Raw genomic sequence first — 72,089 nt, 5'->3', positions numbered from 1 at the left:
AATGCCAAATTAAAGTGTTTCTTAATCCAATTTTCCGTTCTACTCACGGGTACTTGTTTAGAGTCCAATTGTCCACAGGAAAAAGTCAGCGCTCTCCAGCAACGGCTGTGCGGCTTCACTCCATAAGAATAGCGGTCGATTCAAGACACCGCGCTGCTCACCCCACGTTGCTTCAGATCCCCCAAAAAGGGGTTTCCCTGCGAGTAGGGGAGGCGCTCCTGGTGTCAGCCGAATCCCACGTTCCCAGGCTTCCTCCGCCTGGGATTTTTAAAGGGTCTCCGCCTTCGCCGCGGCGGCAAGACCCGATTTTCACGGAGCGGGTTCCTCTGAGTCAGAGGAATTCCGCCATTGCCGATGGCGCTGACCCGGAAGTCTCCGGCAACTGGTATTCTGAAGCATTACAGTGGTACCTCAGGATAAGAACTTAATTCGTTCCAGAGGTCCGTTCATAACCTGAAACTGTTCTTAACCTGAAGCACCACTTTAGCTAATGGGGCCTCCTGCTGCCGCCGCTCCACCGCTGCTCGATTTCTGTTCTCATCCTGAAGCAAAGTTCTTAACCTGAGGTACTATTTCTGGGTTAGCGGAGTCTGTAACCTGAAGTGTATGTAACCCGAGGTACCACTGTACTGTAACCTCTGACCATAGAAGCAGAGCACAGGCCTCATAGCTAGTAGCTATCATTTATAAAGGATATAAATAAAAGAGTTATTGCCATTTATAAACCCATATGGTGTCTATTCTTCTTATTATTACTGGAGTGTGGTGCAAATGTATGATCAAGTATGAACATTTTCACACTCTTAATTATACCACCCACTTCATTTTCTAGTGCAGGGAATACAGGGGTGTCTTACCCATAGTGGTGTGGGGCGCCAGGGCACCAGGTTCTGGAGGGCGCCATGGAAGAGGCGGAGGTTGGACTTGGCGCCTCCCAGCATTACCTCACTGCCCTCGCCCGCCTCCGCCATGCAGAGCAGTGCTGGTCCCGGAGCCTCCGGGCAGCCAGCTGAGCCGGGAGGTGCCGCGTCCAGCCTCCGCCTCTTCCCCGCCGGAGGAGCTGCCCTCCAGCCGGAGGAGCTGCCCTCCAGCCACTGCCGGCTGGAGCACTGTCCTCCCTAAAAAACTCTGGGAAACGGGGGGGGGGCGCCAGAGGGAGCTTTGCACCATGGCGCTGGATATGCTTAAGACGTCCCTGTTTACCTTCATGAGAACAGCTCGAATTATGTGCAAAATAATAATAATAATAATAATAATCAGGAATTGATCATAATCTATGTGCTAGAGACCACATCTGGTCACTGGAAGAGGAAAGTTTACATTCATCAGCACTGAATACCAAGCTCGCTAAGGATTATCATTTAAATTTAACACAACCCTCACTGCTTTATACAGTCCAAAACCATATGCACAAATTTTCAAAATGTATTTTTCAGCCTTTGATGAAAAGACACTTCAGGTTTGCGGAGGAGAGTCTCCTTGTGCGTAATCCAGAAAAAAAAATTGGCAAGCCTTTCTGTAAACACCCAAGGTTTGGAGAAGCTGATGAAAGAGTACTACATATTCAAATCAACACTTATTTAAATCATACTCTCTTCCTGGCTTTCTCTGCATTGCACTCTCTCTCTGCCTCCTCCCCCCCCCCCCAATTTTCCACCCCTTTCAGTGAGGTCACCTTGATTGAATGAAGGACGCGTGGAGTGAGAGAGGTCAGGCATTAGCACAACTATAACTGCACTGCTACTGAGTGTAGGAGGGCAATCCATCACTAGCTACACTACTCCATTAGGCCGCACATGAAATATTCCCTGCTCTGAATTGCAGGGTCATACATTTCCCAGTCTAGACACCTTCCTGTTGTGTGGAGATCAATGCCGCACGGTCATGCATCATGTGTCATCCCATAGCCCTCGCTCTAATAATCGTGTCTATTCTCTAGTCTGCTGTATAAATTATGGCACTGGCAAAAGAGCTATATTATCCAGCAACCTTGGTCACTAATGGATTATTGGTTTATTGGCTGATAATGTGAGCTCCCCCTTTTTTTTTGGCTGAAACTCACATTTATTTATTTATCTTTTCTCATTATTGCTCAGTATGAGTGATGGCTGCTGGGTATTCCTCCCTTCCTTCCCTGTCTCTGCTGATGCAAGACAAATAAACAGCAATAATAAATACTGGAATGCAATAGTGGCAATGCACAGGTTTTTCCAAGGAAATATGTCCTGGAAACCTCCCCCAGTAGAGCTGGAGAGTAGCTTCAGGTCTTTTGCATTCAAAGGCACATAGCAGAAGTGAGCTTTGCAATGCAATGCCCAGTAAACCAGAGTTTACCAGACTGAGCATTTGAGCATCACCAGTTTCCCTTTTGTGAAATGGGTATTTTGCCATGTATTGGGAAAACATGTGGCTTGCATTTGGGGTCGTTCCCCCGCCCCAACTTGGAAAAGTAATTACGATAAATTTTGACTGAGTGCTGAATGGAACTATTGATGGACAAAGGAAGCAACTGGCTAAGAGAGGAGGACTGGAAGTAGCAGGGGCCAAGCCCACGGCTTAAATCTTAAAACAATATTGTTCAACTGGATCCTTAGTTGCACATGAAATTCATAGATGACAAAGTGGAGAGGTTATTTCACAAAATACTCTCCAGGTATTCTCAGCCACTTTAGGAGGAACCTGAAAAAGAAAAGTTTCCCCCAAAAAAGTCATTAAAAATATTCTATGGGAAATTTTGGCTCAGCCTTTGGATATTTGCTATTGCACTGGGGTCCTGCATGAGATTCCAGCGCTATGAAATGAATGCAGCAGGGATAGAGAACCTGTAGCTTCCCAGAGGTTTTGTTTTGATTTACCCTTACCATTAGCTATGCTGGCCGCGGCTGATGGGATATGTTGTCCAGCTTCTGGAGAGCCACAGGGTCCCCACCTTGGCATATAGAATGACAAATAATGACACTACACTACCCAGGAATAAAGCCAATTAATTCAAGGGGACTTACTTCTGAGTAGCCCTCTATAGGATCGCACAGTTAACTCAGAAAATTTCCAGCATAAGAGGTGTACATTTTGGAAACATTCTCCATGTAACAGTTATAGCACTGAATAGAAAATGGCTACATAAAGTACATATAGTACTTGTTTCATAATGTGTGTGAGTGCAGCGCTGTCCCACCCACAAACCAGACTCAGGTAGCTGCCTTGGGCAGTGGAATCCTAAGGTCTGGAGCCCCCGTGGGCATTCCACCCATGCCTGCTGCCACCAGAGGAGTGAAGAGAGGTGGAGGCAGTGGCTTCTAGTGAGATCTTGTGAGATTCACAAAGACTGATTTATCTACTAGCTAAAATGGCTGCATGGAACAAACCCTTGTTATATAGAGTTCGTATAGCCTCAACTACACAGCTGCTGGCGAAGAACAGCTGCTCACATGCCCAGCTGGTGGGTTTCCCAAAAACATCTGATTGGTTACTGTAGGAAACAGGAAGCTGAATTAGATAAACTTTGACTCCCATCGTCCTTGACCATTGCCCATGTTGGCTGGGGGGTGATGGTGGTTGTAGTCTTATCAACATATGGGGATCCAAAGCTGGGGAATGCTGAATTATTATCTAAATTTATTATGATTTACTGTAAGGTTACCAGACGTCCTCGTTTCCCGGGGACAGTCCCCAGATTTACACATCAGTCCCCATACAAAATCCATTGAAGTTGAAAAGTGTCGCCGGATTCATTGAAAAAAATCTGGTAACCTTATTGTAAAGCAGGGGTTGGCAACCTAAGGCCCATGGGCCACAAGCGGCCCATGGGGGTCATTTAACCAGCCCATGGACCCCGGCCGGCCACTTAGGGACCCCCACCGCCTGCTTAGTCGGCTCCCATGAGCCACGCTAAACCAACGCAGAGCAGAGCAGGGACCGCCTTCTGCGATGCTGACCAGCCTCCCATTGGCTGCAGGAAGCTCCTGCAGCCAATGGGAAGCTGTGCAAGCCTCCTCCGCGCCAGAAGGAGCACCGGAAATAGCATTTGCGCATGTGTGCATGTGTGTGCATGCACACACTCTGGCCCACCATGGTGTCTGTGGGACCAGCCACAAAAACTTTGCTGACCCCTGCTGTAAAGCATCTCAAACCAACTACTGGAAAGGAGGGGTAAACATACATTTTAAGAAAAAACACAACTTTTAAATAATACAATTTTATTGAGCTGCAATTAAGACTTTCAAACATTCCATACATTGCTTCATGTCTTTCCAGTTCAACATTCTTCTCGGTGTGTTCATAAGAAGTGCATGTAGCATTACCATATGTATGATAGCACTGCATGTGCAATGCTAATGCCTGCTTAAGAAGAGGGAACTGGCAGGAAATGAAAAATCCCCAGCTTCCTTCTTGCAACAGGACCAGAAATTGCTTTCTTCTGAAATTACTTCTTGCTACAGTGATATAGTGTTTGCAGTGCATGTTGGGATATGCAATCCATCTTCCGACATACAAAGTCAGCGAGGGCGGGGTGCTGAATCTGGGGAATGAGGGAGAAAGAGAGAGAGGGAGAATGAAAACCACAATTCCTACACACGTTTCAGCATTGGTTTTGATCCATGGCCAAGGTCCTCCACCTGCAGAAATCTTCAACTATCACATTTCCACTGCTGTGGCCGATAACGAAGATAATTGTTTCATCCACTTTGTCAAGCTGAAATGAAAAGAGGGCAAAAGCAAAATGATGCCGCCATAAATCACAGCCCTGAGACAGCACAAAGGGGGGGAAAGGACAAGATAGTGACTTCATTAAGGGTTATGTATTGTGTCATTAAGTTGGCAGGGGTCACCTTTCATGTCACGCTGGCATCCCATGATGCATTGCCAGCTCCTCTTTCCAATAAAATTAAACGTAGATGTAAAACTGATTAGGCCGTGTTTGCTTCAGCCCAAGGCAAGGAAACGGCTCGGGGAATAATTGATACAAGATCACGACTGATTCGTAATGGCAGCCATTTCTCATCCTGGTCATTTCATTGCTGACCTTGCCCATTAAAATAAGCCCAGCTGCCTTGAAAAGAGGCACTTTATTTGCGCCCCCTTCCCCCTCGACCTTCCTTGCCAGGAATTCATTTTCACATACTCCTCTCCTTGGAATTTTTCATTCAAAATTATTGCCAGTGAAATATGAATGCTAGCAGCTGAGTGGCTACCCTGGCGTTGGTTATGACAAAGTGCCCAAGAGCTACCCTTCCTGCATCTCCTTGATGTCACAGCTGACACCAGCCTCATGTTTCAACGAGATTGCTGCTGGTGTCCAACCTTACTGCTGGCGTACTTGCATCCACTCACCACTCACTTGCCAGCAGAATAGAAATCTAGTTCCACCATTGTGCAGGCTGGCTCAATAAAATATGGGAGTGTTGGAGGCCAAATCATGGTTTGGAAGCCACACGTGGTTCTTAGGGTGGCCTTTTAAGCATCAACCAGAGAGAAAGAGAGAGAGAATGCAACACCAAAAATGAAGGCATGTATTTGCATATGCTAATTTCTGTTCATAGATGAAAATGGATACTCTAACTTGCATAGAAATACATTACTCCACCAGCTTCTCATGGGACACTGTGGAATGATACTTAAAAAAAGCCAACAACAACACCTATTCTCATTGTACGGCACCACTTTAAGTCTTGGATTTTAGTGGGCAACTTCAAAGCCTCTTCTGCTCTCCTCCCTTCTTATGGTTTTATATCTTTAAACTGAACTGGGTCAGTCAGCCTTTTATTTAGAGGACAGTTCTCCATGAAGTAAAACACATGACTTCCCTAGTGGTTCTTGAGTTCTTTGAGTGGCTGCTGAGAAGTTTAAGACACAGGAACCCCTCCAGCCACTTATTTTCTCTCATCTCTCTGCTTCCTGCTGGATCCATTTCCTGCCCTATGAGCCAGAGAGAAACTTCTCACCCTCTGCTGATGGACAAATGGCACTCAGAGTTATCAGCATTGGCTAGAGAAAGATAGAAAGGACTATCATTCTCTACACTCCCTCCTTCAATATGCTACTGTATTCTTTGAATGTGTCAGGGATGCACTGTAAGCAATTCAATGAGGGAGCCAGGAACTAAGAATTATGCCAGGGTGTTGGAGCCAAAGAACACACAGAATTTTTTTTATTGAATTTGTTAGTCACTTTATACTGTATTGCCCAGGAAAACCCAAAGTGACCTGCAACCAAACAGAGAAAAGCCAGACAAAAAAACCCCCAAATGTAGTATGGGGGTTCTTCTGGAGCCAACTCTGCCACTGGTAGTCCAAATGGAGTCTGTGGCAATGATTGCCCACTATCTGCTATGGCTGATTCAACAGCTACAGTCATTGTTGGACAGAGATAGCCCTGACACAGGCATCCATGTTCTGATAACCTCCCAACTGGATGTGAAGTTCTGAAGCTGCAGCTATTGGGGTGTTCAAATGAATATACACAGGCTATTGGACTACTTGAGACCCAGAGGACGTAGCTAAACCCTGAAGAGTTCTGACTCTGGTAACTCACGGGGGGGGGGGGGGGTTGTGTGCATTTGTTTGTTTTTAAAAATGCAAGTTATTATCCAAAGACCTAAATGGAAAAAGTGACTTAACATGGATAAATATCAGAAAATAGGGTTCATCCCTGGTAAATAGGAATAGCTGCAGCATAAAAAATGCTAGTCATTCCAATACAAATACTAAATACACCAAATCCAGTGCTATCACAAAATGAAACTTGCTATGTAGCGGTGTAGGCCGGAATGGAATGGAATATAATGGAATTGTAGGTGGGAATGGAAACAATTATATTGCAATAGCTTAGTTGATTTTTAATAACTTTTAATACAACTACTTCTATTTTTATTACGATACAGCTTCCTTTATATTGGAATGGAGGGCAATAATGAAATCAAGAGCTATACAAAGTGCTGGCATTTGGACCAGAAGAATAGGGTTAATGTTTAGTCCCGTTTTGCATTATGTTAAGCCTCTTGGACCAGTGCCCCTCTGAGAACCTGGGAGATTTAGACATGCAGCTCCTCTGTGCTTAGATAACAAGGTGGCCATAAATGTGTCCTCTCAGAAACTTATCTATAGCCCCTCAAATGAGATTTCGTTCTCATACAAAGAGCGAGCTTGGCCTCATAACTCAATTTATTTAGTTCCTGACTGCCCTTTCTTCCTTACTGCAGTGTCCATCCCATAATAGAGAGCACACGATGGCATGCCACATATCAAAGTAGGCCTCCCCGGTGCTTTATATATCATTGTGCCAGAATAACCTCTTCAGATTTATGCTCCTTATGTTTACCGTACTTTTTCCCCCTCTCAAGGAAGGTTAGAGAATGTGAGTTGAAGGCAGGTAGAAAGAAAGTGGAAGGAAAGTCATCAGAATTTTTAAAGTTCTTTCTCTACTTTTCCTGAGGCTGTGATCTTCCTGTAACAGCATTTTGTGGAAGCATAACTCCATCCCGACCTAGAAGTCCTTATAGTAGGTACTGTATGTGCACTGGCTCTGGCTGAATCCCAGATCCCAAACCAAGTTGGGGTGATCCAGCTGGAGTGTTGAAGTAACCCAGATTATTTCAGGTCAGAATAGGTCCTCCTGGAGTGATCTGGGGCTGTCAAAAGGAAGATGGTCAGGTGGCAAGGAGAGAGGGGAAAAGGACATGCAGGCAGGCAGACTTCATTCATCTCCCCCCCCTTCCTGACCGCATGTTTCAACCCCAATTGAGGGCTGTGCAAGGCCCTTGACCCTGTCAGCACCTGGATCTGGGTCTCGTCAGCCCCAGAACATCCCAGATCAGATCATAGCTGTCCAAAGTGCTGAATCAGATTGGGTGTGTGTGTATTTTAAAGTCCTTCCAGATCAGGAGCAGTCCATGGCTGACCTGGTTGGGGGAGTCATGAAGAGCCTAGGAACATTTACAGATCAGGAGGAGTCAATGGCTGCCCTGGATCATCATTGAATCATCAATAGCAGTCAGTAGTAGTCAATGGCTACCATAGATGTGGAAGCCATCAAGATCTTAGCAACACTCCCTTGCCATTCAAGCAGCAGCATAGTCATCCATGCATTCCCATTTCTAGAAATAAAAACAGTGTTGTGGGAACCATATGTTTCACTAGGTTTCCTCTTTACTCTGAAGCCTGACTCTCCACACTCAGATCACACATTGGGTGGTCTTTATAACTAGCCCATAATTAGAATGACTGAAGCAACAATGTATCTTTTTGTATAGCTCTGAAAGGCAAAGTCACTAATTAGGATCCCTATCCAGTGAGCAACCATGAAAGAGATGGGATGTCAGGAACTGCTGAGCACTGTTCCTTGTGGTAAGCTAAGTCAGTGCAGCTTCTCAGTGAAGAACCTTCCACTGTGACTCCACTCAGGACCAATTGGCTATGACAAAAGGAGTGTAAGGGGACTTCCTGTCTAACTAGAACCTTGCTTGAGCTTCAGTATGTCTTGCATTTCTATTCTTACTATTCAGTTCTGCCTTCTGATGCTGATGGCTTTGACTCCTGACTTGCTTTTTAGTCTTGACTTCTCCCCCCTTCCCTAATTGCTCTTCAGCCCCGCCTCCAAGTTCTAGGTTCTTGATTTGTTTCAGGCTGCTGTCCATAACCCATGCCTGGTATGTAACCAGTAATTTAAACCCATTTCTGTATCTCAGCTGGAATAGAAATAGCTCACCAGGTGGGGTGGAGTTGTTGTGATAGCTTCCAAGCATATGGGTCACTTTGGCTTACTGGAAAGGAGAGGGAGAGGGTTGAAGTGGTGTGGAGGTCAGCATAGTGCAAACACATTGGTCGGATTACTGGATTGGCTCCATCAGTGTGTTTCCACTGCACTGGCCTCCGTTTCATCTTGCCCTACTAAGAAACAGCAACCAACATGAAGGAAGAGCTAGCATAGCAGCTCTACCTCACCTGGTCAGCCACTTCAGAGTTTGAGAGGTATCAATTTTTAATGTAGATGGTGGGAGAAAGCTGGAACCCTATATGGAGAATGGGAAAAAAAAGATACCCTCTTCTTTTCACACAGTAGCACATGTGATGGCAAATAGAAGTCTGGGGCTTTCCTGCCATAAACAATAAATAGAAATATCAACCTTTTCCCCCCATCTGGCACAGATGGCCACAACGTTTATTTGACATTTTTCTCCCATGTATATATTTCATAACCGAATTCAGTCATTTGTGAACAATGTGGTAATAAAAGTGAATAATAATGACTGGAAGCATCTTAGTGTTATTTTAATGGGTCCCAGTGATTCTCATGGACCAACCTATTTCACTTCAAATACCCCAAGCCAGCTGCTCTAAAGGTGTAAATGTTGTTGACGTTGATGGGCAATTGAGGCCATTATTCTGTGGTAATGATTGCAAATGGTAAATGAACAATGCTGAAACCTGAAAGTGTTTCAGTAAGGGAGGTTTAAAAATGCTATATCATATTTAACACCAAGAAATATAATGGGATACAACAAACAATACAGATGTTAATCAATTTCCGTCAAACTTTTACATTTGAACAGCTGTGTGCATGTATATTGAACGCCATTGTCAACCACCAGTAGTAAAGCTTAAGAAATCAGATTTGTGCAAATCTCAGTATAAAATGACTTTATTCTCTCCTTATTCTCATATACACATTTTCTCATGCATTTCCCCATGAAATAGTTATTGAATCACATTTATTGCATTTATGTACAAACCCCCCCCACATTTTGTACACAATATGCTTCTTTTTATGTGCCTTTTCGTACACAGAAAATGCATTGCAAAATCTGAATAAATGTGTAACTGGAAGTTGCATTCCAATCTGCAAGCAAATTTGGGAGCGCAAATAGCCAAAAACAAAATAAACAAGTTCCTCACCCATCCCTACTCCAGAGGCCCAGGGTCATGGAGGCTGTTTGTATAACCTCTTGCTTGCAAAACTTGATGGTAGCTTGGAGACATTTTTAACTGTCTGGACCTGTTTTGTTTTTAAAATTCTGGGCTGAAATTTCACCAGAGCAGAAGTCTTCCCTCTTTCATATTTTCTCAGTGAGCACAGAGAACTTAGGCAGTGGTTGTAGTGGAAGGTAGTCACTGGGGCTCCCTCAGTTCTAGAGTGCTACTTCTGCTGTTTTTACTGCCCCACAATGATGCCACATCATGATGTAACATCCTTCTGGGTGGCATTTTCAAAATCTTTGCCAGATATCTCTAAAATTAAAATGGTAGCCAGCGGGGGCTGCCATTTCTCTCACAGAATGCTCCTCAAAATGATGCTATGGTGTAGCATTGTTCAAGGGCATTGTGAGTTTCTAAACACACACACACACACACACACACACACACACACACACACACACACAGAGTAATTGGCAGGGGTTGTCAATGAAATGTCCCTGTCTTCAAATACCTCAGCCCCTAAAAAACAGTTCCGCAACCTGTGAATGGGACCATAAAGAGAGCAGAATTCACTCGGAAAAAGCAATTCTCTAGTTTATGGCATCATGGGAAATTTTGACGGCAGTTCATCACCTGACATGGACCTGAGTATGGCTGTTGTTCACCACCAAGTCAGCCCACCAGGGACCAACTGCTGTCGGGAGCATCCCACAAGAGGGCATTCTTCTGAAGTCTTCCCAAAACTTGGGGCTGGCCCTGTTTCTATGTATACATGCTTGTAGTCCACCCTAACTCCAAGAAGCTACCCATCCAGCTTAGTGTTGTCACCACTGACTGCCAGTAGCTCTCTGGCATTTCAGGCAGGAGTCCTTCCCAGCCCCACCTGATGATGCCAGAGAGTGAACCTGGGACCTGTTGCACCCAAATCACGAGTTCTACCACTGCGCTGTGGCCCTTCGCAAAGCAACATGTGGCTATCCCATTTCATCCTCCTGTGAGATAAGGGACAATCCAAATAGAATCCAATGAATCAGAGATTTGAATCCTCTTGAAGCTTTAGCTGCATCACCACTTTCTTTTAGACATTAACTTTTGGCAATACATGACCATAGATAAGCATGTGATGTTAAAATATGATCCAAGGGCCACCCTTGTGAATGTCTTTAAAGAGAGGAGTTTCACCCCCATAGAACCATGCTTCTTCCCCCCATTCCTTCATTCTGACCTTGGCACTTTCTTTCTCCACTCCCAAGTTCCTTTGCCATCCTCTGTCCAGCTTTGCCTCCCATTTGTCAATGTTGTTATTGAATTTTCAAATGCCAGGAGTGCACATAAATCAATGGCCCGCTTCTCCCCAGTGGCATATCCCTGCCACATGTGGTCATTCATTTTTTTTAATAAGTCTGCCTCTCCTTTCTCCCATTTATAAAAATGCATCTTGGTCAGCCATTGCCGTCCATCATTCGGGGAGTCCAGCTATTTGTTGTCCTCGAGTGCTTATTCATCAACGTTTTCAAAAGCAAAATCACTCTTTGCCTCTTGCTCTTATTGTGCCATCAATCTTGACTGGAGATCAATAAACTGCACTGTTGCAATTTCCCTCCTCCGCCCCACTGACAACGCACCCAGGCTAGCTTTCCCGGAGTAAGTGTTTTTATTTACATTTTTAACTGATCGTTTGGTGCCAGGCAATGGCAGTGTCATCGCAAAGAATGCTTTCATAGGCTCCCAGAGTAACAATAACTATCCGAGCATCGGTCATTTCATGCAGTAACCCCAAAGAAATGGATACTCAGCACATCCATTTGCTTTGCTCTCATAGCATCAATCATAGCAGGAGCAAGAGAAGGAGGAAGGTATGCAGGGATGTGGAAGGAATTCAGCATGGTTCACTTTTTAATGTGGGCATACCGAATACATGCTTAGCTTTTATGCTTTCCAGTTGCTGGAAGCCACAGGAGAGAAGAGTGCTTTGGGGCTCAGATCTTTTCCCACTGATATCTAGTTGGCCACTGTGATAGCAAGATGCTGGAATAGGTGGGTCATTGGTCTGATCCAGCAGGCTCTGCTTATGCTCTTAGGTACACACATCTATGCCTCTAGTATGCTCCCACTGCTTTCTGTGAAGCCATACATTTGACGCTAGCCACAGTCTACATCTCTCCTGAAGTTTCTTTAGAAATGGTGTAGTTTAATGAGCACTCACACTTTGCAGGATCGTTTGCAGGATAGCGTGTGGTGCTACAGTTCCCAGGGAGCTTACTGGCAAACAGGGGCTGGCTTGCCTCTCAGTGTTAATTTTTGGAGGTTCACGCCCAGCCTCAGTAATCAAGTTTCTTGCTGGGAGGTGGGGCCAGCCCCATTTATAAATAAGGGGTGGAGCCGACAATAGCCAGGCAGTCGACTCTGGAGATTCACCCTCCCTACCCTCCCTTTGTTTAATGTTTCTTGTTTGCAGGTTAACTTTTTCTTCCTGTTTAGCGGGCTCTGCTACGGTCTTTGACTGGTTGCTGTTGAAGGACCAGGAAGAAATTTTCCTGCATTGGCAGGTTTTGTCTTCCCCATAGCAATTCGTCACAACTTTGGCGGTTATGGTCTTGGGTGGAATCCTTTAGTCTCTTCTTCCCTATATGGTGGGGGGGCATGAAGTGGTGACTCACCCCCCTGTGGCGCGATTCCAGGGTCCCCCTCTTAAAGGGGTTTTATATATATGGGTGTCACTGGCCATACACTGAAAGGTCATCAGTGAACTACCCTGCGTGCAGGGATATGGGCTGGGCTACCTGCTACACTTATGTCTCGCAGAGCACCCCCATATCCCATTAACCCTGATGAGCCCCAGTTCCCCCCGGATGGGGGGCTGAGAGGGATACACACCCAAGGCCTAAGCCAAGGTCTTCCCACATTCAGAAGTTTAATAAAGTTGTGGCCTAATTTTAATTCCATATAACGTTGTCAGTCTTTATTCCTTCCTCGTGATCCCTGGGGGTTGGGGCTGTCGCTGCCTGGTCACACAGTGCATTACCTCTCAATCTTCAGTCTGATCTGGAAATGTAAGCTATATGAAGCCATATACACACACCCTCCAAACGTTGGTGTGGACTGCCCTGATATGTGCAATAACATGCAAGTGTGAACTGGAATGCAGTGTGGGCAAATGGCCTTGCTGTGTTTTAAGCTGGTAATGTGTAAACAGTCAGTGAAAAATATGAGAACCAAAACACAGATATCTTTCAAAACTCACACTTCTACAAATTTTGCAATGCAGCTCCCAAACCCAAAAAAATATGTGTACTAAAAATATGCATTAAAATGCATATATCAGTGAAAATAATAACAATAATATAAATGTACTGCATTAGGCAAAATTGCTTGCAAAATGTGTATACTATGCAAAAATGCGCAAAAGTGGGTGCATTAGAAGAAACAGCTGACACATAATAAAGTGTGACACATAATAAAAGGCTGACACATTTTCGTGAGGACTGATGTGGAAATATGGCAAACGGAACTTAAAATGATACATTGGGAAAGGGTGGGAAATGGAAAAATGATAAACAAAAATGGATAGAGTGAGCCATCTCTAAACGTATGCTAGTTTGAAAAATAACAGAACAGCCTGGTGACGCACCCTGGGGAGCCTCCATTCACATAGTTGTGAACATGTGAGACGGGCTAAAGGAGTCACTCTAAGAGGCTTGCAAACAGAAATGCAAACAAAAACATCAAGAACGCAGGAGGACGGAATCAGCAGAAACTAGAAACCCTCTTTTGCACAGTCGTGGGGGTTTCCTTTTGTATAAAGGGCTCTCTGGACCTTTCCCTTTCATTCCCCAACCCCACCCCAATTTAAGAAAGCTCACTAAAACAAAGGTTAGGAATAAATGATGCATTCTGATCCTGTGTACAAATTAATCTCCAAGCATATTAATTGCTGATTCATGGCTTGAGCTGCCGTCCTGCTCTATCTCAAAGGCTCAGGGTGGGTAATTCTGTCACCTCTAAAATTCTGTGCCTCGTCTTCTCAATCCCACATGCCAACTGCTTTATTTTGCAACAGAAATTGTGAAGAACCTATCTACTTATCCGGTATTTTCCCATTCACCTGTGCATGAAAAATAGCCACCACCTGGTGCCTTACTCTCATGACGGCTGCAGCTTGTGGAGTTGGCCACCATGTTGTATTTCAGCACAATGCAAAACTTTCTAGCAGCATGGAGTTTGTTTACGTCATGAGTGAGGAACCTGTGGCCCTTCAATTATGTTGCTGAGCTCCAATACCCATCAACACTAGCCAGCATGGATAGCGGTCAAAGACTATGGTAAGTGCAGTCTGCAGGGCCACAGGTTCCCCATCCCTGGTCTACATGACCTGGAAATACAACATGGTATACCTACCTCCACGGCAGGAGTGAGGATAGATCATATTGATGGTGCTGTTTCAAATAGCATGCATATAGTAGGCAGTCATACACTTCATTCTGCACGTTTCTCCTAATATGTGCATTTTTGCATGCAACTTCCCAGCGCAATATTCCCCAATAGAGGCATTTCTGTACAGTCTTTTAGCTAATATATGCATTGTGTGATGGGATGCGGGTGGCGCTGTGGTCTAAACTACTGAGCCTAGGGCTTGCCGATTGGAAGGTTGGCGGTTCGAATCCCTGAGACGGGGTGAGCTCCCGTTGCTCAGTCCCTGCTCCTGCCAACTTAGAAATTCGAAAGCACGTCAAAGTGCAAGTAGATAAATAGGTACCACTCTGGCAGGAAGGTAAACGATGTTTCAGTGTGCTGCTCTGGTTTCACCAGAAGTGGCTTAGTCATGCTGGCCACATGACCCAGAAAAACTGTCTGCAGACAAACGTCAGCTCCCTTGGCCAGTAAAGCAAGTTGAGCGCCGCAACCCCAGAGTCGTTCGCAACTGGACTTAACTGTCAGGGGTCCTTTACCTTTTTTATGCATTGTGTGCACACATTCCCATAATATATGGGAATACTGTACATTCATTTTGTTGCTGTTGAAGAGGGCCAAGATGGTAGGGATGCTGCTGTGGTGCAAACAAACCATTAGGAGCACCAGACTGGCTCTGCTGGTGTGTTTGCACCATACTTACCTCTCCACCACCTTATCCCCTCTCCCTTCCAATAAGCAACATTGAGCTACCTGCTGGGAAGCCAAAATAGCAACCCATTTCTGCTATGGTGCCTAGTTTTTTTTTATAAGCTTGCTTCACTTTTGAAGTGTCTATGGGGAGTTTTCTACGTGCCCTTTCTTTCATTCTTTGAATCAGCTTACTAATGCTTACATTCTGCAGCCTTCCTTTGTCCCTGTACTTCAGTTAATGCCTGGGAAGAACATCATGAGATAGCTCTTTGCACTGAGACTTTTTTCCACATCAGAAATTGTGGGCAGCCAGGCAGGCTGAAAAATTCTGGGGAAAGGAATACAGGAAAAAACAGAAAACACACGTAGAGCCCCTCTGCTGCCTCACAATGATAAGGTAAGCTCAGAATCCCAAGCAAGTGGAATTCTAAAGAAATTCTCAATTGCACATGCACAAAGTAAGCCTTTTCCTCAGAGAAAGAAAACTTTCAAGAAACACAGGGACAGTTTTTTGCAGAGCATTAGTCACCCATGGCCATACCATAGTTAGCCTCATGTACAATAGTTTGCAAAACCACTTCAAACCAGGGCTTCTGATTCTGGCCGATTGGCCCATTGCAAAGCACTATCTTTCAGGAGTGTATCAAAGCTGGGGAGGAAATGGCCTTTTGAAGATGTTGTTAACAATGCAAGGAAATATTGCATGTAAAAGTATTGAAGAGGAAGAGGAAATTAGAGGCAGCTTGAAGGAAACAGTAGAGTGAAGGAAGCACCTGCCATGATAATACATGCAGGCCTCGATTGGTCCTATTCTGTGGTTTGATGCTTAATTGATTAATTTGAGGCAACAAGATTTAGTGTAGCTGTAGATTAGTGTCAGAGGGATAATCATTGCTAAGCTCTTATTTCCAAGCAGGGTTTCAGCTGCAGTTTGAGCAGACTAAAGCCACCTCTCTGTAGCCAATTTGAAAGGTTCTTGGAAGAAGTTCCTTTCCATCCCTGTGCAGTGGGAATACAATGGAAAGGTCAGGCGTAGACAAAATCCCTTCCTATAATGTATGTGTTTATTCTCAAATTTAATATATGAATGTATTATTTGTTCTTAAAATGTCATTCAATAGATTGTAAGCTTGGGTTTCCTGGCAGACCTTTGAAGCTTAAAGAGTAATGTAATAAGAGTATGTTAATCCATAGGCTATACAGCCATCTCTCTGCAGACACCATCCCCCGCCATCTCCTGCCAAGAACTGGCTCTGAAACATAGCGTCGTCCCTGCCAGCAATCGTTCAGAGGAATTTCCCTCTAACAATAACAGGCTTGTTAGATAATTACAAGCCTGAAAAGCTGCTTTGGTTCTGTCCACCTTTATATTCAGCCTAGTTCTCCCTGAGGTGGTGAACCTGGGTCTGGGCTCTACAGTTTCGAGATGGCAGGGGGTGAACTGACAGGGTGGACAGGGCTCCCTGTGGAACAAAATTTCACACATGGAGGTGCCAGGTAGAGAAAGGTTGTAGACAGCAGCAGCAGCAGGGAGATTGGCCCAGTTGAAATGGAGGAGAGGGCTCTCCATGGCTGCTTGCTGGAGGCAGTAATGCTTCTGAATGCCAGTCATTGTAAACCGCAGGTAGAGAAAGTGTCCTTATGCTCGAATCCTGCTTGTGGATTTCCCACAATCATCTGGTTGACCATTGTAAGAAAGGACACTGGGCTAGATGGGTCAGTGCCCTGATTGAACAGGCTCTTCTTATGTTCTTATGTAAAATGCTCTGGCTGGCCTGGCTTAAACCAGACATAAGACACAGTACAGTGGTACCTCGTGTTAAGAACTTAATTCGTTCTGGAGGTCCGTTCTTAACCTGAAACTGTTCTTAACCTGAGGTACCACTTTAGCTAATGGGGCCTCCTGCTGCCACCGCATGATTTCTGTTCTCATCCTGAAGCAAAGTTCTTAACCCGAGGTACTATTTCTGGGTTTTTAACCTGAAGCGTCTCTAACCTGAAGCGTATGTAACCTGAGGTACCACTGTACAGATTGGCCAATTCGCTGTTCAACTCAGGCTCATACAACTCCTTGGTTGCAATAGTAAGATCACTTGACTCTTTCTCCTTCAGTGTGATGTTCAGTGGAAGCTGGGCAGGGATGTCTTCCAACAAACTACTCAGACCCTCCTTGCCACCAGTCTTAGTAATAACCTCCCAATCTTCTTTGCCTTTGACAAATCTTGTTAAGACCAGCGTAAATTAATAAAACAGAGTCTTCTTCAGTAAAAGAATAAAAGCTTTACTGAGTTAAAATAAACTTGTTTGCAAATGACAGCATAGTGGACAAAAGATTAAACTAGCTTCAGAGCATACACAGAGTTACTGAGTCACACAGAAGCACCACACACCGAACAGTCTCCATTGAGCACAGGCTCCACCACACTGACACACGGATACTGATACACACTGAGTCTGCCTGCAAGCAGATACAATGCTTATATAAATAAGGAGTCATCCTCAAGATGAGTCACAGTGATTCAGCATTTCACAACATTTCTAGACTCCTTTACTGCTTCTGCTCTGTTATGTACTGAGTTGAATAGGATCCAAACTGCAGCAGTCTGATTGGTCCTAGAACAATAGGATCCAAAAGGCAGCAGTCTGATTGGTCCTAGAACAATAGGATTCAGAATGCAGCAGTCTGATTGGTCCTAGAACAATGCAGCAGTATGATTGGTTGGCAGGAACCACCCAATCATGCTCCAGATAGAAGTGAATCCACAACCTGATTGGCTTACAGTAGAATTCCGGAATTAGCCAATCATGTGCAGCCCATTGTGTAAATAATGTATATAAAGCAGATACTTTGAGGGGACTTTCATTCATTCCTCCTCACCACTATGAGCTGAATAAAGAGCATGAAATCACTTTGCGACTCTATATATTTCATGCTCTCAAATACCTTTGTCACATAACACACCACTCCTTGTTTGATGCCATGGGGCTTATGACACCATCAGGAGCACCAGACTGCCCTTATCACTCTCACTCCACCTGCCAGAAAGCTAGCATGGTAGCTCCTCACCACTGCTTCTGGTTCTAGCTTAATCTTCTGCCTAATAGTTCTAGTTTTCCATATGCTGGACAAAGTTTTTTTGTATGGGAAAGCATAAAGTTATGATTCCCCTGTTTGCCATATGAAGTGGTGAAGTCCAGAAACAGATTTAGCTCAATATTGACACAACTAAACGACTAAACGACAACAACTCTGACTGGTAGTGGCTCTCAAGGGTTTCAAAGCGGGGGCATTTCCAACCTGGAGAAGCCAGGGATTGAACCCGGAGTCTTGGGCATGTAAAGCAGATGCTCTACCACCAAGCCACAGTCCTTTTCCTCTCCTTTGTCATCTCAGTGACCCTTTATGTCAGTGCTGACATAAAGGATCTGTGACCCTCCTGGTGTTGCTGGACTCCCAAGTCCCACCACCAGCAGCCAGCAGGCCCAATGTATCAATTCATACCATTACACATGATTTATTATGCTCTTGTGGTTCTTCTGTTGCTAGCCGCCTTGAGACCCCACATAGGGGAATGAAGGGATGCAAACTGGTTTAATCAATCCATCAATGCTTCTGTCTTTTTTTTTTTAATTGTTTCAATGGCTTAGTTATTGATTATCATTTTATTGTCCTTTGAATATTGTTAGCCACCTTGACTGCTCCTCTGGTTGGTGGAGGATAAATTATTCTGATTACAATACAGTAAATACAACTCCACAGAGGAATAATCTTTGGAATCATCAATATGATCACATCAAGAATGTGTGGGTTGTTTTTTTAAAATGAATCTTCTATTATGACCTCACATCCTCCCTCCAATGGCATTTCCTGGGTGTACATCAGTCAGGGTAGAGGGAGCAGCATGAAAATTGGTAAACGAAGAGCTCCCATGCTCTTCAGTCACTTTACAGCAGGCATGGCCAAACTTGACCCTCCAGCTGTTTTGGAACTACAATTCCCATCATCTCTGACCTCTGGTCCTGTTAGCTAGGGGTGATGGGAGTTGTAGTCCCAAAACAGCTGGAGGGCCAGGTTTGGCCATGCCTGCTTTACAGCATTAAGATAAGCACCCAGTTACCAAAATAACCCCCAAGTTACTTTTAAAATTATCTAATCCTCCTCACTTTTTGTGCGGCTTTGCTTCATTTACTCCTTCTCACCAAATCACCCCCCCCCCAAAAAAAAGAACCCTGGCTAAAACGATTGTTTAAGCTCAGGGTTGGATAGACTTTTGAGCTGGCTGCCAGGCACTTGGGAACCACAGCACAAGGGATGTTGTGAGTGCCAAGTGCAAGGCTGTCAAAGAAGTGTGCCTTCTGGAAACTTGAGCAGGGTTGAAAATACACCCAGCCACACACTACTCATCAGCTGATGAGCGGGGAGTTAAATCCTGCTGTGTTGGAGGTGCATGCCTGTTCCCAGGCAGGAACAGGTGCACACAGCCAACATAGAATTAAGTGGCATCAGCTGATTGGCAGGTGCAAATGGTTTGGGGGAAATGGCTTTGCAGGCCAAATTGGGCCTCCTGGTGGGCCAAGAATGGCCTGCAGGCTGGACACTCCCCCCCCCCACGCGCGCTTTAGCTAATAGTCTGTACTGCTTGGCCTTTTACATAATCTCCACCTGAACCAGCAACTTCAATAGTGTACTGATAATATTATAACGGAGGTAAAATGTGGTTGTTTGTGGACTTCCAAGAGGATGAGGAAAAGCATGACCTGGAAGCTGTATGCCGGCTTCCTTGGCCAGTAAAGCGAGATGAGCACCGCAACCCCAGAGTCGTCCACGACTGGACCTAACGATCAGGAGTCCTTTTACCTTTGCATTTTATTGTGAACTGATCTAATTCACCCTTGTTGAACCATGGGAACTTTTGAAAAATTGAATTTCCTATGAAATTTGCAGTTCTCCAAATGTTGTAAAGCAGTTCTCCCGCCAAATAATGGGTATACAAAATGCATATTAAGGAGAAATGTGCAAAAAAATAAAAATGCATATATTGGCAAACATAGTATACAAATAATTATGATATTACATGTAGTTCAGTGGGAAAATGTGTATACCAGCTGGTGAATTTTTGTAAGGACTTCCTTTTTAAAAAAAGGAAACTAAAGCAGAAATGTGGAGAACTGAATTTAAGAAGAGGGAAATGAGAAACTAATAGGAGCTTTAATTGACGGGTTTGTCCCTCTCTGCACTAAGAGAAATGTTCATCAGAAATGCAGAGGCAAAGCAGGAAATATATCCGACCGTGACCCCTTGGATCAGACAGCCATAAAGGTCACTGTGGGAACATGCCAAGACCCTTCTCCTCTGCTTTTGTAATGGTATTAGCAATGACTGTTTCTTACTCAATCACACTCCCAAAGGATTTTCAATAAACTTTTTATGTGCCATAACTGTTACATTAAATAAAGCTGAAAGTATTGAGTAAACTGACGGTAAATCACTCTGGATGCCTTGGAATTACATTAAGTGTGAGAATTATAGATCTTTCACTGTGCGCAGAAACACAGAGATGACAGAGCCAAACATTTTTATGCTGACAGTCTGGCTGGATATTTTTTATTTAAAAAAAAAAGTGGTGCGACAGGCTTCCCCTCCAATAAATGGCTTGTTCAGGGTCACAGGGGAGGAGAGAAGTTGAGTAGCCAATTGCGCAGCCTGGGTTCTAATGTATCCTTTCCTTCAGATATTAACGGTTTTTGTGGTTTCAAGAGATCTTCCAGCTGCCTCTCCCAAATTACAGGGAACCCCAATATGCAGCTGGTTGGGCAGGGGTGGGGCCGCAGCTTGCTCCCCTCCCACCCAATTGAAACCAAATACAGTGGTACCTCGGTTTACATACGCTTCAGGTTACAGACTCCGCTAACCCAGAAATAGTGCTTCAGGTTAAGAACTTTGCTTCAGGGTGAGAAGAGAAATTGTGTTCTGGCGTCGCGGCAGCAGCAGGAGGCCCCATTAGCTAAAGTGGTGCTTCAGGTTAAGAACAGTTTCAGGTTAAGTATGGACCTCCGGAACGAATTCAATACTTAACCCGAGGTACCACTGTAGTGGTTTTCCATGGAATGCTACATGGTCAACCTAAATAAAGTTCACATCTTGTTTAGGAAGCTGCAAATTATGTAAGTTCACCTTTAAATGCGAATTGAATTTTCATCCCGATGCCCAGAGCAGATCTGGGAAGGCATGAGAGGGGCTCCTTGGCACCAATGAGGCTTGCTTATTGGGGGTGGAAGCTGGCAAGATTTTCCATGGGGCTAGAGACAACAGCTTGCGAAGGCAATGGGTGGGGGGCAATGCTGCGCGTGTGCTATCAGGACATCATGAGGAACCGGGATGGCGCCAAACATGGCGGCCATGTAGCTTCAATGGCTGGTGGCTCCTCCACCTCCACTTCCTGCTGCCACCCTCTCTGCGGCAGGAGAAGGAGGAGAAGGAGGCAGCCACTGGAGTGATGCCACAGTCGGGGGGCAAAAGGGCTCAGTCCCTAGAACTTGCACCCCTTCAAGGGGTTATATTAGTGGTTACTTATAAACAGCTCCCACAGTTTTCATTTTGGCTGCCACGAATCATGCTGTACATTTTCAAGCCCAAATTGTCAATCCGCTATTTTTAATGCCCCAAACAAACGGCTCTATCTTGGGGGAAAATAGAAATACAATGCAGAAGCCAATTCCCCCCCCCCCAAAAAATACACATCTCTATATTATTTGATTTGTTCCTTATTCTGAGGGCAAGAGGAATAATAGGGAGAGGAGGGGAGTAATATCCTCTTAGTAATCCCCCCCTCCTCTTCATCTTTCCCCTTGCTGGGATTGTTTCTGTGTTCAGAAAATAATTGCACACTGAGCCCTGTAGTTCTGACAAGACATCTTCTTGTTGAAACTTAGGCAAAGGTTGCTGTACCTTTATCATACAGAAACTTGGGCATATTGGAAGATGCGTCAGGGACCCTGTGAATCTTATCTACTAATAGTGAACTCATTCTCAGATTGTGAAGCAGGCTTGGTGGAACTAACTCTGAGATCTGCAGTGTGTGTGTGTGTGTGTGTGCACGCGCGCGCATGTACACATCCCCCAAAAAGAAAAAGAAAAAAGTTAATTGGGTGAAAATCAATTCAGGATTTCTTGCCACACACCTGTTTTTCTTTCTCCCTTTTCTCCCCCACTTCTCACACATCCAATACAACAGGTAGCAAAGCTAGGCATTTTCCAGGGCCCTGAGACCAGCAAGCATTCCACTGCCTTAAAATGCTACCATTTCTCCTTTGGATCAGATATCTAACAAGATCAGATGCAGCTAATGTGAATTCTCAGTCAGTAATGTGCTTCTTCCAGGTTAGAGGGACTCATTGTGGGTACAGTGCCATTTGCACAGAGGGAGACTAATCATTGAAATGATCTGTGTGATCTAGAGTAGGCCTGTGATTAAGGGCTAGTATATGTGATTAGGGATTGGAAACCTTCCCCAAATCACATAATGATCAGGTAAGGAAACATTGAGGAAATGGAATAAAGTGCTATCTGACTGCAGCCTAGGTAGCCCAAGACTGAGCCTGTGGGGTCAGCTGAAAATTGCTGCAGCCCAGATGGTATCCTCACACAGCAGAACTGTCAGCCAGGTTTGCAGAACGGATCTAAGGGGCAGGAGCAACTTTCCTGCTGGGTGGTCCATTTTTTAGTCTCCTCCTAACTCTGTGCCTTGCAGAGTCCTTGATGCTCCACCTTCAATATATTCTGGAGAGTGGGCTCAAGCTGTTTCAGAAACCATTTATTTTCTCAAAGATCCTCATTTATCTCCCCCACCCTACTCGCTGGCAGCACCATGTTTTCTTAGCCTCCACTTAAAAGTCAGAAAGGCCCAAACAAATTACCCTCTCTAGTCTGATGAATGTTGAAAAGAACCAATTCCTCCGGTTCTGAGTGGTAAGGGGCAAGGAGGAATCATTTCCTTTCCAAAATTGGGGGTGGGTTTGGAAGAGAGAACTTGGCAGTAAATTACACCAGTTGGCAAATTCCTATGGCAATTAGTAAATCTTATGGTCTTTGCTATAATAACAGAAATACGTGTTCCCGTATTTTTCAATTTAAATGAAAATGGAACCCTACTATAAATACCAAAGAAATCAATCACCAGCCTACAAAAGCAAGCTTGTTCTGAGGCAGTGGCCTTACTGAACTCCACAGAGGAGCATTACAAAGGCCACAGCAGAGTCATAAGACTGTTTACCATACCCTGAAACACCTACCATCTGCTCAGGCACTACGGTAGGGGTAGCCAACATTATGCCCTCCAGATGTTGTTGGATGCCAACTTCCATCAGCTCCAGCCAGCATAATTAATAGTCAGGAATGACAGAAGTTGACATGCAGCAACATCTGGACAGCCCTATGTTGAATATCTGTACACTACAGTCTCTGCCATTCAATAGGTTGGGTGTTTTTTCATATCCTCCAACAGGGGGCATATTGCTTGTCTATTAATACCATGGGGTGACCACTTAGACATAATTTAAAGAAGACAAGAGATAACACGGATTTGCATGAAGTTTGCACATGGCAAGTTATATGTACAGAGTCAGCCTTAGAAATAACTTAGACTGATTACTCTAATTTAAACAGAAAGTGCATCCTTTGTGCCAGCTAGCCAGTTCAGGTGCTAACGATGCATGGGCAGTGCCCCCAATAGTTATTTATCTTTAAGAGAAAGCTGGACTTGGATTAAATATCCCTTCAAATAGAGGACTGTCCTCTGTAAAATAGAGCACATGGCCACTTGAGTGTAGCACCTCTATCTCCATGCAAAACTCACCCCCCCAACTTCCTGCCTGCCTATCTATCATCGATCTAGTGTCTAAAAGGGCTAAACAATGAACTACTGCTAAATTTTCCTACTGGTTATGCCACCTACTATGTACACACAGAAGCACACATTGTAAATGAGGGTGGTGGTGGTGGGCTAGATCCTTATCTCCCCATCCCTGGAGGGCCAAACGTGAAAAGTGAGCACAGCCATTGCAGAGTCAAAACCCACCAATTGCTCCTCAGCTGGCATTACCCCACCCCCTCTCAACTGGGGCAACATCTGATGATTGGTAGGTGATTGTGGTTTTTCTAACATGCCCTTGCAGGCCAAATTTGATCCCTTGGCTAGTCAAAATTGACCTATGGAATAGATGCCGTATTGTAAATGACATTCTCTCCCCTTCACCAAATATTGATAATAGACTGCTTAATTGCACAATGGATCTGATGGCACTTGTAGAACAGCCAATAATAATGGAAAATAGTTTACTTCTGGCTTTTCATCCTTTGCTTGTATTCCTTCTCCTGAAGTCCCTGAGAATGGAGCAAATACTATTCTACTACACCTGCGCGGGTGGCGCTGTGGGTAAAACCTCAGTGCCTAGGGCTTGCCGATCGCATGGTCGGCGGTTCGAATCCCCGGGGCGGGGTGAGCTCCCGTCTTTCGGTCCCAGCTCCTGCCCACCTAGCAGTTCGAAAGTACCCTTAAGTGCAAGTAGATAAATAGGTACCGCTTTATGGCGGGAAGGTAAACGGCGTTTCCGTGTGCTGCGCTGGTGCTGGCTCGCCAGAGCAGCTTCGTCACGCTGGCCACGTGACCCGGAAGTGTCTCTGGACAGCGCTGGCCCCCGGCCTCTTAAGTGAGATGGGCGCACAACCCTAGAGTCGGACACGACTGGCCCGTACGGGCAGGGGTACCTTTACCTTTACACCTTGAACTGACCAAGCTGTGGGCTGCACTGCAGCAGTAACCCACATACTATCCAAAGGAGAGGGGGTGCAATCCGTCCTATTCAGGCTGCAGCATGCTTAGGTTGTGCTTTGCAGAAGTTAGTCCTCTGTTTGAACGGCTCTCCAGTTTGAAAATAAGGAACAAAAAGAAGAGAGAGCCCATCAACATATAGCACCCGAGCAGAAGACTGAGAAGGCACACAGATCATTTGGTCAAACCCTTGTTGCCCACTTTTTTGAGATGTTTTCTATTTATATTATAGTAACTGAGCTGTAGCCAATATTTTTTGTCCACTAGCTCAATATTTCTTCGTCCTCTAGCAGGCAGATGACATTTAATGTTGCTCAATGGAGGAACCCAATACAGCAGTGCTCTAATGGAAATTTGTTGTGGAACAGCAGCCTGCCAACATTACAAAGCCAGAAGAGTCATCCACTATACTGCTCTGGGTTCCATGGGTCAATTATGTGGTCTTGGAAGACATGACCTCGAGTTTTAGACTTTGTTCATGGTCAGGTTCTACATCGCTGTGGAATTAGCCAATTAACAGATTTAGACATGGACCTTGAGCCACAAACATAGTGGGTGATGTTTGGACGGGCTCCACTTCATTTTTTTTGTTGGTACCCTAGCAAGAGAAACATGAGGTTAAATGAATTCATGACCACAGTGTACTCTGCATGCTAAAGAAGTAGTGCTCTAGAAGTGAACCAATACATGCATATTATTTCCTATGTACAGGGAATGTTCCACAGAGCTGGGATGATTGCAAGGTTGAAAGATCACTTGCCAGGCCTTTGTTTGATCTTGGTTGCTCAGCGCATAGCTTTCAAAACTACAACTTGATGTTCTGATTGGCTAGTCTTCATTTCCTTTCTTTTCTTTTTGCCTTCAACTACAAGGACAATTTTCTGATCAGCTCCTAATCTGAGGCAATCTAGGGCAAGGGATATATATATATATATATATATATATATATATATATATATATATATGAAACACTTAGATTTTAATGGCATCTCATTTTCGTAAAGTACCCCCGTGGCCCCAGAGAATTAAAGGCTGTCCTTCAGAGCAGGAACGGAGAGCCATCTAGTTTGCAGACACCTGTCATAATTAAACTAATAGCTCTGAAAATGGGCCTTGATATTAAATCTATCTTGCACAGAGGAGCAGGGCTGATTAAAACCACTGTTTGACAGTTAATGATGAACCTCTTGCTCGCTGAGCTCCATAACTGGAACAGACCAGTTCATCCTTCTTCCTTTCAGCATCTCTTCCTGGCTCCCTCCTCCCTGTCTACCCTATTGACCAAGGAAGAGAGGTTTTTTTACTTGCTCCTGTCCTGCAAAGGAAAAGTGAATGCTCTGTAGCTTATGAAGCAAGTATGTTGAAGTAATTCAACCACTGAGAATTTCAATGTGAACTGCCCTGGTCTGCACACCCACCCACCCACCCACCCGACTAATGTGCAAATTGGAATGTAGCTACCCACCCACTAACAGGGATTTGGCACTCCCCAAATTCTGTGAGGCAGTTCTTAGGTCAAAAGAATGTATAGAAATATGTTTTAAAGTGTATATTTCTGAGGGGGGGAAATGAAGTTTTTAAAATGTGCAATTTTTGAGAAAATGAATTTAAAAATATGTACGGCAATGCATTTTTTTATTCATCTGATCTTATTTGAAATCATAGATTAATGTGGAAATGGGGCAGGAGAGTCATATAATTTAACACATGCAAAAGTGAAATTGACCAGAAATTGATTCATTCATTCCTAGTTAGAAGTGGTGCAGAACTAGAGAATATGTGATACTTTTTTGTTTTTATTAGACAGGAAAGGGTCCCATCCCACCATTCCAATCCTTCTTTGTTCCATGGATTAGCTTTGTGACGCTCCCTATTAATCCTGAATTCTGATTTAACAGGTAAATTTCTGGCACTGTGGGGTGGGGGGGACACCTTCAAAGGCTTCACGGATTGCATCAAGCTGTGTGTGTTTGGTTGTGGTATTCTGCCAATGTACACATGCACCCTGCAAAGTAATTTTGATCTTGCTTTTTTGTGGTGCTTCATCAGTGCATCAGAATACATGTGGATAGTTAAAAACTATTTTTTCTGGGGGGGACGCAAGGGTACCATACCCCTAAACATTTTGTGAATCTAACAGAGGAAGAAATTTATTTATTTTTAAAAAATTAGCTTCTTCTCTAGCACGGTGAATTGTCCGTTCTGTTGAATAGCATGGTGAATTGTCAGTTCCGTTGCTACCCCCGACGGCAGCCTCATTTCTTGTCACGCTGTTTCCCGAGTCTCAGATGGAATGAGAGCATCCCTAAACATTTTTTTAGAAAACACTACACAAAAAGGGGTCCTGTGGCATCACTAACACATTGGTTCCACTGCAGAGCAAAACTAGACTCCTGCTCAGGTGCCTGGTGTCCCTGAGAATCAAATGCATGACGGTGCCTAGTTGAACAAAAGGGCTAGTTCTAGTGCCTCAGTGATGATGTGCAACCCTGACCCTATGCATACCTGACAATACAACAGTTTGGAGATGTTAGGAAATGCCCTGGGGTGCCCCTGCAACCCTGGAACGGCAAGCATTCTCCGGTATGCACAGCTCTGGGAAAGGCATTTTCCTTCACCAGTGCGCTTCAGTGACATATATCAAATGATATATGCACACTAATCTTCTAGCATAACGCAGCAAGAAGCTGAGATACTGTAGAGCTAATCTACGTATTTATTTACACACTATGTACAGACAAGGGACGCGGGTGGCGCTGTGGTGTAAACCACTGAGCCTCTGGGCTTGCCGATCAGAAGGTCAGCAGTTCGAATCCCCACAACGGGGTGAGCTCCCGTTGCTCGGTCCCAGCTCCTGCCAACCTAGCAGTTCGAAAGCACGTCAAAGTGTGAGTAGATCAATAGGTACCAGTCCGGCGGAAAGGTAAACGGCGTTTCTGTGCGCTGCTCTGGTTTCGCCAGAAGCGGCTTAGTCATGCTGGCCACATGACCCAGAAAAACTTTCTGCAGACACATGCCGGCTCCCTCAGCCAGTAAAGCAAGATGAGCGCCGCAACCCCAGAATCGTCCGCAACTGGACTTAATTGTCAGGGGTCCTTTACCTTTTTATGTACAGACAAAGGATTCATGGTGTCCTTTCTCTCCAGCTCCGAGAGAAGAAACAGGCAGAAGTAAAAGCAAAAGTACAGCACATAGTACATACAGCGGAAGAGATAAGACTGTCTTCTGTTCCCACATTCTTCCCAGACAGGCATGTGATTTACACCCAACTCATCATCTGCAGCATCGGAGGAATGAAATACTAACAGTCAGTAAATGCAGTGATAATCAGGGGGCAGCGTTGACCCAATACCTTATTTGTGCATTCAGAAATCAGTACTTGGGCTCAGGTAATTTGGACACCCAAAACCTGGAGCAGAATTTAGATCTTGAGAAAGTCAGTAGCACCTCTAGTTGATATGCATCCTTCCAGATGGTCGAGGATGGAGGGTAAAGTAGATGAAGTTCCTTCCAGGACTCAGCTGTTATTCTATCGTTTTACCAGGCAAGACAAGCACTTGTATAGAGAACAGTGCTCTGGACGCTCATTGGCTTTCTTACCCAGCAAAAATGCCATCCATTGCCACAGCAGTAATTACCAGGAGATTAGGCAGTATTAAGCACTCCTTAATTTGACACAATGCAATGATCTCCACTTCAGCCTTTCTGCCTGAATGATTTTCCATAAATAGTTTGCAAGGCCACCAAAATAAACAGAGGCTGCTGTGTTTGCACAGCTGAGGTTCTCCCGACTTTTGAAAATCCAAGTCACTGTGCAAGGGTTTAGAGTGGACCCAGATGAGGTAGGAGGTAACAGCCAGCTATGATGGTGGGGTTTGATTTTTAGTCAATATGGTGGTGATGGTGGTGGAGGCGATTCATTTATTTATTCCATTCCATTTATGAATTGCTTACAATGAAGCATCACAGAGCAAAAACATCAAAAACAAAAGTAATTAAAACAATTCCACATACACACACAAATAAAACACACAAATAAAAAAAATTGTGTGTGTGTGTGTATTCATTAATATAATAGATGCTACATTGTTGAGGACAATTTAATAGGAATTTCTTTCGTTTTGCTTTTAAAAAAAAAAAACAGGAAGCTAGTGGAACTTATGTAACATGTGCCTACATTAAGAAAACAAATAATTACATTGAAGGAGTTTTGTGTGCCTACAGAGAGAGAGAGAGAGAGAGAGAGAGAGAGAGAGAGACGTATATTGTTAGCTCAGACATGATTTATTAAGTAGTGCAATTGAGGATCATTGTTAATACAGCAATAAATCCTAAGGGACTCTATTGCTTGGAGGAGGAGATCAGCTGACAATTATAATACACAAGTAGACTAATATACTTCCCTGCATTTGGTGGATTGCTGCTTCCACTCCTTCATCACTTTGTGGTCCAATTAGCCATGGGCTTCCCAAACTGAGATGATAGGCCCTTTATAAAGAGAATATGATTACAGCTATGGGTCACATAGATAAGTCCGGCAAGGGCCAGTCATGCCATGGAGCAAGTTGAGCCTTCTCAGATGGTCAACTGGGAGGGTGGTGGCATGGATGTGTGAGGGCCCACTGTTTCTGTCGCACATCCGTTGCTGCCACCACTACCTGCTCAAGAAGTTATTTGCACTTGTCAGACCTGAAGCAGCCGCCACTAAAGTTCAATCCAAGTGGAGTTTTGACCAGCACCCATGCTTTAGAGTGCTTCCCCTGATTTTCCCCCAGTGCTCTAGGGCTCTGCAATCCCTTGCTCTTAGGTAGCACACTGCATCATGACATAGCACCCTCCCTTTGTGAGGTATGTTCTACGTTCACTGTCAGAGGCAGTAAGTGTCTGAATTCCTATTGCTGGAAAGCGCAGTAGGAAAGAACGCCCTTATTTGGGTCCAGCTAGCACTCATCCCATGGGCAGGTAAAAGGTAAAAGGTAAAGGTCCCCTGGACGTTAAGTCTAGTCAAAGGAAACTATGGGATTGCAGCACTCATCTCACTTTCAGGCTTAGGGAGCCAGCATTTGTCCACAGACAGCTTTCTGGGTCATGTGGCCAGCAGGACTAAACCGCTTCTGGCACAATGGAACACTGTGACGGAAACCGGAGCACACGGAAACGCCATTTACCTTCCTGCGGCAGCGATACTTATTTATCTACTTGCATGGGCATGCTTTCAAACTGCTAGGTTGGCAGGAGCTGGGACAGAGCGACAGGAGCTTACCCCGTCACAGGGATTTGAACTGCCGGCCTTCTGATCAGCAAGTCCAAGAGACTCAATGATGCTGGACTAGGTGGGCCATTGGTCTGATCCAGCAGGCTCTTCTCTTGTTTTCTTCTGGGTCCCTGCACAATATGACCACCTCTTACAATTTTGGAGCTTGGGGTGGTTGATATGAGGATAGACAACCTGTTATTTGCCTACTTCCCAAGTCATGTTGGACTTTATGCCGCAAGGACTCATCCAATTAACTTTCCCCGACTCAGTTTCCTCCAGGTGTACCAAATCTCCCATCAGTCCCAGGCAGCACCTTTATTTGTTTGGGTTTTTGCTGCAACAGACTTAACACTCTCAGGAAATCTATTTCTTCCCAAAGTAGCTGCTCTTTTAGCAGTAATGAAATCTCCTCAAATGTGCCTTCCTGGAGTGCTAAGTAAACTGTCTCCATTTAGGGTGTCGATAGCAGGACAGCATCCTCCTTGTTCGTCTAGAAGCCCTTAACAGATTGTGGTTGGCTGACAAGCCACTGATTCCGATTCCCAATGAAAGCTGTCAATAGACGTGTCAATAAGATGCAGGGGCTATTGACTAGCATAGGCATTTGGGGTCACTGGTCGATGGGAGCTCTCAGCGCGTGATGTTGGAAATGAGCACTTTCAAATACAAGCAGCAAAGTGAGACTCCCCAAGGAAGAATAATATGACTCAATTTTCTTCCATGTTCTGGCTTTGTCAATTTCCCTGCAGCTGGAAGAGGAGAAGGAGAGACTTTGAATTCAGAGTGCTAACCTCTAAACATCTTGGGGGCAGATAAACAACCAGCCACAATTAAACCACACATGAATACCCGACATGCTGCCTATGGGGAGGAAAGAGGACAAGCACAGGAGCTGTTCTCTGCCAGACATACTGTGATGTCTCAGGAGAGACACCCTTTCACCACAAGGACATTTAAGGCAAGCTGCTTGGCATCAGGTTCTGGGCTGAGAATTTCTGACCACCCGGAAATGGGAGATGCGTTGAATTGGGGGTGGGGAGTCAATGGGTCAAATTTCTTTGGGGCAGGTTGAAAGGTCAAAGAGTTGAGGCCAGAAATGAGGCAAGAAGTTGATTCTGAGTAGAAATGTGTGGCAGGGAGTATGGCATTTTCTACAGAGTTAAGGACCGATCAACACTTGCTGGGAGTCATTTGGCCATGACTCTGTATATCCATAAAAAGTGAAGAATACAAGTTGCGAATGCACCTTGAACACAGACTAGAACTTTAGCCTTATTTCCAATATTTATTTATTTTTACCTTGGGGAAAAGCAATGGGGGAAATTAAATTTAGTTCGCTTTTAAAGACAAATCTATCTAATTGTCACTTTCTGAAACTATCTGCAAACTGAAACACTGGCATCCTTTAAAATTCACACTTCTCCAAATTTGCAATGCAGGTCTCCAGCCAAGTAACCTGTACAAAATTGCATATGCTAGGATAAAGTGTGCATAAAATGTATATGTTAGGGACAATAACATACAGAAATACATTAAATTAGGGGAAAATGCTTTGCAAAAATGCAGTTTTAAACAAAAACTCTCTCAAAAAATATGCATTTTAATTAAATGCACTTTGATACTGCATTGGAACATTCAGGACGTGTGAAAGCCAGAGGGTAATTAAATTCTGATCTGCTTATTAAACTGGGTTGTATGGAACAGGTCAGTCCATATCAAAATTCACAAAGATCAAGTTCCTCAAATATCTGTAGACACGTGTAAAAACAGCATACACAACCCCTTGCAATCAGCAGCTATGTAGACATTGAGAAGCTCTAATAGTGGGTGTCAAGCTTAGGTGATGAAGCTTTTGGATTCTTTGCCCTTCCAAGTATGATCACTAGATCTTATAGATAATAACTGGTGGCATTTGGAGGGAAAAGTCATTCCGTAATAGCTGATGAAGCTCACAGAACTGAAATCCTGAACATGAGTAAGCAGCTCAACTAAGGCTGATAAAAAGAGAATAACAGGCTATTGGCGAAGACTCTGGGGGAGAGCTTCCATGGGGATAACAACTTTTTACTGCAAGTGGTGGGTTTGCCAATGTTAGCACTATCAGTGCTATGAAGCAGCAAGAAGTCCAAAGCTTTGCTTGTCAGCAAAAACCCTGTTTATTCAAAGGGCCACTCCACATTATGGTTTAAAAAAACCAAAAATCAGTGTTATCGCTCCTTGCCTCCTTGTGTTGAGGCACATTATGCTCACCCTCACTTGAGATGGTGCTGCTACCTCTGACCCTTTCTTCTGAGATTCCTTAGACTAGTTTTATGCTGTGTTTATCTATTCATTTAATGCATTTATATCCCTTTTCCTACCAGGAGCGCAAGATGCCTGGTCCACACTTGTTTGCTGTTATTGTCAGCAGCAGCGAAATTGCTTTGATGCATTTTTATTTTTATTTTTATTTAAAAGAGAGGGTTCCATCCTTTCATCCTGGCCAAGAGAACCCAGCCAATCAGGGATCATCAAAGAAGCTTGATGATGTCACACAGCACCATATAACCAGTTAGATTTGGCAGTATAGTGCCTACTCAAAGCCAAGTCAGAGTGAGAGCAATGCTTCCTAGAATTTGCTCTGAATTGGAGAACATTTTTGCCCAATTTTGAACTGCTACCAAAATGGGGAGGGGGTTCATTAAGGGGTGATTTAGTGTGTGTGAACTGCACCGCTCCCTGTTTTGACTCAGTCCGACATTTGCCTTATGAAAAATTCAATGAAACTCCTGCAGGCTAACATCAATAACATAAGCTGGCCCAATCCTGGGAGTATCTTCAATCCTTTGATTCCTTGGTGCTCATGTGTGATTCCACAGATCTGATCTGTAAATGTCAAAGACTGTGTGTGAAAAATGAATAAAGTTCTGTCTGACTTTCGGCCAAGAGTGGGGAACCCTTTTCATCCAGAAGACCCTATTTCCTCATGGCCAGCCTTGAGGAGAGATGCATACCAATGATGGACAAGAAAAGAGACCCAAAGCGGATAGAGCAAAAGATGTGATGCCATGCTTTAATTGCAGCCATGCATAAACCAGAGATTTCTACAAACACCACCTCTCTCATTTATTTTGGCAAGAGTTTAAGGGCATATTCCAGTGAAGGGCATGTGCCTGAGTAAGGTGTGGCCTGGGAGAGGCCAGATACAAAGTCCTGGAGGGCTGCATCCAGCATCCCAGCCTGAGGTTCCTTGCTTCTGTTTTGGGGTCAGTTGGAGGTGAAAGTTGCTACAGTCAATGTACTAATATAAAGATGCAGTATGTCCTTGTGGGCCATGCATCCGACCACCCACACACCCTTTGCTCAGGCTATAAACCAGTTGGTGGTGCTGTAGGAGGAGATCTCCTACTAGCAGGACTCCAGCGAGGCAGCCAGTGTGAGAAACAATTTGCAAATAAATAAAAAGGATTTGCAAATATTGTACAGAATACATGTTTGCATCCACGCTGCTATTAAGTCCGTTCATATCGTATCAGCAAACATCATGTCAGCTTGGAGAGGTTCCTAGTTATTTCCCCCCCTTCTCTTCCCCCGTGAAATGTTTTTCAATGCCTGAGTGAATCAAAATGAATGTAAATGAGGTTTATTAAGTCAACCCCACACGGCGCTGCATTGTTGGCGTTTGTAGGCTGTGACAGGTTAGTTATTGCAGTTTGAGGGAAATGTCACCAGCACAGCAGTCTACAGCAGAAACTTTTTAAAAATTATAATAATACTAATACTGTGACACAGGGCTGCTGGCGCTCTCTAAGAAACATTTACACAACAAGAGCGAGAAGTGCAAGATGAAGGCTAGCCTTGGAACACAGGGAGCAAAGGCCTTCAGCCCAATACGATGCCTATCAACTCAGTGGTCTTCCCCGGGCACCCGGGAAGCCTCTCAGCTCTCCCACTCTTTGCCTTCTCAGCCATGATCTGGTGAAAGTGGTCCTGTTTTTCTATCTTGAAAAGCATTAAAATGTTAAAGAAGGAAGTTGGAAAAGTGACACTCTCTCCCACTTCCTCTTTCAGCTCTATGTGCTTTTCAAGACTCCATATAATTCCACTGGATACATTTTTTACCGTATACATTGGGAAAACGACCTGTGTACACTAATTCTTTCCTCTCTTTCTCTGATAGATCATTAGAGCTGTGCGTAAATGACCTTTCAAAATTCTCCACGCTATTTATGGGCAGAAAAAAGGAATAGACAATTCCCCAATTTTCCCCCAGTGTGTATGTGCTGGGTGTGGTAGGGAGAGATTCTCCAACCATTTCTCAGATGTAGCAACTGCATTTTGTGTCGGAGGCGGTGGGGGGAGGTTTGCCACGTATGATGGCCAAATTCTGAGAAAATTCTGCAAAGTGTTGGCGGTGAATAGAGAAGAATAAAATTCTCCATAAATTTTCTCAGGGGAAAAGAGAGCCTTTCTCTCAGCTCTAAAATAATTCTGGTGGGTCACTGCTGTGAACAGGATACAGAGCTTTTGTACTGTTATCATGAAGGTCATCAACTTCAATGGCTTCCAAATGACGATTAGGCCAATTCATGGCCTACCAATGGGTAACAGCCACAACTTCTCCTGTTGGAGGCAGCATGTTTATGAATGCCAATTGCTGGGAACCACAATTAGGGAGGGTGCTGTTGCGCTCAGGTCCAGTCTCCAGGCTTCCCATCAGCATCTGGTTGTTCACTGTGATGAGGCAGCCTCTTAGGTTCTTACATTCTTCATACTGCCATGAGACAATGGGCTCAGACTGCTCTGGGAACTACCACCAGTGCATGCCAATTTAGCCAACTGGAGTTATGGGGGCCTGACTGGTGTGTGGGTGTCTTTGTCTTTCTTTGGCCTGTCCTTTGATCCTGACGTCTGGCTTGTTTTGCCATCCTGCCTCTCAGTTGTTTCTTTCACCCTTCCCTTACCAATGGTTTCATTCCATGGCTCCTGGCTTCCAGTTTTCCACAGGCTGTTGCACAGTGTCCAGTCTTTACACACAGACACACACACACACACACACACACACACACACACACTTCTTGTTGGTTTCCTTCAGTTTCATCTTCCTCTTCCCCCATACGCTGCATCACCTTTCAAGTGCCTATCCCAGGAGTCAGCAGACTTTTTCAGCAGGGGGCCGGTCCATTGTCCCTCAGACCTTGTGGGGGGGGCGGACTATATTGGGGGGTGAACTAATTCCTATGCCCCACAAATAGCCCAGAGATGCATTTTAAATAAAAGGACACATTCTACTCATGTAAAAACACGCTGATTCCCGGACTGCCCGCGGGCTGGATTTAGAAGGCGATTGGGCCGGATCCGGCCCCTGGGCCTTAGTTTGCCTACCCATGGCCTATCCTATCCCTCCCTGTGCATGCATTCAGAAGAACATGCAGGGACTTAAACTGAGTAGTCACCCCCAGCCTTTTAAGGATGCCCACTTACCCCCAACCTTCCTAAACTTTAAAAGTCTGAAGGAGGCTTGTAAGCAAGTTTGGCAGAATGCATTTATGGTCCGCCCCATGATCAGGAACCCTGTGCTTTGAGTGTACCGGATCCTGTGAAGGCTTGCAGGTGCATTCAGCCAGATGCACTTACAAGCACCCTTTATACAGCTGTTCCATCATAGCAGGTGCTGATGAGGCTTGCATTGGATTAAGCAATTTTTTTTTTTTTAAAAAAAGGAGGAACAGAAGAGCAAAATGCCACTTCCAAGGAAACAGTTTGCCACTGCAGCCCAAGCAGCTCAACAGGCCCGATTCCTGTTTCTGAAAGAACAATAGTTTGCAATTTATCTAGCAAAACACCCAAGACACTTAGCATATTTTAGCTAGGTCAATATTAGACAGAATATTTAGAAGATGTCATATGAGCCAGATGAAATTATTTGTCCCCTGCAGCTATCGCTCTGTGCGAAGGTGCTCTGGATTCATCAGCAAGGGGAGAGGAAATTTTGAGTTTGACAGAAACCCGTTCTGGTTTTGCATATTTATTCCTCCTTTAAATCATTTCCAAACCACTAAGCCATTTTACAAGGCCGAAGGAAAACATCAATTGCAATTATAGTGGAAAAACTCTTCAGAGGCGCAGCCCAGGAAGATGGAAAATGTATCCATCCATTTGTAGTTTTCACTAAGCACGTTGAAATATGACAGTCAGATCTCTACAACACTCCATTTCCAGTTCCATTTGTTTGATGGAAGGTAGGTGAAATGACAGGGACTAGCAACATGAACAGAAGGAATTTTTCCCAAACACCTCAGTCAGGGGGGCTAACTGCACATTTAAGATTTGCGTGGGCTGCACGCGGGGGCAGGATGCGTCTAGATAACTTGAATGATGTATAATGGAGCTGAAATTAACATTCTCCTGGGGTTTTTTGGTGCAAATATTGGGGTTTCAGGGGGATTAATGAAATGATGCCTGCTTCCCCCCTAAAAAAAAATCCCTCACAACTTTCAGGGGCAAGAAGAGTCTATGTTATTTTGTGGGGTGGGGGACTTGGTGGCAATGTTGCCCCACTTTTTAAATTTTGTTTAAAAATACTAGTTTACTTCTACCATAAGGAGCAGTGGTAGAGTTTCAGCTGCCACCAGAACACAACATGCTCCTGGAATGAAGTCATAATGGCTTTGCCTTGAACAAACTCTAGATTTCAGATTTCTTCAGGTACAGCATTGAGCTGAAATGTGAACATATGCAAGTCGATTGAATCCTAAGAGTGAACATATGCGTATGAACACTGATGATGATGATGATTTCAAAATGGATTGAAGGTGAAGGATGCCTAAGTCCTATTTTTAAAAAAAGTGTCCACTTGCAATTTGCCTTCATCTAGAGTGGACTCAGAACTTGGTCCAGCAGAGAGGATTGCTAATGTTTGCTTAGTGCATCTTCCGTGGTGCTCCGTGGGCAAATAAACTCTCTGCCATAACTCAGGTCAAGCAAATTAAATTAGCTGCTAATTGGCTAATTGGCAAGAGGCTCTGCAAAGTAGCTAAGAGCAAATTCAGCAGGAAGAAAAGAAGGTCCTGTTTGCAAGCTGTGAGATTGTTCATTCTGAGGCCATTTGGACAGTAATGTCATGAACTGGGATGCAAATAGAGAGGGTAATGGCAGTGCCTGGTCAGAAGCCCACTTACGTCTCACCGAAAGAAGAGAACACAGATGTGCATAAAACCTGCATAAGCTGATTTGTATGCATTGATGCACACTTGAAAATAATATTACTATGGGTGATGTTATAAGAATTTTAAGGTCTTAGATATATAATAAATGTCCATAAATGTACCAAGCAAACACATACATAAATATATAAACCACATGTCTGGAGCAGCACAGGAATACAGCCCTAAAACCATTTTGACTCCCAAACTGACCAAATGTTTCTCTGCAAGGAGGGAGAGGGTGAGGGAACCTTCCCATTGTCTCAGGAATTAAGTGATTACCATCTCAAAGGAATGGCCAGACTACCAGGAAAGGCAATCAGATAAGGCATTATCAGATAACCTGGCAGACAGGAGATAAACAAAGCACTCAGATTTCTATTGTAGACCGCCTTTTCTATGATGTAGGTATGATGTATCTGGGAGGTGGTCTTGGGCTACACGCCTTCTGTGATGTATGTATGATGTTTCTGGGGGTGGTCTTGAGCTCCAGGGCAGGGAATTTCAAAATTTCAAAAAAGGGGAGGCACACCTTTGTTCTGGGTCCTCTTCTGCTCTCCTGCATGTGAGGGGAGCACCCTGTTGCAACGGTTTAATAAAGATCAGGCTTACTAGCTGCTTTGCTTCTCAATATTCTCTGGTTGGCCTCTGTTATTTTCTCTTGCCGATGGAGAACCTACAAAGGACTCTATAAGGGCTCTTGTATACCCCATAAGGGAATAAGGGCAGGTGAGATTTACAACAGGTGAGATTCAACATAACATTACTGCATGTAGTTTGAGAGTTTGACATGGTATGCTTTTTACAGATATCTTCTCGTACTCCAGTAGCTAAGTAAACAGCAGTGCGGTGGAGTCTCCTTCTTTGGAGGTCTTTAAGCAGAGGCTTGACAACCATATGTCAGGAGTGCTCTGATGGTGTTTCCTGCTTGGCAGGGGGTTGGACTCGATGGCCCTTGTGGTCTCTTCCAACTCTATGATTCTATGATTCTAGATGGCTTGTGGTAACCAGACTATGAGAATTTTCCACAAAAACCGCACCACCGTGTTTTCTGTGGGTCCTGGTTGTATAGGCATTACAATATGATTCAAGCTACTTTAAGAAAGGTCTTTATTTTAAGAAAATAAACAAACAGAATATGAAACAATATTTACATAACAAAAAGCAATATGAAAGCAGTGAGCGCACGCACACACACACAGAGACAATAGTGATATCTGTAATAAGCATCAGTACATTTCAAAAAGTGTGGGTTTTTTTGTTTTTGTTTTGTTAGGATTCCACAGCACTGTAGCTCACATTTCATTAAAGATTCCCTCTGAGTTGTCCCAACAGAGGAGAAGAGAAGCCAGGCGAATCTTTCCTGACATAAAGTTAGGGAGGTCCTCAATATTCTTACAAGATCATATTCAACAACCCAATCATGAAGGAAATATGAATAAGCAAACTGTTTAGATTGCAATAATTTATGAAGTTCATTATAACTGAGTTAAATGGTGCAGGAGCAAAGGCTACTGGGAACATAATATCAGTCTCTTTTTCTCCAATATCCATGACAAATTGATTTTGTTGTGTAAGTAGCAGCACAAGTGCCATAACACTGAACTGTCACAAAGTTTAGTAGTAATAGTAGTTGCACTGGGCGTTTTACTACATGCTTCCTAAACACAAGAGACCCATTCGGAACATCACATATCAAAAACCCTGTTGCCCGAACGGTCTGTTGCCCAGGGGCTGGGTGCTCCAACTGAAAAATGCAGGGGGGAATGTATATTTGAGTAATTTATGCATGAATTGCATATATTAGTGAGAAGAACTTACAAATATGCATTATACTAAGGTAAATTGTGTGGGAGAGCATGAAAATGTGTACAAACTTTTGTGGCAACTTTGTTGCTATTATTTTCCAAAACTTTTGCAATAATAATAATAATAATAATAATATAATTTATTATTTATACCCCATCCATCTGGCTGGGTTTCTCCAGCCACTCTGGGTGGCTCCCACAAGGATATTAAACAGAATAAAACTTAAAATATTAAAAATTTGCCTAAATAGGGCTGCCTTCAGATGTCTTAGAAAAGTCAGATAGTTGTTTATTACCTTGACATCTGGTGGGAGGGCGTCCACAGGGCGGGTGCCACTACTGAGAAGGTCCTCTGCCTGGTTCCCTGCAACCTCACTTCTCACAGTGAGGGTACCGCCAGAAGGCCCTCGGCGCTGAACCTCAGTGTCCGGGCTGAACAATGTGGGTGAAGACATTCCTTCAGGTATACTGGGCCAAGGCCATTTAGAGCTTTAAAGGTCAGCACCAACACTTTGAATTGTGCTCCGAAATGTACTGGGAGTCAATGTAGGTCTTTCAGGACCGATGTTATGTGGTCTTGGCAGCCACTCCCAGTCTAGCTGCCACATTCTGGATTAGTTGCAGTTTCCAGGTCACCTTCAAAGGTAGTCCCACATAGAGCGCATGGCAGTAGTCCAAGCAGGAGATAACTAGAGCATGCACCACTCTGGCAAGACAGTCCACAGACAGGTAGGGTCTCAGCCTGCGTACCAGATGGAGCTGGTAGACAGCTGCCCTGGACACAGAGTTGACCTGCACCTCCATAGACAGCTGCAAGTCCAAAATGACTCCCAGGCTGCACACCTGGTCCTTCAGGGGCACAGTTACCCCATTCAGGACCAGGAAGTCTCCCACGCACACACACCCCCTGTCCCCCAAGAACAGTAGTTCTGTCTTGTCAGGATTCAACCTCAATCTGTTAGCTGCCATCCATCCTCCAACCATCTCCAGACACTCACACAGGATGTTCACCGCCTTCACTGGTTCTGATTTGAAAGAGATGATGAGCATACTGATGAACACCCAGCCCAAACCCTCTGATGATCTCTCCCAAACTGAGTTTAAGAACAAGAAAAAAAAAATGAGAAACAGAAATTGAGATTTGCCCATTGTCATTGGGGGAATCAGAGTAACCAGGATGGCATGATGGCGCTACATTTATCTAACAATATCAATTCAAGAATAAACAGCGTTTCCAATGCAGGTGAAACCATCACTGAAAAATTGCCAAGACAGAAGTGAGCTGCTGAAAATGTTCAACCCAAAGTGGATGCAGCCATTCACAAGGACACTTACAGGATTCCTGTTTGAGGCTGCCATGTATCCCTTATTTTAATAATGAGCACCACAAAGCAGAATGTTACCTCCATTTGAAATGATCATCTGGCAGCACTATTCTGGTTACGGGAGGCATTTAAAATTGACCATTGCAAAGCAAGCCAATTAATTTCTGCATATCATCCACTGTGAAAATGACAAAAGCTACGTATTCAGTTAGATTAAATTACAATTTTGCAGCCCTATAAATTCAATCCCTGTTTCTGTGGTTATAAAGCTAAGGAGCTTTTCTTAACAGTTTCCCTTAACCCGCTGGTGTGTTTCACTTCAGTTGTATTTCACTGTGCTGGCTCCAGATGGCATTCTAACCACCAAAATTCCAACAGCAAGCACTGAAAAGTATCTGTTGGCTGGTATGTTTGTATTTTTTAAAGTCCCCTTAAGAAGGTTGAAGAGTTTTCTTCAAACACAGAGTCACGAGTTTGCAAGCAGACAGCTAACAGACAACTTCTGAAGCCAGATATTCCACCCCACAGGCAAACTCTGTCCTTCACTTTCCAGCAAATGGCAAAAAACAAAAAACTCCGGGTTGCATACAACTTAAATTCTGCTCAGAGTAGACGTAGAGCAATTAATGGACCCGAGTTACTAAAGTCTCTTAATGTAAATGGGTCTACTCTGAGTATGGCTAATGGGAAGCCTTAAAGCAGGTTTAGGAACTCAGCCCTCTAGAGATGTTTTGGGACTACAGTTCCCATCATCCCTGACAACTGGTCCTGTTAGCTAGGGATGATGGGAGTTGTAGTCCCAACACTTCTGGAGGGCCGAGTTTGGGGATGCTTGCCTTAAAGGCTGGCTTGGCCTTTTAAGTAGCAGTGAAGTGTTGTGTTAACTTGCGTGAGTCTGCCTAACATAGTACAGTCACTTAAGTCAATGTGAAACCAAATATTTTAGGGATAGACAAAGCATTCTGAGGTCAGGCTTGTATCTGATTTGAGCTGGCAGTGGCTGCACGAAGGTTTCTGGATACCAGCAGATCCCTCTGATTCCTCAGCAAATCAAATTACCCTCAAAGACATTGGCAGCCCCCTAATCTAAATAGCACTTTCAAACCCAGAGGTGTCATTTAGGCCAAAGTGTAAAACCCAAACAAATAGGTTTGTTGCTGTTGTTGTTTTGTTGATTTGTTAGTTAGTTTGTTAGTTTGCAAAGGAAGGATTAGTTGGGATGGCATTTTTCACACTTTTCCATCTGGTACGCAGGATGAGACCCTACCTGCCCGCCGACTGTCTCGCCAGAGTGGTGCATGCTCTAGTTATCTCCCACATGGACAACTGCAATGTACTCTACGTGGGGCTACCTTTGAAGGTGACCCAGAAACTGCAATTAATCCAGAATGCGGCAGCTAGACTGGTGACTGGGAGTGGCCGCCGGGACCACATAACACCAGTTCTGAGAGATCTGCATTGGCTCCAAGTACGTTTCCGAGCACAATTCAAAGTGTTGGTGCTGACCTTTAAAGCCCTAAATGGCCTCGGTCCAGTATACCTGAAGGAGCGTCTCCACCCCCATCGTTCTGCCCGGACACTGAGGTCCAGCGCTGAGGGCCTTCTGCTGGTTCCCTCATTGTGAGAAGTGAGGTTACAGGGAACCAGACAGAGGGCCTTCTCAGTAGTGGCGCCCGCCCTGTGGAACGCCCTCCCAACAGATGTCAAGGAAATAATCAGCTATCCTATTTTTAAAAGACATCTGAGGGCAGCCCTGTTTAGGGAAGTTTTTAATATTTAATGCTCTATTGTTTTTAACACTTGATTGGGAGCCGCCCAGAGTGGCTGGGGAAACTCAGCCAGATAGGCAGGTTATAAATAATAAATTATTATTATTGTTGTTGTTGTTGTTGTTGTTGTTGTTGTTGTTGTTGTTAACCAGTACAGTTAGACCACATTCACCCCATACATTTAATGCACTATGATATCATTTTAAATAATAATGGCTTTCCCCAAGGTATCCTGGGAGCTGCAGTTTGTTATGGGTGCTGGGAGTTGTCTATTCCTCTCCCAGAGCCACAATTCCCAGAGTTCCCTGTGTAGAGGCATTGTTAAACCACTCTGGGAATCAAGCCACACAAAATAATATTGCCTTCCATTGCAAAACCAAAATGGCCATAACATATTGTATCTAATTATTTGTATGTTTAGCAAAATTGGTTTTAAAAAAATGTTTTAAAAACCATCATTCATTGTCAAGATCATGGGGTAAGATCAGAATTAGAAAAATTCTGTGAATATAAGCGCAACATTGAGATTTTCGGGAGAGAAAAAAAATCCATCTGTAAATGTACTTCCCCAGAAAGCAAGGCTTCGCTATTCATTTGTCTTTACTCCTGTGTCTGAAAATATTATCAGATGAAGTGCTTGTTTCAGCCATATTTTCAATCAACCCCATATTGTTGCTTATCTTATTGTCCTCCTCTTAATGCCCTCCTTACTTTGAATTTTTCATGGATGCTACACCACTGTTTCAGCTAAAGTTTGCAGCAGGGGGGAAAGGGAGAGGAGGGGGTGGAATGAAAGCATGTGAAAGGTTCCCAATTGCCATAGCCACCATTCCTAATTCTTTTCTCCGAGCAGAAAATCATTCTTCCACTGATCTCACTTGTGGTCAGAGCTCTGAACAGGCCCATCTGTCAGCAGGCTGATTTGGTTCAGCAGGTGTTGGTTGTGCAATCACTCATTTGAGGCTAATCGGCTGGCGGCTGTCAAGGGTTATGGAGTATTTATTGAGTTTATGTCAGGTCCAGATGACCAATAGTTGGCAGCCGCTGGATTCCCATTGACATTGATGATATTGCTGAATTAAACGGGGGATGTCGACCGAACTTGCTCGGAGCTAGCAATGGAGCCCACAGAAACACAATGCATATGACTGCAAGGGCTCTTTATTCCTTCTCTCACCCCACCCCCCCTTTCCTCTTTGGCTCCCTTAAATAAAATATTATTATTTTCATGGAAACATCAGAGGAGAAGCTGTGAATCGAGTGCCCATGAAATATTTAGTGAGAGAAACCGAGTCAACTGATGGGAATGAGACTTGTGTCTCTTCAACAGATTTACTGCCCATTTGCTGGCTGGTGATTGAGGAATTTCCTGGCTGATCTTTAGAAAGGAGCCCAGGGATGACAAATTGAGTCATTATTGCTCATGCAGAGAAGGGGGGGAATCACATGCACCCCTCCTATGTGTTTCAGATCAGGGCTAGGCAGGAGCCAAATACACATGTGTCATTTGGTAGCCCCAACTAGTGTGCTAATTTAATCAGCAGGGAGTGGGTTGATCCTCTGTAATCCTGCAAAAGGGTTCTATAGAGCATCTTTGAACTGAGGTAAATTGAAATAAACATGAATGCTCATTATGATCATTACAGGACTGCATTGCCTCCCAAGCACAGTAATTCCGTTTATTTTGCTTATATAATCTTCCTGTGCAGAAATAATCTGTTTTGCCTTGTTGTCTTTTTTACTCTTGTTTTTCGTATTGGCTACCCCAAGACATAGTGATGAGCCACCATCTTGGACAGTTTTAAAGGGGATTAAACATATTGATGGAGGATAAGGCTTCCAGTAGTGGCTAAATGCCTCAAGTATCAGGCAGGATATGCCTCTGAATGCTAGTTGTTAGGGATCATAAGTGACAAGGCTGCTTTTGTGCTTGTGGACTTCCCATAGACATCTAGTTGGCCTTGTTGAGATCAGCATGCTAGACTAGATGTGCTTTGACCTGATCCGACAAGGCTCTTCTTGCCATCTCTCTCTCTCTCTCTCTCTCATTCATCCAGGCTTATTCCATGGTATACATTACCGGTCTGCTGTTATGCTTTTTGTGATCATCTACAGCAATCCATTCAACTGTAGCAATAATTGAAATGATTTTTGTCACTTTGAGATGATTCTATAACATGCACTGCAGCTAAAAGAGGGGAAGCCCACACAGGTTTTAAACCAAGGAGGAGCTGCTTTGAAATACAGTGTTGAACACTGAAGGGACTTCCCATCCATAAGATCAGTCTGCAGTGGCATAGCGTGGGTTGTCAGCACCCGGGGCAAGGCAAGTAATTTGCGCCCCCTAACCCGTGGATTTGCGCCCCCTAACCCTAACCCCCAGATGTTGCGCCCGGTGCGGCCGGCACCACCTGCACCCCCCACGCTACGCCACTGTCAGTCTGACCAAAGAACAGAGATGGGGAAATGATGGAGCTGGGCTGTTGTACTTGTGCATCTGTGGACTTCCCACAGGATATTGGCTGGCCACTATTAGAATGGGATATTGGACTAGATTGGTCTTTGGTCTGATCCATCAGGACTTCCTTTTCTTATGTTCAAATTCCACTTACTACTCTGGGGAAGTTTTTCCACAATCTGAGATGTGTCAAATGTTTGATGGAAAAGGTAGTTTTTGAAGATGTTGTCTTGCTTTTCAGGCAGACAGGTAAGATTTAAGAATGGGCATTTAAAAATATAAATCTTGGTATATCTTTGTATTTTCTTTAAGCACATTGTGTAGGCTAGGTTTTCAATAGCAAGGCTAACCCTCTGGTCTACAGAGTCCAGTGGCTGTCATCCTCACCTGCCAAAGCCCAGATAATGGGGGGAAGAGGAGGGGAGTTTAAGCAGAACAAAGGCTTTTGGCAAATGATGGAGTTAGATCGCAGACATGATTAAATGCAGAGGAGAAGCCACAATTTGAATACCTGTTTACATGGAGGATAACAGATGGCCACCCCATTGACTGCAAGGCTATTACTCACTTGCAGGTCTCTGATGACACCATAAAGCATGAGAGACAGTGTTCAGAAGGCTGACAGAGCCACAGAAGCTGGGCCCTGAGGATGATTTATGAGACTCACTCTACAGCTATGTAATCTATTGTTTTATATTGCATATGCTGCAATGAGGAATTATTGTATAAAACATCATTTTGAGGCCCCAGTTGTCAAGGAAGGGAGCCAAGTTCCTGTTGCAGAGTGCAAAATTTAGGATTTGGGAAGCGAAATTGTATGATAACATTTGTGTGAATGATTTTGGGGTAGGGGTGGAATGCACATGGTCTCTGGGTTGTAATAGACTGAGAGCCGGTGTGGTGTAGTGGTTAAGAGCGGTAGACTCGTAATCTGGTGAACTGGGTTGGCACCTCCGCTCCTCCACATGCAGCTGCTGGGTGACCTTGGGCCAAACACACTTCTCTGAAGTCTCTCAGCCTCACTCACCTCACAGAGTGTTTGTTGTGGGGGAGGAAGGGAAAGGAGATTGTTAGCCGCTTTGAGACTCCTTTGGATTTGATATCCCGCTTTATCACTACCCTAACTCTTCCTCCTCCTCCTCCTCTTCTTCTTCTTCAATTTACTTTGTTGAATGCCTTTAAAAGAGCATTCACACATGCAGAAGTCCCTGGCATGAAAAAATAGTGATGGGCAGGCTCCCTGCCCACCCTTGGCACATCCTACATGGAATGGGTCCTTTAAAAAGTATTGGAGTACAACAAGGCCCCAAGCCCCCCCCCCCCAACTGATTTTGCCATGAATGACATATTTCCCGCTATTGAGGTTTTTTGGGAAGATGATGTTTTAAGTACTTCTGTGAGATGGTTGTTTTTTATCTTGCTATTGCTGTGTTTTAACTTTTTTGTATAGTTTATATCAACTTCTTTTGAGGAAGCATTTTGTGGAAGGTGGTTGAAAAAGAAATATTGGGTTATATCCAAAATTCTCTGTCCGCTAGTGTGCTACTGGACAGGTGAGTATTAATGTTGTACAACAGAGGGATCCAACACAGCGGTTTTGCCAGCAGAAACTCCTTGGGCAACAGACTGTGCAACGAAATACCATCAGTCTGCTGCAGGATTCTCTTGCACAACAACTTTCTGTTGGTGTAAAACATTTAACCAGCAGAGCAAGCATACCACTCTAACTGAATGCTACACTGGATACAAATTATTATTAGCAGCAGCAGTAGCAGCAGCAGTGGGAGCAGAAAAGAGGAACCCTTGCCTTCCTGGCAGCATGCTAGCCCAAGAAACCTGGAACATTTAGCAGTCCTCTTTCTAGAAAGGGTGGGCCATTCATCCTCAAGTGTTAGGTCAGGTAGCATACTACTGCCATACAAATGTATGCTTAGAAATGAAGCAATGGGTCCCCGGAGCGGCGCACCTACTGTGCACCTGGGGGTGGGGCCATGGGGGGCAGGGCAAGCATCCCAGGGCGCGGGGGAGCATTCCAGGGGGCGGGGTGAGCATTCCAGGGGGAGAGACACACGGGGTGGTGGAGCAATCTACCCATGGGGGGTTGACCGAGCCACCCATGGTGGGCTGCTTCCTGGGCAGGGGAGGGGGGAGGGAGCCGCGCCGCTTTGCCAGGAGCCTTCCTCCCTTCCCTCTTCCTTTTGACAGCTCGGGGGAGGCTCCCCCCCAAGGAAGCAGCCCAGGAGCGGGGGGCAGCGGCACAGGTGGCACTGTGGGTTAAACCACAGAGCCTAGGACTTGCCGATCAGAAGGTCAGAGTCCCCACGAATCCCCACGACAGGGTGAGCTCCCGTTGCTCAGTCCCTGCTCCTGCCAACCTAACAGTTTGAAAGGACGTAAAAGTGCAAGTAGATAAATAGGTACCACTCCTGCGGGAAGGTAAACGGCGTTTCCGTGCACTGCTCTGGTTCGCCTGAAGCGGCTTAGTCATGCTGGCCACATGACCTGGAAGCTGTACTCCGGCTCCCTTGGCCAATAAAGCGAGATGAGCGCCACAACCCCAGAGTCGGTCACGACTGGACTTAATGGTCAGGGGTCCCTTTACCTTTACCTTACCCCCTGTCATCTGTGCCAGTTGCTGGAAAGGGGTATCAGGAATAATGGGAAATCTACCTTCTATAATGTGCAACGTATGAATGTAAATTTGTCCCAGTGCTATAGTCTGAAAGAGTGCTTTAACCATCAGTCCCTCTTCCCGGGGAGCTCTGGCAACTGTAGTTCTCAACATCCTGAACCATACTTCCCAGGATTCTTTTGGGGGAAGCCATGACTGTTACAGTGGAATAATAGCGCTTTAAATTCATGGTGCAGATGTGGCCAAAGTTTTAATGTAATTTAATGCACTTTTGTACACCATATTTCATTACTTGCATGCAATGCAATGTAAAAAATGATTTGAATAAACAAGCTGAAGGCTAAATCAACTTTGTTTTTTTTGGTTTTTTTTTGTATAATATTTATTGAAATTTTGCAAAAACATAAAGGAAATAAAAAAAGAAAAAGATAAAAAAAGAAAACATACAAAAATACATAAAAAGAAAAAAGAATAAAAATACAAAGTACAAAAAACGAATAGATACAAAAGAGTTAAAAACAAATCCATTTTTTGTAACTTTAAACTCATTAGCTTGTTTCCTTGACTTCCTCACACCTCCCCTTTTCGTATTCCCATTTAAATAATCAAGTCAGCAAATCCTTACCCTCTTTCATTTATCTTAACTCTATATCTTAACATATTATAACTCTATATTTTCATCCATTATCAACTCATTTTTGCATATTCTCATTAACTTTGTTGCTAATGCCTCTTATTTTCAATCCAACATCATTTTTAACATTCATTAATTTTACAGTGTTTCTGAAGATAGTCTTTAAATTTCTTCCAATCTTCTTCCACCAACTCTTCTCCCAGGTCTCGGATTCTGCCAGTCATTTCCGCTAATTCCATATAGTCCATCACCTTCATCTGCCACTCTTCCAGGGTGGGTAAATCTTGTGTCTTCCAATACTTTGCAATGAGTATTCTTGCTGCTGTTGTTGCATACATGAAGAAAGTTCTAACCTTCTTTGGCACCAATTGGCCGACTATGCCCAGGAGAAAGGCCTCTGGTTTCTTCAGGAAGGTATATTTAAATACCTTTTTCATTTCATTATAGATCATCTCCCAGAAAGCCTTAATCTTTGGGCACGTCCACCAAAGGTGAAAGAATGTACCTTCATTTTCTTTACATTTCCAACATTTGTTATCGGGCAAATGATATATTTTTGCAAGCTTGACTGGTGTCATGTACCACCTGTATATCATTTTCATAATATTCTCTCTTAAGGCATTACATGCCGTAAATTTCATACCGGTGGTCCACAACTGTTCCCAGTCCGCAAACATAATGTTATGACCAATATCTTGTGCCCACTTAATCATAGCAGATTTAACCGTTTCATCCTGCGTATTCCATTTTAACAGCAAGTTATACATTCTTGAAAGTATCTTAGTTTTGGGATCTGACAATTCTGTTTCCAATTTTGATTTTTCCACCTGGAAGCCAATTTTTTTGTCCAAATTATAGGCCTCTCTTATTTGATAATAATGAAGCCAGTCTCGCACTTTATCTTTTAATTTCTCAAAACTCTGCAATTTCAATTTATCTCCTTCTTGTTCCAATATTTCCCAATATTTCGGCCATTTGGCCTCCATATTGAGCTTTTTCTGAGCCTTCGCTTCCATTGGTGACAACCACCTTGGGGTTTTATTTTCCAGTAAGTCTTTATATCTTATCCAGACATTGAACAATGCTTTCCTGACAATATGGTTTTTAAATGCTTTATGTGCTTTAACCTTGTCGTACCACAAATATGCATGCCACCCAAAAACATTGGTAATACCTTCTAGGTCCAAAATGTCCGTGTTCTCAAGAAGCAGCCAGTCTTTCAACCAGCAGAATGCTGCTGATTCATAGTAAAGTTTAAGGTCTGGCAGGGCAAATCCGCCTCTTTCCTTTGCATCAGTTAATATTTTAAATTTTATTCTGGGCTTCTTGCCCTGCCAGACAAATCTAGAAATATCTCTCTGCCACTTCTTGAAACAGTCCATCTTGTTCAAAATTTGCAATGATTGAAACAAAAATAACATTTTTGGCAATACATTCATCTTTATAGCTGCAATTCGACCCAACAAGGAAAGCTTCAAATTTGACCATATTACTAAGTCTTTTTTCACTTCTGTCCAACATTTCTCATAATTATCTTTAAATAAATTTAAGTTCTTAGCCGTCATATTAACCCCCAGATATTTTACTTTCTTAACTAATGTTAAACCTGTCTCCTTCTGAAACCTATCTTTCTCAATCGATGTTAATTTTTTCTCAAGAACTTTAGTTTTTGACTTGTTCAGCTTAAATCCTGCCACAAGACCAAATTCTTGAATTAGTTCTAATACTCTTTTCGTACTAGATTCTGGCTCCTGTAACGTCAAAACTAGGTCATCTGCAAAAGCTTTCAATTTGTATTGTTTGGCTCCGACCTGGATACCTTTAATCAGACGGTCCCTTCTAATCATATTTAACAAAACCTCCAGGACCAAAATAAAAAGCAATGGGGAAATTGGGCAGCCTTGTCGTGTCCCTTTCTCTATCTTAAATTCCTCTGTCATCACATTATTGACTATTAGCTTAGCCTTTTGTTCTGAATAAATTGCACTTATACCATTTTCAAACCCTTGACCCACCCCCATCCCCCGAAGATTTTTCTTCATAAAATTCCAAGAAATATTGTCAAAGGCTTTCTCCGCATCTATAAAAATTAAAACTGCTTTAGTATTAATGTTCACTTGCAGCTTCTCCAATATGTTGATTATGTTCCTCGTGTTGTCAGACAAGTGTCTACCTGGGAGACAGCCAGCTTGGTCCTTATGTATCTCTTCCACTAATACTTTTTTTAATCTATTAGCCAAAATATCAGCAAAAATTTTGTAATCCACATTGAGCAGGGATATGGGGCGGTAGTTCTTAAGTTGTGTCTTTTCAGACTCCGTTTTCGGTATAAGTGTAATGTAGGCTTCCTTCCACGACTCTGGCGTTTTTTTCCCCTCCAAAATTTCATTACAAACCTCCTTTAGTGGTTGAATTAACCAATCTTTCAGAGATCTATAGTATTTTGAGGTTAAGCCATCCGGCCCTGGAGATTTACCCAACTGCATATTCTGAATGGCACCTTCTACCTCCTGTTCTGTAATTTTATAGTTCAGCATTATCTTATTTTATTGAGAGATTTTTTGTAATCCATTTGTTTTTAAAAATTGGTCTATATCAAACTCTTTCTGTGGCCCTTGTGTATATAACTCTTTAAAATACCTCTGGAAGCATTTTCTAATTTCCACTGGATTCTGAATGTTCTTTCCTTCCACTTCCAAATTAGTGATAGTATTGAGCTTTTGTCTTTTTTTCATTTGCCAAGCTAGCAATTTTCCACATTTATTAGCCGATTCAAATGTCTTTTGTCTCATTTGTTTAATTTTCCATTCAATTTCCTGGTTCATCATCTTCATATATTGCACTTGATATAACTTTATGTCTCTCAGAATCTCTTGTGACTTTGGTTTCGCTCTTAGTTTCTTCTCACCCTCCTTTATTTTTTCTAAAATTTTATCTTTTTTTCCATTTTGGGCTCTCTTCTTTATTGTATTCTGTTGGATCAGAAACCTCCTCATAACTGCTTTACTTGCGTCCCAGATTATTCTTTTTTCAGTAGTAGTATTCAAATTTATCTCAAAATAGTCTCTCAAGGTTTTTTGGGCCTTCTTGATAACCTCTTGATCTCTAAATAAGGTGTCATTCATACTCCATCTGAAGGAACCGATTGGTGTTAGTTTCATCTCCATTTTCACAGCATTATGGTCGGAGCAAGTTTTTGGGCAAATTTCCACTTTTCGAGTCTTAGGTGCCAGTCCTCTAGTTATCCATATTTGGTCAATTCTTGTCCATGTCATTTTGGCTTCAGAGAAGAATGTTCCCTCTCTTCCTAGGGGGTTCTTAATTCTCCAAATGTCAATCAAGTCCATATTGTCAGTCAGTTCAAAAAAGGTTTTTGGTAGTCTGCCATCTTTAGTTACAATCTGTCTCTGTGACTTGTCCATATTTGTAGATACCACTCCATTCATATCTCCCATCATAATGATGTTGTGATCCATATAGTCTAACAATGTCTCGTGCAATTTCTTAAAAAATTCAGATTTCCCCTCATTTGGTGCATAAATTCCTACTATTAAAAATTTTTCTCCTTGTGATTGAATTTCGATTGCCACAAATCTTCCTTGATCATCTTTAAAAACAAATTTCGGTGACAGGCTCTCTTTGGCATAAATTACAACTCCTCTCTTTTTAACCTTATCCGATGAAATAAACTCTTGTCCCAATCTTTTATTAATCAATACTTTCCTGTGTAGCCTTATCACATGTGTTTCCTGTAAACAAATTAAGTCCAATTGTTCCTTTTTCAATAAATGAAAAACTTTCCTCCTCTTCTCCGGGGAGTTAAGTCCATGAATGTTCCAACTTAATAATTGCAGAGACATGGTGTATTTATTCTACTTTCCTCCAACTGCTCCCAGTAATTCCTCTTGTTCTGACGGTGGTATCACTTTTTCTAATTTGTCCAATCCCAAAGGTGGTGGTACTATGTCTAGTACTCCTGGTTTTAAAGCTCTTAGCTCTTCTAGAACTTTTTTTGCAGGTCTTCTTCATGGTCTCTCAGAAATTTTTCCTTGTCTTCCACTGATCTTATTTTAAACTTTTTCCCTTTAAGGGTAAAGGATAGGCCTTGAGGGAATTCCCACCTAAAAACAATTCTGTTGCTTCTCAACAGGGCCACCAGATCTCCGTAGTTAGTTCTAAGATCCAATAAGTATTTCAGAATATCCTTGAATATCTCCACTCTTGAATCGTTTATTTCCAAGGTCTTCTGGAAGTGCAGACTCAGTATTTTATCTCTCTCTTCTTTCGTTCGGAGGGTAACCAAACAGTCTCTCACCCTGTTCTTTCTCCCTCCTCTTCCATGTCTAAAAGCACTTACTATCTTGAAATCTTGCTTAGCACCCAAATTCCAAAATTCTGCAAATTCCTGCGTAAGAAAATCACTTAAACTGTCTTTTTTCAATTCAGGGACCGCCCTGATCCTCAGATTCGTCTGTTTTTCCTTAAGTTCAATCATAGACAGAAGCGACCGGTGGTCCTTTAGCTCTTTGCATATAGTTGGAATCTTTTCCTCTACAGCCAGCACTTTTTCCTTTGCTTCCTCAACTGCCTTTTGGTTCGAAGCGGATTCTTGCAACAGTCTTTCAATAGCTTCTGTATTTGAGTTCACCTTCTGCCCCAAATTGTTGAGGCTAGTAGTATTTTGGTCAATTTTAGTAGTCGCTTCAGTAACTTGGTTACTTAATTTTTCCAAGGTTTCAAAAATTTTATTTAATACTGAAGTGAATCCCTCTTCAGTAGCCATTCCTTTAGACCCAACTTATGCAGGATCTTTTCCTTGTGCAGGATCTTTTCCTTGTGATGCAGAAGGGGCAGATACAGATGCAGAGGCAGATACGGATGCTCTGCGCTGCTGCGTTACACTAGTCTGCTGCTGTCTAAACTTTCCCGATCGTGTTGTCTTTTCCTGAAGCAAGTCTGCCATGCCACTTTATCTAAGGATCTGAAAGTCAAGGTCAATCCCACGGCCAAAACTTGTTTTGCTGCGGAAGTTTCCCAGGCCAGTCAAGAGTGGAAAATCCCCTGGCTAGTTGCAACAATTTCAAAATTCCTCTAGGGGGACACAGTAACAATCAATGGTGTTGCAATAGAGTCTCTTTTCCGATTTTCCAAAGTCCCCCTTCTACAAAAGCAAAAGCAACAGTTCCAAGTCCAAAGTAACCCTCAGAGTAAAAGTGTCTCACTTGCAGAGTTAACTGTCACAAAGTTACATTGTCCATAAATAGTGTGATTCTCAGTACAGCAATTTTATTAATCTGGCAGTCCGTTCCCAAGGATTAAGTGGTGGTCTTTACTCCTTTTTCTCTCCACTTTTTTTTTGCAGGCAAAATATATTTTCTCCTCTTCCCTCCCCTCTCCTGCAATTCAGGGAGGGAAATCTTTTAATTTGACGTTAGGATTTAAGTCCTTTTAAAACCAGCTCTCCAGCGTTAGCTTGATCAGTCTTTGCTTTGATCTATATACAAAAAGGAAGGCGGACTTCCTGTTTGCGCCTTCCCGTTTCAGTGCCAAATTAATCCTATTTTCCTTAAATTCCCCGGTCTTTGAACTTGACCTACTCACGGGTAGTTGTTTGTTAGCCGAATTGTCCCAGGAAAAAGGTCAGCGCTCTCCGGCAACGGCTGTGCGGCTTCGCTCCACGGAAGAAGCAGTTGGCTCTCAGCACCGCGCCTATCTCCCCGTTTCGCTCCGGGACCCCTTGCGGGGTTCCCTCGCAGTTAGGGGGCGCTGAAGGTGCCCGCTGAGTCCCACAAACACAGGCTTCTCCCGCCTGTAGTTTTCTAAGGGGTCCCCGCATCGCCGTCGTGGCTAGACCCAATTCCCGTGGAGCTATTCCCTCACAGCTGGAGGGAATCTGCCATTACCGATGGCGCCGCCTCCGGAAGTAAGGCTAAATCAACTTTGATTCACTCTGGACATACAGATTATTTATTCCTTTGAATTAAGCATGCTGATACTCAGCTCTTCTTCTCCTGCAAAAAACAGTTGTAGCGACTCTGATCTGTGCATTTCTCTGCATGCTTTAAAGACCCATCCCAGCAGCCAGTCCTTCTCTTTGAAGTCCACACCTCCTCCGGTGCCCTGCCGCATTTCCCTCTAGGCATTCAGCCTGCAGAAAGCTCCCCGCTGGTAGTAATTGGTGGCATTTTATGCTAATCTTCATTTCCTCTCCTGTCAAAATGTTGAACTGTTGCGGCTTGATTCTCAAGCGTGAGTTGCCAAGTTTCCTTTGCTGTAATGACTTCCCTTTATCGAAAGGCACCTGGTCACTCCTTTGCTCGTGACTAATTGTCCTAGGCCATCTGATGCTGAATTAATCCATAATTGCTTAATCTATCTGTGTCTGCACAACCAGGCAGGAGGGAGGGGGAGCACTCGACAAAGATCAATCACTTAAAATTCATCAAGCAGTATATTGGCACCCAGACCTCTGTCTGCTTCCCAGCTGAGATTGTGATGGAGCTGAGAGACGGACACCTCCAGAAGGCTGGCCTGGGCCTATATTGCTGTTTGATTCACAGGGTGAAGACAGATGCAATATTAAAGCTAGGACACAGCAGGTTTATCACCGCCCGCTGCGTGAACCCAGCTTGTGATACAGAGTGAGGAGGAACTTTCTAAATGAGAACTTTTGGATTAGAACATGGGTAGGCAAACTAAGGCCCGGGGGCCAGATCCGGCCCAATTGCCTTCTAAATCCGGCCCACGGACGGTCCGGGAATCAGCGTGTATTTACATGAGTAGAATGTGCCCTTTTATTTAAAATGCATCTCTGGGTTATTTGTGAGGCCTGCCTGGTATTTTTACATGAGTAGAATGTGTGCTTTTGTTTAAAATGCATCTCTGGGTTATTTGTGGGGCATAGGAATTTGTTCATTTTTTTTCTTCAAAATATAGGCCAGCCCCCCACTAGGTCTGAGGGACAGTGGACCGGCCCCCTGCTGAGAAAGTTCGCTGACCTCTGGATTAGAAAGTGCAGCTGGGGATTTGAGGCTGGGAGAGAAACATTTCTTAAGTGGTTTGGGGGGGAAACGTGTGTTTTTCTTGTGTTACATTTGTATCTCACAACAACCCTGTGAGGTAAATGATGGTGGGGAGTGGGAGACTGGCCAAGAGTCACCTAGTGAGCATCATAATGGAGTGAGGATTTTAACCCTAACCCCCACCCCAGTCCATAGCTGTCAACTTACAGATTTGAAAATAAGGGACCAGCAGCCTCGAAAATAAGGGATCAGCAGCCAAAATAAGGGATCAACAATTACTTTGATAAAATACATATTTTGTTGCATGCAAATGGCTTTAGATACCTATTAGGTCCATAAAATACCATAGCATATATTCAACACAAAAAACCAGCAACAATTTGTTGTTTGTTGTTGTTGACAAAGCACAGCTGGACATAGAAAGGGCTCCATTACCTTCAGTAGCTTATTTAAGGGACATCATCAATAAGGGACAGCAGCGGGACATGGCGCTGGGATAAGGGACTGTCCCGCCAAATAAGGGACGCTTGACAGCTATGCCCCAGTCCTAGTCTAGCACTGACTCTCTGTGATGCTTACTCTAGTAGCAGTTGCAATGATTTTTTAATGCCACTGCTTGAGACAACAGCAGCCCCACAGGGTGATTTGTTTTCCACTTCAAATATAGCATCATTTCATTGCAATGTTGGTTGCCACCCTTCCATGCCCCTAACAAGTGATAGAAACCTAAAAAGCTTCATTTCTTAGGGTTGCTGTGTGTATGGGAATTCCTGGACATGTCTGGATTTTTGCCTCTTGAAATGTGGCAACCCTATCATATCTGCTACATAAAGAAGCAGCTACTGTCCAGGATCAGGGCTTTGCTGTGAACCAAATTAGTAGCTATTCAGTAAGCAACACCGCACATTAAGTCACAGGGTCTAAGAGAATACAAGCATATTCAAGGTTCTGCTTCTCTTGCCTTTTCTAGAGAAGATCTTGGACAAGACTTGTTCAGACTAGAAACCATCAGCACAATCCTTTGCATGTTTAATCAGAAGTGAGTGCTGGGTGGCGCTGTGGTTTAAACCACTGAGCCTCTTGGGCTCGCCGATCAGAAGGTCGGTGGTTCGAATCCCCGTGATGGGGTGAGCTCCCGTTGCTCGGTCCCAGCTCCTGCCAACCTAGCAGTCCAAAAGCATGCCCCAAAAGTGCAAGTAGATAAATAGGTACTGCTCCAGTGGGAAGGTAAACAGCGTTTCCGTGCACTGCTCTGGTTTCCAGAAGTGGCTTAGTCATGCTGGCCACATGACTTGGAAAAACTGTCTGCGGACAAACGCCGGCTCCCTCAGCCTGTAAAGCGAGATGAGTGCCGCAACCCCAGAGTCGTCTGCAACTGGACTTAACTGTCAGGGGTCCTTTACCTTTACCTTTACTGTTACCTTTACCTTTAAGTGCCATTCAACTCCACGAGGCTTACTCCTAGGTAAGTGGATAGAAGATGTGCAATAGCTTTCTGCCCATGGGCAACTTCAGGAAAAGGTGTTCTTAGGCAGCTACTAAGTTATAGCATCCTGGACATAGCTTGAACACTAGTTCTTGGCCCTCTATTTTGGATGGCTGGGTCTGTGAGTCACCTATGTTTTTAATGGGGGTTCCATTTTAATCACACAAGATGCGACATCACTTTGAAGCATTGGGTATTTAAGAGGTCTCTTGCCCAGGAGCCGTTGCCCTTGTCTACACAACACGAGAGGGAACAAGGCTTTAATTGGCTGGGTCAGCAGCAAATGGAGCCTTCTCCTCTCACACCCCATCAGCGAGCAGCCACTCTGTTGAAGAGGAAGAGGTAACTAGGCCACATGAAGCTATTACCCTGAGTGACATTTCTGCTCCATCAAGCCATCTTGTCTACTGTGGCCTCCATTGCTTGGGGGTAGAGGTGTTTCTGAAGCTGTTTTAATTGGGGGTGCAAGGGATTGGACAGGGCCAGCATCAGGGGTTGGTATCATCAGGCATTGGTCTGTGGGCCACTGCTAACCCGCAGGACATCTTACACACGGACACAATCCCCATGTACACAGTCACTCAACAATCTCTTGATGCCCACCACAACACTCCATCATCTCGATTCTCACTTCAATAATGCATTTTGGTGGTGCTTTTTTCTGGAGGGGGGGACACATACCCCCTAAACATTTTGTGAATCTAAGTTTGGCCTCATTGAGGGGCAGTATTTCAATATGAGGAGGAAAATGAGAGTACCCCTAAACATGTTTTTTTAGGAAAAAAGCACTGCATTTTCCATGCAAAGAAGGGTAGGGTAGTTTCTATACACACTCACAATCTCTACCCTCCACCCAGGAAAGCAAGAGACATTATCAGAGTTCCAGGACACATTCCAGCCAGAGAAAAACACTCAGGGTGGGTAAAATGCAGGCCCAACATGGGGTTTGGCCTAGAGAGAGGGGTGTGAGTAGGGAGGAGGTTTGGCCTAGAGAGAGTCCATGGGGCCATTTAGAGAGGCCTGGAGGGCCACACACGACCCTGGGCCTGAGATTTCCCCCTCTGGTCTAAAAGTGCAAGGAGATGTTTCCATTGAAATATTTGCCATGGCTGGAGAAAAGACATAGGAGAAGCAAATGACCTACTGTGAAACATGTATCCTATATAAACCCTTAAGGGCATAATAGCAAGGTCCATGTATCTATGGAATCTCTTTCCCACAGTAGCCATCCAGGTACCTTCAGGATTCATACAAACAGAACATAAAGCAGTAAATGCCCCAACTTTTGCACTTTAACACTGATGTCTCCCAATATTCAGTGAGATGCAATATCTGGAGGTTCTTTTTCACTGGCATGATAACAGCCATAGATAGATCTCATATTACATGAATTTGATGAATTCCCCTTGAAAGCCAGTGGCTATAACCACAGACACAGCAGTGAATCCTATTAAAAAAAAAATTCATTGCATGAATAAGCATTTCCTTTTGGCTTACTGAAATCACTACCAATTAGTTTGGGGTGATTCTTGCATCCCAAAGCAGTCCCTATTTGCCTTTGCCCAGGTGAGTTCCACAACTTCCCAGAGTAGCTTTTTGAGGGGATGCATGTGGCTACAGACCGAAGAGGAGATGGGAAACTTTCCTCCCATGAACTTCCTTTTGCTAAGTTCTCTTATGATTTCAGTCATTGTCTTTAAACACCTGCTGAGGGTCCTGATCCTGCCTCTCTCCACCAGGCCTAGGGCAGGGTTTGACAGACTGCTGCCGCCCAGCAGAGAATACTTTTTACAATCTTTCAAACTGCTTTTTAATTGTGTTTTAAATTTTTAAAAACTGTTTTATATGTGTTTTTTGGGAGGGGGATTATCTGGCTGTTTCTGTTTATATATTGATTATGTGTTTTGTGTTTTTATATTGTAATTTTATCTTGTGAACCACCCTGAGACCTGTGGGTATAGGGCGGTATATAAATTTTAGTAATAATAATACTAGCAGCAACATCAACAATTTAAATGCATCAGTTATGCTTTTGGACCAGGGTTCACTAACCTGCATCTCGTCCAGTGGTTGTTGGACTACAACAGGGGTCAGCAAACTTTTTCAGCAGGGTGCAGGCCACTGTCCCTCAGACCTTGTGGAGGGCCAGACTATATTTTGAAGGGGGGAAAATGAACAAATTCCTGTGCCCCACAAATAACCCAGAGATGCATTTTAAATAAAAGCACATATTCTACTCATGTAAAAACACGCTGATTCCCAGACTGTCTGTGGGCAGAACTGAGAAGGCGATTGGGCCGGATCTGGCCCCCGGGCTTTCGTTTGCCTACCCATGGACTACAACTTCCATTCTGCATGGCCATACTAACTGAGGCTAATGGAAGCTGAAGTCCAGCAACATCTGAATGGCCACACATTAGCTACCCTGTTTTAAACTACTTAGGTCCAATAGAATATAAAACAGTTTAAAAAATCTATTTATCAGCAGCAAAAGTTTACACGATTCATTCTCTTTAACTAATGGTAAATTGGCCGGTTGGTATGTCATATTTAAATATCTTCATGGACAGGAGAATTATCTCACTGGAATGAATAATTTCATGCTGAGAATAGTATTCACTCTTCTTAGATTTAACCAAATACCCTCTGCTAGGCATGAAGAGAAATATCAGAAGATTCCTTATTGTTTATGACTGTGTGTCTGCAGTAATGGAGATATCCGGAGTGCTGTGTATTACCGGTATTTGTTTAGGTGCTCTGTAACCATGTGGAGTGAACAAGTTTCTCCCTCAGCTGTTATAAGACCTTAGTAACTGGCTGGATTTTCAGAAAACTTAGCCACTAAATATAATTGGATTAACACAAAAATGGTCACTTTCTCCTTATTGGCCAAAATAAGCTCAGCCTTTCTTTATACTCAATGCTCTTTTCTATTATATGAGCCATTTTTATTATATTTATTGTTGATTTGAATAATGAGATTAGAAACATAGAAAGATGCCTTGTAGCACTTCAGTCTATTCATCCATCTAGTCCAGCAGCATCCACTAGGGCTGTGCCAAACCTTTGAGTGATATTTGTTCTGACCATTCTGGGAGCAGTGGCAATGAAGCAAAGATGCCTCAGAAAAGGGCAGGTCCCTTGGGGTTGTATCAGTGGTGTAGCATGGGTTGCCAGTGCCCATGACAGGGCAAGTGTTGTGCTCCCCTGGTGGGCTGGGCAGTTTGGGTGAGGGCATGTGCCGGGGGCGGGGCACACACGGAGCCCACACAGAAGGTGGACAGAGCCTACCTCCAACACACTCCTTGACTGATGCCTCCATCCGCCTGCCCACTAGACCAACTCAACTGCCACCGCACCTCAGCTGCCAGGGTTCTGCGCCTGTCATGGGGGTGCCTGAATGTACCCTCTCAAAAATGTGCACCTGAAGCAACATTTATTATTATTAATAAATAATTTTATTAATATTTATTATTTATTAATATTATTAATAAATAATAAATAATTATTATTATTTAACTACACCCCGCCCATCTGGCTGGGTTTCCCCAACCACTCTGTGCGGCTTCCAACAAAGTATTAAAATACAGTGGTCTGTTAAACATTAAAAGCTTCCCTGAACAGGGCTGCCTTCAGATGTCTTCTGAAAGTCTGGTACTTGTTCTTCTCTTTGACATCTGATGGGAGGGCGTTCCACCGGGTGGGTGCCACTACTGAGAAGGCCCTCTGACTGGTTCCCTGTAACTTGGCTTCTCGCAGTGAGGGAACCACCAGAAGGCCATCGGCACTGGACCTCAGTGTCCAGGCAGACTGATGGGGGTGAAGGCGCTCCTTCAGGTATACTGGACTGAGGCCATTTAGGGCTTTAAAGGTCAGCACCAACACTTTGCTTGGATACATACTGGGATGCCAATGTTTGAACCTGGGACCTTCTGCATGCAAAGCATGAGGTCCGCCACTGAGATCCAGAAACTTATTTCCTAGCCATTTTATTATCTTACTGGCTGAATGTTTCTCCATACCTTTCCAGTGCAAATAGCAGGGATGGGTAGCAATTTGGAGTGATATGGGATAGGTGGAAAATCCCACCCTCACCAATGCATTGTTTTCAGCCTGGATTTTGAGGTTGTGGGTGCTTTTTCTAAAGAGAAAGACGTGGCCAGGTCTAAAGCACTTTAGCTGAAAATGTTGTTAATATAATGTGTAGTTTGGCTGCATGTGAACTGGAAAGCCAGCTGTCTGCTGGGTGCATGCAGAACAAGTTATTTAATGTTAAGCAGTTGCTGTCACTGAGACCCTTGTCAATTGCTGTGGGATTTTGAACATGCACTTGAAGTATTAAGCAGGCCAGGCACCCAAAGCCAGCTGCCTTGTAAGACCCCGTAAGCTGCTATTTAATGTTAAACTCCTTATTTTCATTGAAATTCTTCTTGATTGCTGTGAGACTATGTGAATGACAAGCCCCATAAACTCACTGAAACTCTTGTCAGTAGCTTTGACACAGGTTCTAATCTTCAATATTTACTCAGGGCTGCCCCTATTTATTGTTCTTGTTTTACTTTATTGTTCTTGTTTTACTACTTGTCCCTGGTAAACCACTTTCCCCTATTTTGTCCCTATTTTTGCCTTTTGGAGAAGTCTTGTTAAAATTTGCCTCTGTTCCCACCAATTTCACATGAGGATTGGGATTGTGCAATAGTGTCCCTATTTGCATCCATGAAATGTCAAAGAATAGGACTTGGTCCCAGCTCTGTGGTCTTTTCCTATGGTGGCTATATGTGCTGCTTCACAGAAGACAGTCCTCTCTTTTGGTGATGTATTTCCTGTTTTTGAAGTAATGCAGCAGAGCCCACAATCACAGATTGGCTGCAGACAAATAATATAAATAGCTATCCATAATGTCACTTATCTGAATGAGCCAAATGAGGCAATCTTGAATGCACCTGCTAGAGAGTAAATTCCAATGAACTTAGAGGGACTTACATTTAAGTTAACATGCTTAGGATTACACTGTAAGGCTGCAGTGCTAAAGATGTTTTCTCTACTGCAGAGATGGAGAAGGAGTGTCCTTCCAGATGATGAACTCCAACTTTTCCATGAGACCCAGTCAGAAATGGCCAGGGATTGGGGTTGGTGTCCAGCAACACAATGAGGTTCCCAATCCCTGTCATACTTTGTAAGCCCCATTGAACACAGTGGTGCTTACTTTTGAGTTAACATGTACAGCACTGGGCTCCTGAAGCATCACTGGGTTATGGCCACAGACTACAGATCAACATGTGATGTGAGCATCCAACATTATACACCAATGTGTTTGCCACTTTGCCAGCTGATTTCTGACATGAAGGATCCTGTCTCTGTTGTCCAGTGTCATGACTGACAATCTGGGGACTGAGTACTATGTCATAGAGGAGCCAGAAGAAGATGAGACTCTGGGTCCATCCTTGGGAGAAAAGCCATCAGGACCTTCACAACTCTCCCAGCTGGAGGACATTGCCCTGTTACCATCCTTGAATTCAGAGAAGGAGTGTCCCGCAGTACATTTGGTACTTTAACAGCTAGCAAGCTCCTCAAGAAAGGCAGGGCTTATTAATCTACAAGTACAGTCAACATACAAAAGGTGTAAGTTGGAGTTGGGTGCTTATAGAGACAAGAGCTTGTATAGCTGCCTTGGCAGAAACTTGGGCGCTCTCCAAGGTCCTGCGGGTGCTCTGGGTGCCATAGATTTTTGCCTTAGATTCCTGGCTTAGACTAGTAACTTGGTGGGACACTGTCAGGCTTCCACTGTGGACCTTGAGCTCTCAAAGAACAGGATATCCTTTATTTGAAGCCTGTTACCAAGCATCTGTGCCTCTGTTTCTTCTCCACAGTTCCAGAGGAGTTGAGCACCAGTCTGAATGCAGCATGCCAAAGTGTTCAATTTCACTGCGCCGAGCATCCAGTGTAATCCATCGAAAGGGCACTGTCCTTCAGCCCTTTCAGCTGGGCTGACAGCTGCCCACTGATTAATTGACAGGTTAAAAAGATTGATTCCACATGTCAGAGCTGTAACCCTGCCAGAACAATGCGGCTGTCAATTGGGCTGTAAAACAGACGCTTGCATTAACCGCTCTGACAGCGGCAGTGCAGAAACACATGCACCTGCCTTTATGGAGCCTAAACACACAGCCACGCACCAATTAATCATCCTGAGAGCCTCTGTGGAGGATTCAATAAAGACTCCTGCAGTGGAAGAGGAGTGCCAGTCTGACTTGTCAGGTCTTCTTCTCAAAACGCAAGAGAGCGGATGTAAGGAAACAGCCAACGCTAAGACAGAACTGGAGCTCACTCACCCCCTCCTTCAGTTCATCACTCCTTATTCTCAGCCATCCATTGCAACTTGTATCCAGGAGTTATTTTCCTCACCTTCAGTCACTGAGCTCAGTACCTCTTAGGCAGTAAGTTAGGAAAGCTGGAATATTTCAAATCCTCCACTTAGCCCAGCTTACCCCACAAGGTTGTTGTGACAGGAACCATGAATGTCACCTTAAGCTTCTTGGAGTAAAGGTGAGGTATAAATGTGCTCAAACAATCAATTAATTAAGAGAGGCTATACAAGAAGGAATTTTCTCAGATGCAGCTTTACAACAACATCTGTCATATAAGCAACATCTGTCAAAAATCTCATATTAATAATGAGGATTAAATATTAAAAAGATCAGTCTAAGAAAACCTATAACTATATATTTATTAGATTTATAAGCCACTTTTCAAACTGTAAGACAATTCTAACTTCATCATACCTCCCACACCAACTCCCAACACTATGAACCAGGGTCACCTGCAGCCTGTGGGCCTAGCCAGGCCTGCTATGCCTTCCCATTTGGTCCTTGACATCATTTCAGCCAAGTCACATCCACCTGTGGCAGGTAAAGATGGGAGTTGAAGCATTATTTTCAGCTCTAGAGCACTGGTGCATACCATTCTCTGTACTGACTGGACTCTAAATCTATGAATCTTCTTAAATTGGTAGCCCATGGCAGTTGTCCTCTAATGCCAATGGGTGGTTACATCAAATCCATCGCGAGCTTGACGGTAGCAAACGTGCTGCTTTGGTCCATCTCTGGTTGCTTAGTTGTAATATTTAAAGGACCATCTAGTTCAGCATCCTGCTGCTCACAGTAGCCAACCAGTTGCCTTTGGGAAGCCCACAAACCCTCAAGGCTGGGCCATATAGCTGGGGCTGATGGGAGCTGGCATACAACATCATCTGGAGAGCACCAGGTTGGTCTACACTGAATGGCAGCTTTCCAGGGCTTCAGGTAATTTAGGCACTACATGGAGATGCCAGGAATTGGACCTGTTACCACCTGATACCTTCTGCATGTAAAGCAGGTGCTCTACCACTGAGCCTTTCCTCCTATTTCAGTAATGCAACTCTCTTGCCTTTTATATTCTGCAAAGAGGGAGCATATGCACATTATTTTTTTACAAATTGGTGCCCTCTAACCCCCATGTTTTGGAAGTGAGAGCTGGACCATAAAGAAGGCTGATCGCCGAAGAATTGATGCTTTTGAATTATGGTGCTGGAGGAGACTCTTGAGAGTCCCATGGACTGCAAGAAGATCAAACCTATCCATTCTTAAGGAAATCAGCCCTGAGTGCTCACTGGAAGGACAGATCCTGAAGCTGAGGCTCCAATACTTTGGCCACCTCATGAGAAGAGAAGATCCCTGGAAAAGACCCTGATGCTGGAAAAGATTGAGGGCACAAGGAGAAGGGGACGACAGAGGACGAGATGGTTGGACACTGTTCTCGAAGCTACAAACATGAGTCTGACCAAACTGCGGGAGGCAGTGGAAGACAGGAGTGCCTGGCGTGCTCTGTTCCATGGAGTCACGAAGAGTCAGACACGACTAAACAACAACAACCCCCATGTTTACCAGCAGGAAAAGATACTCCTGATCATGCCATCCACATCTTGGGATTGTGGCCTACAATGTTACTCCTACTGCCAGAGAGCCTCACCCCTTTCATTGTTCTACCCCTTCCTCACAAAAATTAAGGAAAAGATCAGACAGATAGACAGCAGTTAGAACAATCAGAGAGAAAGTTGCAGCTGATGTCCAGAAAAAAAGTAGTTATGAAATGTTGCTGGCTAGAAAGTGACTGTTTTCAGGAGGCTGTCAAAGGGAAAGAAGCACTTCAATGGGATCCTTTAGGGAAAATGAGTCAGATCCCCAATAGCCCTACTTTGGAGGAGGAAGCAAGAGGAGGAGCAGTGGGTACTGTATATATTATTGCTCTTGATATTATTATTTTAAAATTTATTTTACTCTTTTTTAATCAATTTTTTAATCACACCCTTTCTCATAAAGGAGCCCAGGGAATATATTGAATATATTATTTTAGTATTGTATGTTGTATTTCTGTTGTTTTTCATTCTAAGCAGCTTTGAGTGTTATTTTAATGGGAAAGTGTGGCATAAATATTGAAGTTAACCTTATTTAATGCATCTCTGCATACACACCATAACACTTAAGTCACATGACCCCAACAAAGAATCATCAAAGCTGTGGTTTCTTAAGGGTGCTGGGAACTGTAGCTCTGGAAGGAGCAAACTACAGTTCTCAGAATTCTTTGGGGATGGGGAAATGCTTTAAAGGTGTGGCGTTTACTCAGTCAACATCTGTGCGAGATATATATCAGGAACAAAGTAAAAAAGTATTTCAAGACAATTGGGGAAATGTTCTTTGGAAGAAGCAATGGGATTCACTATTATGAAAGCCTCTTATATACAGCTGCAGCATCAATTAAACCTCTGCATGACCTAACCACTGTAACCTACCAAGCCCCAGCCTTTGAGGACGCTGTGCATCTTGGAACTGAGAAAATTAATACAAGAAATTAAGATAACCCCTTCACCTAACACCCTTTCACCCACACATCTTCTGATATTTGGGGAATTGCAGGAGTCCTGCGAAATCTTTTTCTGAGATAACAAAGGGTCACCTCTGAGCTTGGTTCTGCCAGAAGATGCCTTAAAGCTTTTATGGCCAGATTCAATATAGATATACAGAGATCCATTATCTTAAAAGCTGTGAGTAGGTCCAGCAAATATTTCCAGCCCTGAAACAGGTTTATTTCCATCTGCACTTATCTGTGCTATTTAAACTCCATTGCTTGCCGTTAATCTTTTGTAATGCAGCATAAGAGGGCTTATTTACTTTCTAATGACATCAATTGGCCATAAATATTAGACATCTAAGGTTGGCTGATGCTGGGAGACCCATTTTCCATTCCAGCTTGGCATTTGACTATTTGCAAAGCTGCCGTTCTGTTTGTTCTCGTGTGAGTCACTTATCGGCTGTCATAGGCCAGCGTTCAATTTATTTAAATTGAATGAATAAGTACATTAGGAGGAGCTGTCAGGAGAAGAGAGGGAACGAGGAGCACACTGGGATGAGTGATAAGTCAACATGCTGCAATGGAGATTCACTGAAGAAGTGCACAAATCAAAGCGCTAAAGAGAGCGGGTGGGAGATGTCCAGGGTGGGAGGAGGCTGGTTTGAGTGAAGCTATAGATCTCTGAGTAAAAAGACCCACTAACCGATCTATGGGCTACAAGCAACATTTGCTGTGGATGCTTCCAACTCTGACTGAAGGGAGTAAGCTGGGAGTGCTTTACTTGGCCCAAATATGGAGGATATTGTTGTAAGATTAAAGCTGCTGCATTATATTGGGGGGTGGAGATCTGCAAAATGCGTATATTAGAAGAAATACACACTGGGTACCATCAGATTGGGGTTTTCTAGTGTGTGTATTCCAGGCATAGGCAAACTCTGGCCCTCCAGATGTTTGGGACTACAATTCCCATCATCCCTGACCACTGGTCCTGTTAGCTAGGGATGATGGGAATTGTAGTCTCAAACATCTGGAGGGTGGAGTTTGCCTATGCCCGGTTTATTCATTCATTCAGCATGCTTTTATCACAGTAATAGTGCATTAGTGGTGGATTCATTCTTTGGTTTGTTCTGTGATTCTTCCCCAGTGCTACCATGTCATTGCTGCCTAGGAACAGAGGTTGGATGGCCATCTGTCTGTGATTCTTTAGCTGTGATTGCAGGGGGTGGAACTGAATGACCTTCCAAGTCTACCGTTCTGTGATTCTAAGGGGTGGTGAGGGACTCAATAAAAGCGGGCAAAAATAACCTGGAACATTTATAGTATAAGAAGTTACAGGGATTATGCAGGGGGTTTGATTATTTGTTTGTTGATTTTATATCCTAGCCTTCCTCCCAAGGAAATCAGAGTGGCAAAATCAAGTAGCATCATCATCATCTTTACAACAGCTTTAAAGCAATTCCAGTACAGATAAAGACTGGGAAAGTTCTCAACTTAAAAGGCTTGTTGTAAAAGGAAGGTCTTCAGTAGGTGCCACAAAGACATCAGAGGTGGCACCTGTCTAATATGCAAGGGAGGGGGAATTACAAAGGGCAGGTTTTACAATGCTAAAGGTACGGTACCTGCATTGTGCAGAATGGATCGCCTGATAAAATGTACCTGCAGAATGCAGGGACCAGTTGCGCATATAAGGGGCGAGATAATATTTCAAGTTATAGGACATGCACTTATTGGAAGTGAAGCAGTGTGGCTGCCCAAAATTTTAGCAGCTGCAAACAGGATTAAAAGCAGGGTCACATGTGACCACCCCAATAGTACAAATCATTGTGAATATTCAGCAAAAGGAATGACTGGGGGAGCCCACTGAAATGCTGGCAAATCTTCATAAGGACTTTCTAAACATCTAAATATACCCACAAACCAGTGTGGAGATAAGAAGTGAACTACTGTTTGCAATAATGAGAAACTGATCGAAGCAAAAAATGTATTCAGACATTCCTGGTAAAGGGACATCAGGGTGTCGAGGACTCTGGAAGAGGCTGGGTCACTGCAGTGATCTTAATGCCTCTTTGCACTGAAATGTTGAAAGTTTCCCTGAACTTTGGGGAGGGTAAAAATGTTTTAAATTGCTCAATAGTTTCTCACTGCTGTGGGGATTATAAAATGAATCGCTTTGGTCCAGTTAGCTGCCTCTGAGAATTCCAACTAGTAAGTTCCAGGGTTTCACCTCTTCTGGGTGGGCCAGTTGCCTACCATTCTCCGCACATTTGATTTCTCACCTCTTCACCCTTTTGAAACCTTAATTGGGAGAGAACAGTAAAATTGGAGTAGACAGTGATTAAAAAGTGGCCACTTTTTGCCATTGTTTGTTTCAACACTCAAGTCTGTTCTCCCCCCTACCCCCATCCATAGGGGAAATAGGAGAAATTGTGGCCCAACATCTCTCAGGGCTGTCATCCAGTAAGTAGAGCACCTGGTTTACACGCAGAAGATCCCACTTTCAATCCCTGGCATCTCCAGGTAGGAGGAGGGAACCCTGCCTGAATTCCTGGAAGTCCACTGCCAGTCAGTCTAGACAGTACTGAGCTAGATTGACCAATGTCTAACCTGTTATCAGACAGCTTCCTATATTTCTACTGGATTTCAGTTCTCATCATTTGCATCCAACATGACCAATGGTCAAGGATGATGGGGGCTTAGTTCAACAACATCTGGAGAGCTGCATGTTCCCCATCACTGCCATATGGCTTTGGGACAGAACTCTATTTTGCTTTGGTTTCTTCTTCATTTTTCAGGAAAGACCTCTTTGCTAATTTTGCTCATTATTTTCCTGCTGTCATTTTAAATCAGAAGCCTCTTAATATTTACTGAACAAACTATTATGTGAGTAGTTTTGCTGCATCCTCAGGGGACATTTTGGTTTCTAATTTAGTATAACCTCTGTCCTCTTTCCCACAATGTGAGGATAGAATGAAGGAACTCCCCTAAATCCTAATGAGAATCTTAACCGTTGGCTGGGTTTCGAGTGAGCAGGATATCTAGCCATAGTCTCATTCCTTTATTGTGGTGCGTATGCTCAAAGGATTTTGAATCAAGCAGGGTTTTCATTCACACATCCATGTTTATTTCTTTTAAATATTTTTATACCATTCTTAAGAAATGTCCCAAGGCAATTTACAACAGAGTAATCACACACACGTGCCTGTATTCTTGCAGGAAATTGGTGAGTTAGAAAGCATGATGTAAAATTATGCACGGTGCAGCAAAAGAGGACAGGGAGAAGATTTTTCCCCTTCACCCATAATACTAGAATGGGGGACACAAAATGAAGTGAACATTTCAAGGAAGACAAAAGAAAGTAATTATTCACGGCTCATAGTTAAGCTAAGGATTTTGTTCCCACAAGACATAGTGACGGCCATCAACTTGGATGGCTTTAAAATGGGTTAAACCAAAGGATAAGGCTACAATGGCCAAGTATTACCTTCAGGAACAGAGCATATCTTTGGATACCAACTGCTGGGGGACCCAAGTGGGAGCATAGTATTGCACTCAGCTCCAGTTTGTGGGTTTCCAGTAGAGATCTGGATGGCCACTATAAGAAAGAGAGTAATTGACTAGATAGACCAGGTGCAAACAAGTAACAGGCACAGGAATAGGTTGGGTCCTGAAAACACACATTTCAAGAGTCAACGACTAGGGAAGAGAAATGCATCATCAGCATTCCCCAAAAGCTGGATAGGGAAGGTGTCATACACACATCTGTGGGGAGGGAATTCGACAACTTAGGGGCTGCCACAAAGAACGCTTTCTCCTGGGCCATCAACACCCTGAATTTCTGAGGGCAGTAGAATTGATCTTGAAGAGCAAGGGAATGGGTGGTGTGTTTTGTGTCCTCACATGGAGTAGAGAGGAAAACATTAAGCCCCTTTCAGGATGATGGTGAAATTTTCATTTTGACCTAGAAGCAGAAAATAGGGGCGCTTAGCATAAAATCAGGTTTGTTCCTGATAAATAGGGAATGCAATGTGTAGCTGTCACACTTTTAATATGGGAACCAGACAATAGCTTGCAGCAATCCCTGTGATCACTGTCTCCCCCCCCCCAACACACACACACCGCTTGCCCCCTAGGGACAGCAATCACAGGAATTGCTGCCATTGCTATCCATCCCTGATTGCCTGGTTCACATGTTATTCCTAGAGATGCTTGTGGTTGCTGCTCTTGGGGTACATATATATATCTCTGTATTGTGAACCAGTCCAAAGTTACAAAAGTGATTAGTTCTCTGGAGGATGTTTATTCTCTAAAGCCACCTTTTCCTTGCATTTGACAGAACCATTTTCTTTTCCTAAACAGTTTACATTTCTGATTCCAGCACTATCTCCTTTGCCAAACCCGCCAGCGTTCCTCTCACTTTGAGGCACTTCTACTCTAAACACAGCCCTACTTATTTATATGCATCGAAAAATATCACACAGTATATCAACAGATATCGTATAGGGGGCTCCTTTCTGTATATTTATAGAGGTATAGAATGCATGCATCAAAACATTCCTGGGGTTTATCCGCATAACCCAAACACAGCACATTTCCCAGAATTGCCCATAAATAGACTTTCCTCAAGGCTAAAGAAATTAACCAAATCAACATCTTACTTGGTGTAACAGAAAACATGTAATGTATAGTATACTGCTTGGGGAGGGCAGGTTGTTTTATCTGAACCAAGGATGGAGAAACTGTGGCTCTCCACTTGTTGTTGGGTTCCAACGCCCGTCATCCCTGACTATTGGCCATCTTTTTGCTGTCAATTATTTTCCCAGACTTTTGATCAATCATTGTTCTTGTTCTTTTTGTGGTTCTGATTTTGAATTGGATTTTAGGGGTGGTTGTAGTCAGAGTAGACAGTACTGGCAGCGGTGCACTCTAGGCAGGACTTCAGCACAGAAGTCGGAGGCCTCAGTCAGTTACGTAGGAGCCAACTCCTAGGGGTCGTGGGGGCTTCGACCCCGGCAATAAAGTATTTGAGGGGGCTGGGCCTCCACAAAGTTGATGGGCATTCCCATTCAAATGGTGCGTGTGCACAGCATCATGTGATCGAATATGTGGGGCAGGGTTTGCGTGGGACCCCACAATATTTTATTCAAGTTGGCACCCCTGGTCAGTTGAATGAGCCCGAAGGCCTCCAAATGAAGCAGGGAGCTTCTGGAGCTCAATGGCAGAACATCTGCATTGCATGCAAAATTTATTCATTTCGTCACATTTATTCCTTTCATTTATATACCCCTTTATAATTTTTAAGAAAGCAGTTTACACCCTACATTAAGACACCAAATAAAACATTGCCAAAGAAGCTCGAATACAAAATGTACTTTGAAAGCCACAAAATTAATAGGAAACTAAAGTATCATATTAAACATAGAAGGTCCCAGGTTTTATTTCCAACATATCTGCATAGGGCTGGGAGAGACCCTAATATTTAACAGCAGAGCTGCTGGTTGTCAATGCAGACAATGAACTCAATGAACCACCGGCTTGGCTCAGTAAAAGGGAGTACCCTATGTCCCTATGTGCATTTTGAAGTAAAACACATTGCCATGTAAAGAGCTGGATGGGGGCATAAAATTATGAAGTCCAAAGTCTAAGATTCCCTAACTGTATCACTGAATCCTGGGTTAGGTAGACATAGCCTCTGATATCTTCCTTCCTATTCCATAACCCAAGAGTGGATCACTGGTACAGCATTTGCTTTGCATGCAGAGTATTTAGGATAGATGTGGGTTAAACCACAGAGCCTAGGACTTGCCGATCGGAAGGTCGGCGGTTCGAAACCCTGCAATGGGGTTGCTCAGTCCCTGCTCCTGCCAACCTAGCAGTTCGAAAGCACGTCAAAGTGCAAGTAGATAAATAGGTACAGCTCTGGTGGAAGGTAAACAGAGTTTCTGTGCACTGCTCTGGTTTGCCAGAAGCGGCTTAGTCATGCTGGCCACATGACCCGGAAGCTGTACGCCGGCTCCCTCGGCCAATAAAGCGAGATGAGCACCGCAACCCCAGAGTTGCGACTGGACCTAATGGTCAGGGGTCCCTTCACCTTTACCTTACCTTCTCTATCTGAAGTGATGTAGCCCAACCAGGGTAATATTTCTGAATGTGACGCTTGACCTTTAGTTTAAGATACCCTTTATGCTTGTTGAAAATGGAGACGATGGATTACAGCAGCCTGCCCAAGGTTTTTGTGTTTTTAAGATCCTGGTCCATACTTCAACCAAATTTAGTCTCCTCCCACACCTCTTCTTTTCTGGAATCATCATTTGTAGCTCTGCTGGGGAGACCGGAGAAAGGAGCCATTGTAACGATAGGGCACCGAATACAGATGCATGGATTTAAACCTTAGCTTTCTTTCTGTCACCCTTAATAGATTTCAATTATGGGAATCACAAGAAATCATTCTGACCAGAGCTGGCCTGAGGCGCTCATTGCTTTGGTGTGCTTTTAAACCATTTTGGAACACACAAGCAGGTGAAGAAGAGTTTTTAGTTATCTAACCCAGCTCCAGATTCCAGGATAAGCTCTCCTAACAACTGGCAGAGCAAACAGCATCTTGCCCTGAGAGAATGGGAGGGGGGAGAAGAAGCAGGAAAAATGCATTCCATTGGCATCTGCTTTCTCCCCTAACTTGCCATCACAGGAGCTTCTGGAGAACCATCTTGAGATTAGAGAAAGGGAGGGGAGAAAAAGAAATGGCTTAGCCATCTCTCTTAAAAGGGAATTGGGGTGAAGTAAAGGG

Source organism: Podarcis filfolensis, assembly GCF_964270895.1.
Source record: "Podarcis filfolensis genome assembly, chromosome: 15".
NCBI classification, from domain to species: domain Eukaryota; kingdom Metazoa; phylum Chordata; class Lepidosauria; order Squamata; family Lacertidae; genus Podarcis; species Podarcis filfolensis.
This window is presented reverse-complemented; position numbering follows the sequence as displayed.